Here is a 68,221-nt window from a genome sequence, read left to right on the forward strand (position 1 = left end):
CTTGTATGTTGTAATATATGTGCATGTTGTTGTTTTTCTTGACTTCAAGTCTTTTCGTGTTTTGTTAAATCCTCTCAAAAGCGATCGTCACTATTCCAATCTAATGCTGCACTATATATTAATGTATGTCCTAAAAATTATGTTTGTTAGGCTGTTCATTTTGTAATTAACCACGAAAATTTATTTGTACCAAACTTTAAATAACTGCATACTTTGCAGTTTTTTGTATTAGTAAACAAACCCTTTTTTCTCTCAATCATGGAAGGTGTGGAATGGGATAACAATTTCAGTATAATATTTTCCCGTAGCTTTGTGATATGAAATCAATCAATAAATAAGAAAATAAAAGTTGAATGGCATTTTCAAAGCAAGATAAACGCAAGACTGAGAGGGGACGCTGAATTTCCTCAAAAAAAATAAATTCATCAAATCATGAAAATACCAATCAATAAAGATGGGACGGTTACTTCAAATCTGTTTAAATGGGAATGACATTCCAGTATATTTAACTTATTTAACCTCATGCCAATGCTTCAAAAAGGTGTATAACTGTCTATACACTGCAAAAACTCCGGTGTTGATTTAACACCAGCCCGGAATCTATTATGTCCACACCAGAGAAGTATTGAAACAACACCAGTTTGGAATCAAAGCGATGCTGTTTTAATACTAATTGGTGTTGTATGAACACATATCTGGTGTTAGACCAAAACCAAACTGGTATTGTTTCACACCTCTCTGGTGTGGACATATATAGATTCCAGGCTGGTGTTAAATTAACACCGGAGTTTTTGCAGTGTAAATTTGTTAAGGTATTATGCCACAGTCACATCAACGAAGCCGACTCCAAATCCACCGATGATACCACCATTGGTATTACTGGTATTGGTATTGGTATATGGTACGAAAAACGGGAAAACAAATATTGCAAATCCGGTGAAATGCTATTTGATATACTGTATCGACATAATTATCTTCCGCAAAATAAAGAGATTGAAGATTATAAATTTAGATGATGAAGAAAAGGTAGTTTTGGTTAAATCTGAAAAAAAGTTTTGATTTCCAAGTCGTAGTGAATATCAAAATGTCATTCTCACTTGAGATTATAGACGAAGAGTCTCTTATGCCAAATGATAAACGCTTAATTGAGTAATAGTGATTTTTTATCTCACTGTATATTGTTTTTACACATTGGGAAAGAAAACAAAATCATCCAATCGAACTCAATTTTCATAGCGCCGCAGGCTTGCACATGCGGGCAGTGACATGATAAATACAATTATGAGGTCTATGTAGCAAATATGATAAATGTGATTCTTTCAATTGGGGTTGGATAAATTCCATCCATATCATTGATTCATCCATTAAGCCAATAACTATGAATTATAACGTTTATTAAAATGATTTTTTTCTCCACTATATTTTCTTCGAATAACTCAAGAGGGGTAATACATTTATACGCTAATCATGTTTCTTACCCTATTCTGTATTTTAGGTGGTTAATAATAATTTAGTTGAATATCTTGTCGGAGCAGATAGCCATTGACCTAAACCAAGTACAAGACGTAATAATCATGATTTTATTAACAAACCTCTAGCAGCTAACCATGTGAATTAACAAACGGAGCAAAATGGTATATAACGACTCCATATACTAGCATACAGAAACGTGAAAATGGAGGAAGAATATCAAGTAAATGTAATCCCATGCATTAACGTATCCATAATAACTATGATCAATTTTTTTTTTACTTCACAGCAAATCTTGGAATTTACTCAATATTTGAAATTGAAAGTAATTTCATGATTTCTGCCCCAGTGCACAAAGAGAGATTGATATATCTCTATACTTTCATTAACATAATTAATGTATTTATTATCGTTATTATTATTATCATTATTATTATTATTATCAATATTTATTTATTTAGCCATAAAAAAATATTCAAGAATTGTACAATGTAATTACAAAACTACAATTTGAAATTGGATAATTTGAATATGGATAAAGAAGAAATAATAAAATGGAGAAAATAGTAAGAAAACTGTTTTTCCATGGGCCAGGGCTCGCAAAAGTAAAATTCAGTACTATTGCCCAAAGGCATACAAGCCCTCTTTTTATCAAATTTACATCACTGAAAACACTTCAGTATGTACAGATACTTTCATTATAAAGTGAAAACATATCTAACTTAACAATAAAAAATCATAATTTGATGATGTTTGAAATACTTCTTCCTAATTACAATTAAATGACGTTTGATTTTTTTGCCATCATTAACTATTTATGTTCCATGTTCCCTTCTTTTTCTGAAAGTATTATAGGAGTAATTGTGTAACTCTAAAACTTTTTTAAAATGAAGATACGAATCCTATATGCTGAATTGTTTGTGATCGCATTTAACAAAATGTTAACACTGTATAATAGAAGGAACTTATGAATAATTGGATTATACATCTTGATAAAAATTTGATAGCAATCAATCTCTTCGATTATAGCGTGTATTCCAGTTCATGTTATTTGGATGTTTTCCGTACTAATCTTAAATCTCAGTAATAAAAGTTTTTAATGATTTTTTTAAAAGATATCATCAGATTCTTATTATTATGAAGGTGGAATTCGTGAATTGACGTGAAATGTTTACGTTTGTTGGAATTACAAACATAAGTTTTATAAACTACACAATTAACACATTCTATGGTGCGGAGCTCGTTACATTTTTAACATTTTCAGTTTCATTGTAAGTTGAATTTAACCTTATTTGTGTTTGCGAATTTTTCATTTTAGAAAACTTATAAATCGTAAACAAAATAAAGATATATACGGTACTTAAAAAAATTCAAGTATTTATTATTTGCTACAAATTTTACCAGGTATTAGCTACGCCGAATAAGTAGGCCCTATATAAATAATCATTTATATCATTGAATATCATTATAAATGTATGAAATTAATTTGTATTATAGTTTCTGTTTGAAATAAAATCGAATTCGAAAAAAATGATAGCTAGCTTACTTTGCAGATATAATCTCTTTTCGTCAATTTGATTCAATTGATGTTGAAATACTATCTCAAAATGTACCTTAACAGATTTTTTTTTAGACTTCAACATGTTCAACCCTCTAAATACATTGCATGTTCCCATTTTACCAAATATTGGGTAAACCTTTGTTTTTAGAGTGAATGTTCACTATACCTGCTATGGGTGATATAATTGGACATTGCCACATGCTAGTTATTTGTAGCAGTGCCATGAGTTTATCGGGCCTATATGTAGGACAGATGTCTATTCCTGGCAATGAGAATTAAAAAACTTTGTAGCATTACTGTACCTCATAGACAATTATGGTCACATTCCCACAGCGGAACTTGTTGAAAACTATGAAAACATAAATCATATCAAACATGTCAAATAACAATAGTGATAATGAATCCATTGATTTGATAATTCAAAACTTTTTCTTATATATATTTTTTGTTATGAAAAGAATAAAATGTTCTTTACCTGGTGAAGGCGGCAATTCGACATCATCGAGTGGTGAGTCACTTGTCTGCCCCATGTCATCATCGTCATCATCATCGTCTTCGTCGACGTTGCCCCCGTCTGTGCTTCCTGGAGGGGCATTGCCGAAGATTGGACCTTGAGGGAGATAGTTGTACGGCCCACTGGGCGAGCAGGCCCGGAGACCAAGAATGATGGCGTCTTCTGCTGCTTGTTGTCTCTTTAGGGCCACTTGAGCCGCCATAACACGCTGTCTCTCTGCGATCAAGTTGCATTTGGCACAGCGGCAGTCCCGGAACCGACAGTGTCTCTTGTGCCCTTTGAGCCAGGAGATCATGCCGTGGTTTCGGCATCGGGCGCACTTGGGCTTCCGTGCGCCTTTTTCGGTCAGAGGACCTCGGAGCAGCGACAAGGTTCGGATGTCGATTCGGTCCATGTCCTGGTGATGGTGGTTCATCAGCGATTTCGTGTCTCTGAGCATCGGATGAGGAGGTGGTGGTGGAGGTGGAGGAGGATGAGGAGGAGATCGGAAAAGGTCAAAACGAGCCACGATGAAGTTTTCACGATGTCCTTTACAAGACTATGACTTTCCAAGTTGTAAACACAGAATGTACTTAAGTAATGTCCGATCGAATTACCTCACAATTACCTGTTGCTAACACATCCGCTCCTGATAAGCAAAATTTCTATATATTTTTTTTTCAGAATAAGTACTGAGGTAGTATTTGTTTAATTTGGTGTCGAGTTCATTCTTTCGTCCCTCGGGTTTCGACCATGCACGTGATGAAAAAAAGGTTGAAAAACAAAAAAGTTATTTAGAATAGTGAAACATCTCAGTTTTATGTCAAAATCATTCAGCTTTAAACTACTAGTGATTAAATTCCATTTGTCACTGGCAAACCAAGATGCAGTATATCAGATTTAGCTGAAGAAATCAAGAGAAAATGCCAGCTCGTACGAGTAGAAAGCATCAAAATGTTTGATGGTCTGGTCTGCCGTGGTATATAAAATATCTTCTGAAGAGATGGACAAGCAAGGTCGGTCACACTATCTTTTATTCCTTTTGGTTTGTGCGCGATTCTGGTCTGAGAAACCTCTTCTTTACAATGTAGTCAGCCGAACGTCCAACTTGCTCCAAGAGTTTTACGAAGACGGACAACCGAGAGAGGGGGAAAAAGGTCTCTCCGAGTTGGATTGCTGCGAGCGTTTATCAACCAATTAGTCACTCTATTGATTCACTTGCGAAGAATACGCACGGAGGCTGACTCGAAAAGAACACACACAATCATATACAACAAAAAGAAGAAAAAAAACACCTTCGACGACGACTTACTTTATGAAGGCGTTGATTGGATCCGTCAACTGACCAATCGACGGGCTTGTACCGGAACGAGTGGTTCGCCAGTCGCGATCGCTAGAGGGGGTAAGAGTACCAATGAATAGTGTTCTTTTTACTCCTCTCTTCTCTTTCTCTCTGTTCTTTTTCAAATCTCAACTCGACCCCACCCACTTCCACCCCCCCCCCTCCTTACACATTTCAATGACTACTTAATTTTTCTTACGATTAAATCTATTTTACTACATTCTGATGATAAAATTCGCATAACCATAATTTTAATTCATTGCAATTTTGTTGATTGGTAGCTCAGTGCTCATGAACGGGAGGTTATGAGTTCGAATCTCGGCGCTCGACATTTTAAAAAAAATACAACAACATTATGTCATGGAGTTTCCGCTGAGAGAATAGTTCATAATTATGAGCTGAAATGGCATCACTGGGTTGATAAGAATTATTATATATTTGTTTTTATACAGTATCTAAATTCATTTACGATTGAATTTCTTTATTCCATCCAGGAGCGGAGATACCAAGGGTATAGGATACACCCACCTGCACCCCACTCCATCTTTTTGGGCACCAATCTACGCAATAACATTTTTTCTCACATTCTGCCCACCTCTTTCATCCCATCATTTCATTCGCATTAATTTTGATATCTCTTAATTTAAGTTCTCATATGCATCCTCTTCAAGGATCTCATCTCTCTACCGATATTACCTCTCATTTGTGTTTCTCTTTATGACTCTATTTAGTATCACATATTTCCCAAAATAACTTTTTTATAAACATTTTAATCATTTTAGTAAAGAGACAGATGAATATTCCCCCCTGCTGCCCACATGTCATGTCTGTTCGTCTCCCTCTCTACCCCCCTCTCTCTCTCTCTCTTTCTCTCTTTTCTTTCTCTTTTCCACATCCCATGCACCCTGCCCTCCCTCCTATACTTCCATCTCTGTGGGCTGATGCTCGGTTGGCATATAAAGAGAAAGGGTGGTCTAAGATTTTGGAGGAGGAGGTGATCATGGCCAAGTTTGGATCGGGGATCATTGTACGTAAACAAATGGGCTCAGCCCGGGTATCACATCAACAGCTGGATATATACTCCCCGACCAACATGGTTTCCGGTCCCGGGCAAAGCTAGAATGTCAAGTCCGAATTTTTACAGCTTCCGCGATGCAAAAAATCTCGACACAGAACAGTGAAAGTCTGCCACGAGAAAGTAGAGCGAGTGTAAAGAGAGGTTGTGAGATGCTGAGATGCGCGGGGGGGGGGGGTGACTATCGTTGGCTCCGTTTCCCCAGCTCGCCTCTTTAACGTGTGGATCTGTCAGTGCCCTTGTATGTTTTTGGTGCGGTCGTGTACGGGTGAATTGCGGGGAAAGGTGCGGTATTGTTGGCACACACTACGCTGCAGACAATTTGTCACTTCTAATGGAGGCCCGATGACTGACGCCCGCTGATTGACAAGCAGTTGCCTCAGATCGGCCTGTCATTGGCTGAATGTCGTGACCCCGTGATCGCTACTCGCGTGACGTCACTGAGGCGCCCTTGGCCGGTGATAAAAGAAATCAAGTGGACAATAATGTTGCAGTTCCTACTTTCGCTTTTCTATTTCTCCCGAGGGTTTGGTCATGGCTTTGATGGTTTGGTTTCTTTATAGCTTCATTATGCTTTACGAATACAAGAATTCGGGGTATATTTTCTTATAGAAATTAGGATGATAACATTACTCCCCAATCAGCAAACATTGTCAAATAAAACAAGTATAAAGCAAGTGGTTTTCATGAACAAGATACTTTTTCGCAGTTCCATACAATTTCCCAAAGAACGGAAAATTCTGACCAAGAAATGACCTAAAGTTATAATAATAACTTAAGTATAATGATTGATTGATTGATTGATTTAGTGATTTGATTTCTCATGATAAAAAAACAATACAAAATATATACATTCGAAAAAAAAATAAGATAACTATTTTTGCTAACTTAACATAATTATAACCTGTCATGAAAATAACTTTGGCTTAAGTTTGATATATATATACAAACCTTTCAATGTAGACATTAACCTATTAAAAAGTAAGTACAGTTTAATTTTGTTGTTTAATGCGACTTGCATTCATCTTATTTCGTAAATAATTGTTATGTGCTATATTTTTAAACATAAATTAAACGATGAAAATCATATTAAGAAAATATGATCACCTAAGTTTATAAATACTAACATCTATATACCAACTCGAATGATAAAGAAAAATGACAATTGAAATATTGCATTGGAATAATAACACTCTATTCAACAAGCAATTCGTGATAATAATCGTCTGCATATGTTTGCTCTGGTAAAATTTGTTATGACATGTATTCGTGAGTTTGGCAAACCAGCTATCCATCTATAGCCCACGAGTAGCAGGCCAGACACCCGGGCGCCAGCCCTAGAGTACCTGCAAACAATGCGTATGTATTTCCTCATTGTTCTATTTTAATACAACCTTTCTTGTTTATTTTGTTCGCTAGAAACCGAAGGATACTATCACGGGAAAAAATTGGGGAGAAGAAAATGAAACAACTTATGAGAGGTCCACTGGGTCTTGGCGGGCTTTCGATGCAAACGCGCAGACGATAATAAAATAAGAAAACATTCCGCGGGAATCCTCGTACTTTGCCTAGCAACCGAGCTTTCCAGTTGTTTGAGAATGTTGAAAAGTAGCAATTCATCTCTTTATTTTGTGTGAAGGACTTGAGCTTTCTCATTCTTTCGTCACCAAAGTTCAAAAATTACATAGCAAATGTAAGGCTTCAATCATCGATGTCATGGTTTATTTGAGCTAATAATATATTTTTATCTCGAAAGTCTTTATTGTTGTTGTGCCAATATTGGAGGGCCAATATAAAAGCATATGTTACCAAGGTAACTTAACAGTGAATGAAATGTAATGTATGTTTTAAGAGGATTTTTTTATCATAAAGACGTGTGATTATGAGTTCCTGAAAAAAAACTTTAAAAATCTTTAAAAAGGTTGCCCTCCCGAATACCTGCCTGCATAAAATAGAGAAACAAATTTATAAAGTTATTTTTTTTAAATCGAAAGGGGACTACGCAGAGGAAAAGTGTGTCAAAGAAGTCGCGAGCGAGAAAAAAATAAACCATTTAAAGCTAAAAATCTATTTTCTTAACAGTCTTTAACATAATACTCAGAGAATCATTTCATATTTTAATACTCAGAGAATCATTTCATATTTTAATACTCAGAGAATCATTTCATATTTTACCCTTTTCCCTTTCACCCCCCCCCCCCCTCCTTCGGTCGTGAAACTTTTGGTGATCAAGTGCCCCCACCCGGCACCCCCTCCACTTCTGTATACGCCACTCTCACCGATCACGATTAAAAGTGAATGTAAAGCGAAACGTATACAGTATTTGCATGGTCATGTGCGGACTTTCCGGACCCATCTCATTCACTTCTATCTCTTTCTCTCTCAGTGGTATATCCCGGAAAATTGGCGCCCATATGCATGGCCAGCGATAACCTTATCCCTTTCCAACATTGAAACATGCGGCTTCTGTTGTAATTCATCAGATTAAACATTTTTCTGGTATTTTTATTTGATTTTCTTCTCATCCCCCACCACTGAATCCACCCCCCCCCCTGTGTGTGTGTGGGGGAGCTTGAATGTTTTACTTGTGCCCCTGGTACTTCTTGCCCACTCGAAGCCATTTATATATCACTAAAATGCCCCTCCTTTGTCCTCGCTTTTTCTTCCCATGTATTAATCATCCCCTCCTGTCAATTACCTCGTTCCCCATGCACTGAAAGGGATGGTCCGGGTGGGTGTTTCATAAAGCTGTTCGCAAGTTAAGAGCGACTTTAAGAACGACTGGTGATGCTTTCTTGCGGTAAATGACATACAACCAAAATGTTCATTGGCGATGGTTTACGCGTAAGAAAGGATCACCAGTCGTTCTTAAAGTCGCTCTTAACTTAAGAACAGCTTTATGAAACACCGACCGGGCTGAAAGTAAAAAATTAAAAAAAAATCATCAAAATTGGATAACAAATAATAAATTTATTGAAGTTTAAAGTTAAGCAATATTTTGTGAAAACAGTCATCATGAATATTCATTAGGCATTGTTAGGTGGGCTGATGATGTCACATCCCCACTTGTTCTTTTGTATTTTATTATATGAAATTGGGTTTATTCAATTTCCTCGAAGTACTAGAAAAATTGTATTGACAACTGATATAGTGCATTAGATATTTATTGCTGCAACGTATTTCATTATAAGGAGGCATATTATTCACACATGAATGAAATAATGAAAAAAATATACGATTTATGTAATAACATTAGAAAAGCGGAAATTGGGGATGTGACATCATCAGCCCACCTAATGAATATTCATGACGACTGTTTTCAAAAAATATTGCTAAACTTTAAACTTCAATAACTTTATTATCTGATTTTGATGAAATTTTTGGCATTTTGCTCAGTGAATTCTGCTCTATGAATATAGATATAAATATTTTCAGCCCGGACCATCCCTTTAACTGTATCAAAATGTTCTTCACTTTCCCTCTCCTATTCTTAAAAACTTCTAATATTTTTCTCTCACAATTGGGAACTATAGGTAGCGATACAAAAATAATGTTTCTTCGTCTGCAAACCGGTATGGCTTACCCTAACTACAGTGCGAGTATAAAAAGACAATGGCACATCACAAATTCCCAATCTAAGGAAAAAGTATTCCATGAACACATAACTAGCATATGGCCTGAAAGGGTGGGTACCTTTTCCCAAATAATTTGATAGTATGTTTATGTGGTATATGTGAACGCCTGAATAATCAGGAATATTTTCTTAATAATTATGATGTAAAGTTCCATGTGCAATGTTTGCACTGAAGAAAGGTATGGCTGCAATCAGATGAATGCTATTGCTCAAGCATTTTTGTGCTTAGTGTGCCACTGCATTTTTTTTTTCATTACTTTGTCTTATCCTTATTGTATTCATGTCTAAATTTTGTTATGACACTACTATAAATCTGTCACCTTACAATGTACTTTCATGTCATATTACGATTATGTTTTATGAATTGTAAAATTTATTTTGACTTTACAATAAATGCAGAAACTCCTGCAAAAAAACTCCAAATGCAATGATATCGTAATCAGACCTACATGACTTAGTAAACATATTTGGGAACCATTTTTCAATTAAGTTGAATTGAAAATTGATACTAAAAAAAATTCATTAAACAATTCTAATATTAATGGTTGAAAAGAGGTTTTGCAATGAACTTTAATGTAACCCTAGACGGATTATGACACCATTGACATCTGGATTCATTCATTGGTTTCATGCATTACTTTGGCTCAAATCAATTCAAAATTTACATCACTGCAAAGAATACCATTACCTACTACCATCCAAGCGTGAAGATATACCAGACATATTTGGTATCAAATTATTTGGGAGAAGATTATCTTTCCGGCCATATGTAATGATTATGTGCTCATGTCACATTTTCCTTAAATAGGGGATTGGGAGGTGTCCATTTTTTTATCTCACTCACACGGTATATACAGGAATTTGTCGAATTTCATATCACACCATCGCTCAAATTTTTTAGCAGAACTCTCCTACAAAGTTTGCCCCCCTAAAGTTTGTTTCTCTCCAGAAAAGTAGTAACACGAAACAGTGGCATTGTTTGCCCCGGTGCGTGGCGGCCACTTCACAATCCCTGTCTGTGGGTCGTTACTTTTACTCAAGTGGGTGTATAATAAGGTAATAGAAAATGGTTTTAAAAAAATAAAAGTCTCCATGTTTGTAGGAAGTACAGGTGATTGATTGGTGCGTATCAATAGGCGCCATTTGTATGTTCATGGTCTTTTAGGAAATTAATAGGGTAATACTATCAGTCTTTGTGTTTATTCATGTCATGGAATATGGCGTATGACTACTTTTAAATTCTCGATATAACAAAAAAAATCAATAATCATGTTCATACTTGAATGGAGGAATCGTGTGTAGGAATAGATAGCCAATGGTAGAATACGAGCATCGTGATTGACATAATTAAACAGAACGCTTTTGTATTAGTGGTTTTAATGGGCCTAATCCTTGTTTTTAAATTTTGGAAAATCTATTTTTATATATTTATTTGGTTCATTTGACATATCAGTCCTGCACGTTATTTCAAAATACAAGCAACTTAAAGGCATGGTCACACCGCCCGACATAGGCGGCGGAAGCGGGGGGGGGGGGGTGACGTGTCCCCCCAAAATTATTTTTTTGATAACCTTTTTTTTTTTTGCTTGTCAATTTTCCTGCGTCCCCCCTAAAACCACGTTGACCCCCCCCCCCCTGAAACGTCTGTTGTCCCCCCTAAAATTTAGGTTGATGACCTTTTTTGGGGGGGGGGTTAGCAACTCCTAATTTTTGGGGGGCGCTTGTCCAATTTTTTACCTGTGTCCATCCCAAAATTTCAGGTGGACACCCCCTAATTTTTTGGGCTTCCGCCGCCAATGCCGCCCGAGCGTTGTTGGAGCGGTCGTGGAGCGGAGAGAAAAAATCATCACCGCTCGCTATCGGTCACCATTTTCGATTTCGATTGTCCTTTTTTTTGGGGGGGTTCGATTTTTGTTTTCGATTTTTCCCAAATTTTGTGAGCGAAATTCGACCCATTCTCCCTACCGCCACTCAACCGCTCCAACAACGCTCGGGCGGTGTGACCAGGCCTTTAGGATTTTTTTAATTTGTGTTTCACTTTTATATCATTCGAATGAAGGTTAAATGTGTTTATAAAAACATTGAAAAAATAGGTCCCCTTTCATTCTGTAATTTCGGTGAAAAATCTTAACTTTTTTTAAGTATGAATAAAGCTAATAAAATCGTATACACACACACACACACACACACATATATATATATATATATATATATTGTAAAGAAATGGATGAAGAGAACAATGGTAGACGTAGCTTAAATCAAGGTTCCCCAGAGCTATCTACCCTTTGGAAAAATTGGTTATGCCGAAAAAATGTCTCTGCCGGGAATCGAACCCGGGCCCCCAGCTTCATCCATTTCTTTACAATATTTAAATAAAAGAGTTGCCAAAGCTGTTGTACATGTATAGCTTTACATATTTACATATACATATATATATATATATATATATATAGAGAGAGAGAGAGAGAGAGAGAGAGAGAGAGAGAGAGAGAGAGAGGGGGGGAGAGAGAGGGGGAGGGGCAAAGGGGTAATGCATTGTTATAGTTCCAACAATGTTGAATCATTAATTTTGAACTATATCTTAAGGTCTCTTGCTTCGTTCTCAGGTAAGTTATCACCCAATGCTCTCGCTCCCTCAACATTTCTGGCTTACATAAAACTGCAGACCAACTACACCACTTTATGTGAAAGTAAAAAAGAAATGGAGAACTATATAATAGTGCTTCATCTTTCTCGACGCAAAGCTTTTAATAACATTAATGTTATACTAAGTAAAGATTTTTTTACATTCTGAATATGCATCTTTCTCACTGATAAATTCACAAATTTCAAGAGGTTAGCATGCCTTCTATTTCTAGTGTTCTTAATTGAAGGAGTGAAAATTAGACATAGAACAAATCAAGCAGATCCAATAGAATACGATGACGGATAAATTATCATATTGACATTTGAATGTGAATATGAATACTTTCAAATTCATAAGAAGAAATAGCACATTAGATTGCAAAAGTCATGCTAACGATTTTATATCTTTACAAAGTAATACTTACAGAAAGTTCTGATTTTAGAAGATACCATTACTCAAGAGTGGTTAATTGTCATATAAATATGCCTCTTTGCTATACGAAGTATACATCATAGCACTATATGTGATTATTCAACGAAATCAGTACGCGTACTAACATAACTTTTGATTTACACCCATGGAATCTGACGTCATACGTCTGAAATATTCTAACATCCATATTCCGTTTACACCTAAGTTCATATAAATAGAAAATCGTCATTAAGATACTATTATACTATATTTTCATAAATATGATTCTAATCCGATAAACAAAAGTATATTCAGTTATTTATGTATTTATTAAGTACATGCTATGTACACAAGTTATATCCTTTTTCCAATACCAAGTACAATTGCAATTGATAAAACGACATTTCACATTTAAGCATTCGGCAAGGAAGACATCTTCATCATCGCAAATCTTTTGTCTCGCTAAACTGAAATTGCCTATTTCCCTCATTCTATTGCACTTCGTTACAACTTCTTTACAACTTCTTACGACTTCAAGCTGAGAAAGAACGAGAAAAAGAATACTAGTACTGTAAAATATTAATTTTACCGGTAAAAATTTACACAACCGACTTCCCTTGCTTACACCGCCCTTTTCTCACACAATGTCATATGCATCTATTGAACATTCCACCCGTCAATTATACACACCTTCCTCCCTTTAAAGATATGTTTTAAAGGGCCGCCATCAATTTTGAGCATCACAGAAGCTAGTTATTTTTGTTTACCATGTTTAGTGTCAAGCTCACTAAAAATACAATTAAGGCTTAGTGTTTTTATGCGGTTTATAGGAGATTAAATGGTGGAATCAGAAGTTTCCGATCCTTACCCAACATGCTATGTGAAATACGCCTGACACCGCCAGGAAAAGAAAGTCAGAGATATATATCTTTCTTTTTAAAAGTATTTCAAGTGTCATGTCTTGAAGTAAAATTGTACGCGCCATTTTCAATGGAAATAAATATATTTTATTGTTGATGAGCTATTTACATTATGCAGTATTTACCTCTGCCGGATAAAGTGAAAATAAATTTCCATAAAAATTTGATCAAAATTTTACTGGACCGGGCGAGGGGACATTTTCTTAAACTTTAAAAGCTTTAAAAATAATCCTATCTGCTCTTTAAAAATTTGACTTATTTAATCGTCGTTTGGAAGAATATAAGGAAAATGTAGCATTCTGGACATTATTTGAGAAACTAGAAAAACGGCATATTTTTCCCATTAAACGAAAATTTCATAAAAACACACTGATCGATTTGGCAGTGATTTTTTTACTATATGGATTTCACGAAGTGGTCATAAACAGGTTTATTTGAAAGAATCATAAGTTTGCCAAATCTCACTGAGCTCTTTTCGTCACGAGATGGCACTAGCTCAAAATTTAAAAGAAGTCAGATTACCACACATTGTTCAAAGTCCGGCCACACAACCGCATCTCCTATATATGCACACCAGGAGTATATACTATATAACTTTACTAGATAAAGCATCAAATGCATCATATTCATTTAAAATACATGTACATCTTTGAAAATATATCTTGAATATAATACCATGTTACCTGTACAAGAAAGAGAATCAATTATACATTGACAAGTTTGAACTTACTTATCATCACCGCAATCTACATTCATGATCGTTAACAGTAAATTTGTAAAGAAATAATTTCATCGATTAAAAAACGATAATTGCACAAGCGTTTAGATCTACACAGAATCCGAGTTGCTTCCCCCAATGGTCTAATTAACATAACAATAAATTTACCCTATATGTAAAAAAAAATCAGAGTTGCTTTTCTTTTGTTCTAAGCTCATCATTTAAAATAGCCATTTACCTCCTTGTGCACTCTGCAGCCCGAGTATATTAGTGTTTAATAAGTATTATCATTATTATCAATTCATTTTGAAAAGAATCGTTAGTCTTTCAAATACATCTACATGTTCTCTGTCATTGCCAATAGAAATGTTAATATAGTATCTGAAAAAATATAATTTCATAACTGCAATATAAGTCCACTTCAGTTTATTTCATTTTAAATATATTTCTAAAACAGCTTTACGTTACTCATAGGCCTACATTTTTTTTTTGGGGGGGGGTTAGTAACAACATGATCTGTGTACTTTTGGAATTTATGTTCACTATAATAATTCTAGTCTCGAAGAACTGAAAAAAGTTGAAATTGCGCAGAATACATTCCTGACATGAAAGACAAAGCAGCGAGAAAAGGATACTGCTCATTATGAAAAAGGTCAGGTGCGGATCCAGGATTTTCCCAAGGGGGTGGGGCATGCTTGTACAGAAAAAAATTAACAAGCCCCCCCCCCCCTCAAAAAAGGTCTTCACTTTCTATTAATGGTGATATATGTCAGGAAAAATTTGACAAGCAAAAAAAGTCCTCACTTGCGTGTGCACTACATACATGATAATCCCATGACAAGTATTTTTGTAGCCCTCAAATGGGGGGGGGGGGGGGGGTTGCATGGGCCGGATCTGTCCCAACCTGGATCAGTGGAGCAGAGCTTCCTGAAGTCACACCGATGACCGATCATAGCTATAACGTTGTTTCCTATTACAATTGTATTACATAATCGGTTTGGAGACATTGTCGTTGCTTGACTGTAGAACAATAACAGCTTAACTTGCATGTAGCATTTTAGATGTGCTGTATAATGGTGTTTAAGCGGAAGCATAGGCGGCGGAAGCGGGGCGGGGGACACCCCCCCCCCTAAGAAAAAAAGCTAACTTTTTTTTGCTTGTCAATTTTTTTTGTCCCCCTATAAATTGTGGTTGTTGATAACTTTTTTGCTTGTCGAAAAATTGTGTGGTGGTCCCCCCCCCTAAAAATTGTGGCTTCCGCCGCCAATGAGCGGAAATCATGGAATGATTTCTGTCAAATCAAATCATTTTGCTAGAATTAATCAATGGGCAATTTTATGAAATGATTAATCTCTCTGTACGTTTGACGCCCAATTTTTCTTATAATACTCACTTCATGGTCTACTCTAGCTATGAGAGTTTTATAGCATTACACCTTTTCATAAAGTGGGGACAGATTTGCAATTCTTAATGACATTCTGAAAACTGTTGAAAAGTGATACCAATGTCTAGTTAATAATAAGGATAATCCGCTTTTATATAGCGCTTAATACATCGGAACGACGTGTCTAAGCGCTTTACAGATGTATTATTACCCCGGTCATCGGATTCAATCAGCCATTCCCGCACACAACGTGTCCACATCCTCCACTCCCTGGGGAGTATTCTAGTCAGTCGTTAAGTTAAAAAGGAAAGTTAGAACGTGACAAGGAGGAAACAACCCAGGACTGAATAGGAAAATATCTAAAGTGCATGAATAAAACAAAAATACGATATTTTTAATTATGATTCACTCTTAGTTGTAAATTTCAAGTGGATTGGCTATGGGATCACTTTGAAATGGGATTATCAGCTGATTCCAATCTGATTTTTTTTTTTAGAATATGCGTTTCTCGATCTTATTCAGAATTGGCGCTCGGCTAAAGTCATTCCGAGTATGAAATTCATTTAGAAATATTGTGAACGCATGTAATCAAACAATATTGATTTCAGTTTCAAAAAGTAATTTGTACCAAATATTCATCTGAAAGGTAAGAAATTAACATATTTTGAAAGACCCTCGGGATCGAAATACACTGCACCTTAATTTGGCCCCATGGTAAAATATAAAAAGTTTGGAATTGTGAGATATTATTTTCTCTTTATTATTACTTTTCTATTCATGTTTAATTCATCATTGTTTTGCTTGGAAAATCATTTTACAATTTTGATAGAATTATTATTGGAAAAGAAATAGGGAGCACAAATATAGCAGAGGAGAATTGATCCGTGACAAAGTCCTGCACGCAACCTCCACTCCAGAAGATACATGAACACATTTCCACTTGTCATCTCCCGTGTAGGTAATCCATGAGAGGACGTGGAAAATTCCCAACTGAGTTTCCTATAACCCGGACACGTATTCTGATCAACCTCCTTACCAGAAATTGCAGTGAATACACTCGAGTATCTGTTAAGTCGAGAAAAAATTAAACAGAGAAATATTTGGATTTAATCATAGTTGGACTGCCAAATGTGAACTCTTTTCTCATGGGGGAATTGTGCTTCTCAGCCAATGAAAATCAAGGAAAGTAGTTAGATATGACGTGACATGTCGGTCAAAATATTGATAGAACGCCTCCTTGTGTTCTTAATAGAGTGGAATCAATTTTACAACCTGAAGGCATAACGAATTTCATTGGCCATCCATCTCTTCGCCTTATCTTTTTAGTCATTATTTCCCATCATTAGCAGATTAGCTTGCCCGAATTTTGTGCAGCGCCAATGGCATTGAGGGTTCTGACCCTAATTTAGCTGAACCCCCCCCCCCCCCGAGCAGGCATGATAATGTTGGTTAAAGGGATTGTAATTGCTTTCCAAAGAGTCCAAGATGCAATCATCTTGCAATCTAGACTTATTTTCAATGACTTTCTCAATCACCATTTCGATGTTCTTTTTTCAGTAACAGAAGTCGTCAATCATCCAGGTTAACATGGTTAAATTGACGTTTTATAACCAATCAGAACCCTTTTTACCTTTTAAGCAAGTATGACTACTTCAAAGCAAAGCACTCAAGCAGTGTATCCAAAATATTATGTCCTCTATTTTGAATAATTACAAAGGAGTAACATGATTTCTAAATAGCACTTAATATCATTAACTGAAATGTGTTACTTAAATCAGCTTTAACATGTTTCAGATATCACGACTTGAAAGGACCGGTGAGGGCGGTATAAAAAAAAGGTCACCTTATTAACTACTTTGTCATCTCATTGATATTGATATATTTATTTGTTTGATTGTTTATTTATTGTATACATGCAAAGAATCTTTATTCATATGAATTGTGATTGTAAACGTGTTTATTTGAAAGAGGAAGAGAATAAGATATTATTCAAAACAAAAATTACCTACGTACGGTGATTCTGAATCCATTCGACGACCTGTTGGTGTCCCTTTTCTCTGGCGAGATCCAGAGGGGTATTCCCTTCAGTGTTAACCTCCCTTAGTGTACAGAATTGTGACAGCCTTTCTAAAACCTTGATAAAAATCCAAAGCAATGGGACTTTTACCTACTTATACTGAGACTTTGAATGATAAAACTTGAATTCACTATTTTAAAAAGGCAAATGACAAAACAAAACCATGTAAACGTCACAGCCCCCCCCCCCTTCCTATACTCAATCTCTGAAAGAACTGAACACCATTTTCTCCTCCTTCTCCTCCTCCTTCTCATTCTTCTTCTTCTTCCTCCTCCTCCTCCTCCCCCCCCCCCCTCCTCCTCCTTCTTCTTCCCCTCCTCCTCTTCTTCCTCATCCTCCTCCTTCTTCTACTTCTTCTTCCTTTCCCCTCATCTTTTTCTTTGATGTATATTCTTTGACTTGAATTTGTTCATTTTGATGTTCATTCGCCTTGTCCTTACCTTTATATCTCTGCCTTCACTGGCTGCAAGGTGCGCGGGTGTGTTGCCCCAGTTGTCCCGAGCAATGACGTCGGCTCCGTTCTGCAGGAGGAGATCGAGCACTTCGATTGATCCTTTTTCAGCGACGTCGTGAAGAATTGTCCTTCGGACGTCGGGGTCAGGGATGTTGACATTGGCGCCATGGTTGATGAGTGTACGGGCAGTGCTTTCACACATGGTGTTCATTACCTACGGTGATAATTTGACATTGATTCATTTGATTTTGATTGAATTTTTTTCCACTCTAGTTTTACTGAAAACATTGCATTCTTTTTCTTCTTCTTCTTCTCCTCCTTCTTCTTCTTCGTGTTCTCCTTCTTTCCCTACTTTTTCTTCAATTCCATCAGTACGACCAGCAGAACTAAGTTACATTTTTATTCAAAAGACAGAAAGATTCTCATCAGCTACAAACTACTTAACTGACTAGATCGAAAGTTAACTGGGGCAGTCGGATTCCTTGTACCCACCTGACCCTTTCATATATTAGTTATTTTAACTCTTGTTTTGACAATGAGGCATATTTTACTTGGTTTCATGGGCAGCAGTGGGCGACCACTCTCTATAATACCTCCTATGAATGATAACCAAGACGGCCTGGTAAAAATAAAAAAATAAATAAATAAGGGGAAAAAGAAAGGCGAACAAAATAGAACGAATAGCAGAGAAAGGCAGATTAGGGTTTTGTCCATTTTCTCCATTGTTCCGTGACTCCAAAAATTACTCCATGCCCCCATATTAATCGTCTTGCTCCTCCCTGTCCTCCTTTGAATTTTCTCTGTACACCCAGCTCAAGCGAGATGATGAGAAAAATTACTGGCATAACCAACTCGTCTCCTGGGCCCCGTTGCATAAAACTTTTGCCGGAGATTTTTTGGGCAATACTTACAAAAAAACTCCGGCAAATGGGTGTTTGCCGTAGCTCCTGTACCAACGGCAAATTCCTAAAAAGTCCGGCTAAACTATTTCAAGGCAGCTGCTCAGGGTCTGTCCCAAGTATCATATACAGTAGTCACCTGTCTACGGCTTCAAGAATAATTAGAAGGGTGACATATAAGCCTTGTATCGGCTACGCAATAAGGTAATTACAGAAAATTTCATTTATTTTAGTAACAATATAAAATATCACATAGCCCCATATGATACTTACCTGGATGGCCGTACGGCCATAGTTGTTGACCTCATTGACGGCATCCCTTGGATTTTGAGCTTGAGCAAGTATTTCTTCGATTCTACCATGATTTCCATTTGCTGCAGCCTGTGTCATTTCATTAATCGTTGCCTGATCTAGCACATCGACCGGATCCGGAGCAGCCATTGTCGTGCTCGAAGTCCAAGTCGGAGTCACTCATTCAAATCACGGAGGATTCAAGATAGATGACGTTATGATCCCCGTCTGTACGAATACAAGAAACCAAAACCGTTTTATAATATCGAAGTTACTCATTCATCGGTACATTCGAATTAATCTCCGCCTGACCCATTAGTAATGTTGTCCATGTGCCAGCTAAAAATCATGATGTATATGTCTACTCGTTGACCATGCAAGCAGGCGGAAATAAAAATCTTTTTCAAACAAATCCGGTTCTTAGTTTTGTTCCCAGTTTTGCCATCAATTAATGATACAGTGACCTAGACGTACATGCTAGCTTCATGATGGTCAGAAAAATACTAGTTGAAGCATAAGCGTAACAGGATCCAATTCAGAAGAAACATTGGTCAATCCTGGCAAAACATCGGAAGCGAAACTCCGCTCAGGTAATGTAGGTCTATATTGATGCCTACAATGAATGAGATGACATTGTTATTGTTAAAAGGAACAGATTTCAGGAAAAGGTCACGTCAGTTCCTTTTTCTATCAAACGAATAAAATTGAAACAAAGCATAAAATAATTGTTTATACCTCAATTTATAAGTTGTTTATATTACTACTGTCCTTTCATCCGCCAAAACACATGATTGATTGATTGATTGATTGATTGATTGATTGATTGATTGATTGATTGATTGAATGAATGAATGATTGATTGAATGAATGAATGAATGAATGAATGATTGATTGATTGATTGATTGGCTGATTGGCTGGTTGATCGATCGATTGATTGGTTGATACAAAATTAGTACAAGTGCCTAAAAGAAAACGTTTTATGCACTTTAGATCTCTCAATACGATTCATACAAATAGAGGCTGTCCTGTATGCTATGTTATTTATATCATGGTCATATTATGCAGGTCCTAACTTGCCTCTTCGAAAGTTGATCTTTGGAAATTTTTAAAGATTGGAATTGTATTCAGTATTAATGTATGCTGGTGAGCCAATCATCTAAAATTGGTGCTAATAAAGTCCATGTTCTAACTTGTTTTGGCTTTTTTTCTTATCAAATAGTAGATATTTAAGAGAAACATTTCCCACTATAATAGCGTCGGGTAGTAAACAGTTTTGATCTTTCTTTTTGATAATTTAATTTGAATTATTGACTTCCATTTCTTAGAACACCTTGGTCACATTTGTTCTACGGCGGCCGTACGGCGAGTCGAGAACAGCCGTTTTCACATTTTTTTTTGTCCAACTACATATAGGTGGTTTGAATTACAATTAATAAAACGGCTGTTTTCGACTCACAGTGCGGCAGCCGTAGAGCAAATGTGACCAAGGTATAATTGATAAGGGAAGTTGTTTAAGCGTCCCTGGATCTTCTGGCATTGTGGACTTCGGCATATCAGCCACTTATCGATATCAATTTTATATAATCTCATGTTAGCATGTGCTCTTTATATGGGTTAAATTTTATATATATGATATCCCCCATCATATATTAGAAATACTTTATCAGATATTACATGCACATTGACTTCAATGGAAATTACAGTGCACTCTTTTTTGGGGGGATTTTGTTTTTCATTTTTCTTGGTCATAAAGAAGCTTTTTCACCACTGACCATAAAGTATGATGATGATTTGACGTGTTTTAATAAAAAAATTAACAACAAAATAAAAAACAATGCACATCTTGCTCTTCTTTGTATTTGTAGTGATATAAGTTTTATTATCACCCATATCAGACCCATCGTCTTATATATTTTTACAAAACATGAAAGTTATCATAACTTTCTTTTCTATATAACAAGCAGGCCTTTGTCATGAAAACAAAATGATGTACATGTAGATTCCAGAACTTAGATGATGAGGTTCAATATTGTAAGTTTCAAGTAATAACAAACAATGAATAACACAAGGGACTGATAATTTGTGATGTGTTCAGATTGACGAAGTGCAATTTGACATTATTTTTTTTATTTTGTGACACATTCAGGAATTTGTGAGCTGCCCCGCCATGCCTGATGCTGACGCCACGGACTTCCTACGTGGAATAAGTGACCACTGCACTCCTCCCACGCAGAGTTGCGATGAGTTGCGGATTAGTGCAGGAGTGTTGGCTGTATTCTGAAGTGAGTACATGGACTATCACTATAAGTATATGGCATGAAAAAGTTTTATGCCGAAAAATACTATTTCCGATTTCTGTTCCTTTTCCCATTTATAGAGATATTCTTACAAGTGCTTGTTCATATATAGTATTTCGTTAAATTTGCGCATACATTGAATATTGAATGCGATGCATTTTTTAGTGTTTTTTGGGGGGTTTATTATTCTTATCCTTTTCTCCCTTTAATTTCCTCTTATTTTCTACTTCTTTTTCTCTTTGTTGTTGTTCTTCTTCCCACTCTCCTCCTCCTTTTCATTATTTTCTTTTGTTTCTTCTTCTTCCTCCTCCTCTTCCTCTTCTTCTTCTAATTCGTCTTCTTCTACTATGTACTTCTACTTCTCCTTCTCTTCATTCTGTTTCTTTTTTCTGTAAAATCTATATAAAGTTCATTCAATTGTAATATATCAATTAATAAGAGTAGCAGTAGCTTTAATCATCATTCTTATAGAAGTCCATCTTCCATTTGGGGGAATTTTGGTGTCAGAAAAAAACAATTCTGCAGGGAATCGAATGTGCCCCCCCCCCCTCCGATCAGCTACGGCTATTATATATTCCCATCTATCATATATACAGATCAATTACTTAATTTCAAATAAGAACTATAAGAGCACTTGCACTCACCAAAGTTATCCGATCCGTTTGGATGATTAGTGGTTCTCGTTGTTAATATCCAAGTTAAGTTAATATCAAATCAGTTTAATCGTTCTTGTCTGGCGATCCGGCTTGTTCTACTGGCAATCATGTCTATCCGGTTTGGCTTGTAGATGATGCATGATGAGCGGATCCAACTTTGAAACGGAAGAGAAGTCTTCTCAGAATACCAGATCGTCCAAGTAAAACCTACATTCCTAAAAAAAAGGATTTAAAAAGGAACAACAATGATGTCAAGAATATCACCAAAACAAAAGCGGCTGAAAGGTGAAATCGATTACTAGATGTTGAAAATTTGAATGATATACCATGTTTACTTGCTTGTTTTCTTCTGCATTCATAAATGATACAAGAAACTGCACTCTTAAAACAAATCAGTCAGATTGACTAGCCCAGTAGTCAGCTGGGAGCAACTGATATGGCAATCGCTGATATTCACATTTCTGACATATATTCTAGTCAGAAATAACTCTTTTCTGGTAAAATATGACTAGAAAATAGTAAAATATGACTAGAATAACAGTTGCTCCCAGCTGACCCTATTAACCAGTCATTTTTGACTGATTTGTTTTTAGAGTGTGTAAAAAGTGAAGTAAGTATAATACAAAAGTAATAGTATCCATTAAAGGGATAGTCGGGGCTGAACATGTTTATATCTAAATACATAGAGTAGAATTCACAGAGCAAAGTGCTGAAAATTTCATCCAAATCCGATCACAAATAAGGAAATTATTGAATTTTCAATTTCAGCAATATTTTGGGAAAACCGCTCAAAGGCGTGCTGATGACGTCACAGTCATTCCCACTTCCCATTTTCTTGAGTTATTACATGAAATCAAAATATAGCTTTTTTACACATGGGTGAATGATAAGTCTCACTTTTAATGAAATAAGTTAATGCAATAAATATATAATACACTAATCAGTTGTCAATCCATTTTTTTATTTCTTGTTATAAAAAATGATTAAACCTAATTTCACATAATACAATACAAAAGAACAAGTTCATGGGGATATGAGTCAATAAAACAGGGGGTCGCGGAACAGTCTTCAAAGTGGGGGCTGACCCGGGCTGACCATGCAAAAAAAATCACAATCATATGGTCATTTTTACTTTTTTGTACACGGTTTTTGAAAAAAGTGGGGGGCTGGGTAGGCTTTAGCCCCCAACGCCCCCACCCACTTTTCCCCCACCCCCGCTTCCGCGGCCCCTGTAAAAGATCTTGGAAAATGTCCAGTTTTGCTTGGAATTACTCTTATGTTACATTGTAGCCTGACACTGGCGTACAGATGGTGCACTGTAAAAACTGCGGTGTTAAAACTGACAACAATTGGTGTTCATAGAGGACCACACCTGAGGTGTTAAAATTACACCCTAGTAGTCCAGGATAGAAGAGGCATAACCTTGTTTTTTTATATATACAATATTTTTTTATGGTTTCTTCTCAATTCGAGGGTGCTGATTACGAATCTGAATGATGCCACTCGTGTAACCTTGAGCATTTTCCTCAAATTTGCAAAATCCAACATGGCCGCCAAAATATGCAAATACCCATGAATATCCTAAAATTGTCCACACATTGGCTATGAAATGCATGAAATTGTGTGGCAGGAGCGAAATACTCTCTGAATTGATAATTTTTGACAAAATATTTATTTTCCTGATATTCAAAATGGCCGCCATAGGCCCTTGTATATTCTATTATGTACAATATGAATAGGGAAAACTAGTTTTCACAAATATGAGCACTTAACTGCAAAAAATCGCGATGTATGAATGAAGTAATATATGCAAATCATCATTGCTAACGAGATATATCATTTATTATGTCATATATGGGAACATTTATGTATTTTGATATCTAAAATAGCCGCCACTGGCCCGAACAGTATTGCGTACAATGGCAATGGGGGCCAAAAAATTCACAAGAGTGATCACTAAAATGCATATTATTAAGATTAAACGAATTGAACACTGACTACAAACATAATTGTTAACGAAATATATTATTAATATGCCATGTATGTGATGAAAGTTTCATTTTGATATTCAAAATGGCTGCCAAAGGCCCTAAAAGTATTATGCACAATGAGAGAGAGGAGCAAAGAAATCACAAGAGAGAGCACTATAATGCATATAAATGTGATAAATTAATGGGATACTGTCTAAAAACATATTTTCTAAGGAAATATATCATTCAGGTTTCAAGTTTGTGTTAAATGCTGTATTTTGACTTTCAAAATGGCTGCCATAGACATTAACAGTATTATGTACAACGCAAAGTGGGAAACCAATATTCACAGGATTGAGCACCATAAATACACGTAATAGTGATCTATGAGTAGAATATTGTCTGAAAGCATAATTTCTATTAACTATTCTGCCAGTTAGGCGATAAATACTGTTATTGGAAAGTCAAAATGGCCGCCACAGGCCCTTATGGTATTATGCACAATGTGAATAGGAACAAATTATTTCAACAGAATTTGGCTTTGCTTAGCCAAATGGTGATGTATGAGTGAAATATTGTCTGAAAACATGATTTATAACAAATTTATATCATATCTTGTGTAATTTAGGTGATAAATACTGTATTTCAACATTCAAAATGGCTGCCATATGCCCTTTTCGTGAACATTATTCACTCCACTCAAATTGTATATTATACGATAAGGGCCTGTGGTGGCCATTTTCAATTTTAAAATGCAGCATTTATCACCTTAATTACACAACATTATGATATATCTCGTTAGAAACCATGGTTTCAGACAATGTTTAACCCTTACATCACAATTACATGTATATGCAATATTTAGAGTCAAGTAAAACCAAATTCTCAGGCTGTCAAAATTATATGTCCCATGTTACAATGTACACAAAACTTTAAGGACCTATGGCAGCCATTTTGGATTTCAAAGTACAGCATTTATTACCTCCACGACCAATACGTGATGTATTTAGTTAGAAATCATGTTTACGACAATATTTTTACACGTATATCACAGTTACATGCATTTTATGATTCTCACTCTTGTGAAAATTTGTTTCTCCATTCGCATTGTGCATGAATTTATCAAATAACAAAACAAGCATAACTAAAATAAGGGATAATGATAAAATTGTTGAAGACTCTGAAATTATTGCCAATATTTTTAACAACTATTTTTCCTCTATAGGGGTAAACTTAGCTCATGAAGTCCCTCCTGCGAACAAGCATTTTTCTGATTATCTGGGCATACCTAATACAAATTCTATATTCTTTACACCTGTTGTTGAACAAGAAATTATCGATATTGTGTCTAGTTTGGATAACAAAAAAAGTCCTGGCTATGATGATATCAACAACTTTATTTTGAAGGGTGTAATTTCCTCTATTGTTAATCCTTTGATATATATTTTTAACCTTTCATTGCAAAATGGTCAAGTCCCCGACAACATGAAAATAGGTAAAATAATACCTCTTTTCAAAAAAGATGATAAGCTTAATGTCAATAATTACAGACCTATTTCCTTACTATCCTCCATGTCAAAAATTTTAGAAAAGGTCGTTTACAATAGAACTATTAACTTTTTGAAAACACACAATATTTTCTCCGATTACCAGTTTGGTTTTAGAAAAAAACATAATACTGAACATGCCTTATTAAATTTCATTGACAAAGTGGCACATGCTCTTGACAACTCTTCACACATGGTTGGTATCTTCCTGGACTTCTCCAAGGCCTTCGACACAATCAATCACAATATATTATTACATAAACTCGCTCACCATGGGGTGCGTGGGAAGGCCTTGGAGTGGTTCAGGAGTTACTTATCCAACAGACGTCAGTACGTAACATTAAATGGCTATACATCCAATATGCAAAATATAAATTGCGGAGTCCCACAGGGCAGTCTGTTAGGTCCTTTATTATTTATCATTTATATTAATGATTTTTGTAATTCATCCGATATTCTTTCGTTCATATTTTTTGCCGACGATTCAAATCTTTTTTATTCTCATAAAAATCAAAAAAATTTACTAGATATATTAAATTCTGAGCTAGAAAATGTTACTCAGTGGATAAGAGCTAACAAACTATCCCTTAATCTAAAAAAAACCAAATACATGTTATTTAGTAATACTATAGACACACTGCCGGCAAACATTATGTTTGATGATACCCCTTTAGAAGTTGTTTCGTTCATAAAGTTCTTAGGCATAACTGTCGATAATAAACTTTCGTGGAAATATCACATTGAAAATATTTGCAAAGCGATTTCACGCAACATCGGCATAATAAATAAACTGAAATTTCATTTTCCTCCACAAACCTTATTAATGCTTTATTCTTCTTTAATCTTACCGTATTTGAACTACGGCATTCTTGTTTGGGGCAATACCCACCAAGTTTTATTAAACAAACTTCTTTTATTACAAAAGAAGTCTCTCCGTATAATTAACCATTCTTCATTTCTTTCACATACAGATCCATTGTTTGCCGAAAACAAGCTGCTAAAAATAAATGATCTATATCTGTTTCACTTAGGCCAATTTATGTATAAATATAATAACAATTCACTTCCTCACGTATTTGATTCAATGTTCCCTCAAAATCGTTCAATTCATCATTACCCTACAAGACAGTCTAATGAGTTTCATTTACCTCTTTTAAGAACATTATTAGCTAAAAAAACATTTATATACGATGGCCCGAGATTCTGGAACTCCCTTAGTGAAGATATAATTAGAAGCCCATCCCTTTGTTCTTTTAAAATGAAACTTAAAAATAATTTTCTGAAATCATACAGGTCATCATTTACTTAGTTTTAAATAATTTTATCATTAAATTCACCATTTCATGCCTTCTTAACTTATTTTTTTGGTATAATTATCCGCGCGTTGAAGTCCTGCTGTATTATCTCTGTTATCTTTCTTTATCTCTTTTCATTTTTACTTTCATATCCTTTGTGTGTGCTTCAATAATATTGTTTGATTGTTTCTTGTTCTTTGTTCTGCTGTTCTCTGTTTTGTAAACTTGTCTGTCTTCGTAGGCAATTCTAAAATAATTATTTAGAGGGGTCCACACAATACAAGCACTGCTTTTTAGTGGATCCCTCCATTTTCACAGAATTTTTATTTTAAAATGGTTATGATATTTGCTTATATATATTCTGTTTTGCTTTACTTCGTTTTATAGATAAATATCAAATACTGTACATGCCTGAAATTATTTTATCTGTATAAGTTCATTGTAACTATTTTGATCACATTACTTTGTTCTTCTGTTGAAAATGAAAAATAAATTGAAAAATGATAAATATAGGGCCTATGGCGGCCATTTTGAATATGTTGAATGTCAAAATACAGCATTTATCATTTAAATGGCATATGAACAATGATGTTTTTAGTCAGTATTCCACTCGTTTATCTTAATAATATGCATTTTAGTGCTCACTCTTGTCATTTTTTGGTCCCGGCCATTGCCATTGTACATAATACTCCTCAGTTGGGCCAGTGGCGGCTATTTTAGATATCAAAATAGAGTAATGTCCCCATATGTGACATAAAAAATGATATATCTCGTTATTAATGATGATTTGAATCTATTACTTTGTTCATACACCGCGATTTTGTGCGGTTTAGTGCTATAATTTTTGGGAAAATTAGTTTTCCCTATTTTTATTGTACATATGAGAGTATATGGCCTATGGCGGCCATTTTAAATATCAGGAAAATAAATATTTTGTCAAAAATTATATTTTCAGAGAGTATTTCATTCCTGCCACACGATTTCATGCATTTTATAGCCAATGGGCGGAAAATGTTACGTGCAATTGTGGTGCTCACTCCTGTGAATAATAGTTTTCCACTTTGCATTGTACACAATACTGTTAATGTCTATGGCGGCCTTTTTGAAAGTCAAAATACAGAATTTAACACAAACTTGAAACCTGAATGATATATTTCGTTAATAATTATCTTTTTAGTCAGTATTCCACTCGTTTAATGTTAATAATATGCATTTTAGTGATCACTCTTGTGATTTTTTTGGCCTCCATTGCCTTGTACGCAATTTGGGCCAGTGGCGGCTACTATACATATCAAAATACATGAATGTTCCCATATATGACATAATAAATGATATATCTCGTTAGCAATGATGATTTGCATAAATTACTTCATTCATACATCGCGATTTTTTGCAGTTAAGTGCTCATTTTTGTGAAAACTAGTTTTCCCTATTCATATTGTACATACTAGAGTATACAAGGGCCTATGGCGGCCATTTTGAATATCAGGAAAATAAATATTTTGTCAAATATTATTTTTTCAGGGAGTATTTCACTCCTGGCACACAATTTCATGCATTTCATAGTTAATGTGTGGACAATTTTAGGATTTTCATGGGTAATTTGCATATTTTGGCGGCCATATTGGATTTTGCCAATTTGCCGAAAATGCTCAAGGTTACACGAGTGGCATCATCCAGATTCGTAATCAGCACCCTCGAATTGACAAGAAACCATCAAAAAATATTGTATATATAAAAAAACAAGGTTTGGTCAAGTTTCTATGGGGCCTATCCTGGACTATAGAGATTAAACATAACATCAAATAGTGTAAATGTAACAACAAAAGATGTTGTAATAACACCTATAGGTGTAAAACTAACACCACCTATTTAACACCGGTGTAAAATAACTGGTGTGGTCCTGTATGTACACCGGTTAACACCACAGTTTTTGCTGTGTGAGGTCTTGGAAGCCATTCCTTACCCCCCCAAAAAAAAAAAATAATAATCATAATAATAATAATAAAATGTTCCACGACAAAGAAAAATAGGATAAAATGAGAAAAGGGGAAAGGGTAAAGGGTAAAAAGATATAAATAGTAAAAATCTTTCACAAAAGTAGATTTTTGTATTGAAAAGATCGAAATAATAATTGTGTGCTTGCTCAATCGCAGCTTTTTAGAAACATTGTGCCTGCGTCTTTTCTCTTTGGGCCTACGTTTGACTACTATTATATTAGAGAAACCCTGGAAATGGAAAAGGATAGTTGCAGAATAACATTTTTTTATTTTATTTTAAACTCGTGAAGTTCGTTTTAAAATTGTACAATGAGAGAATGGTTGGAATCGTTTTACTTCAGTATTTAGATTTAGAATTTCAAAAGAAACAATATTATGTACGATTACATTATAAACATATATTTTGCTATATAGTTGGAAAATGTTTAATGAATGACAATACTCCAAATGGGCGTTTTATGCCGATGAAGGACAGAAAATTACGTTAAATGTAAAGGGAAATTAAGATCCCATTTTCCGAACATAAAATTAATGGTGTCAGGATCAGTGTCAAATCCCCTAAGATTCTACAATACAAACGATAAGAATAAATTTCGCCTAATCCTATTTAAAATACATGCAATCTTTGTGAAACCGAGCCTGGCTTATCTCACCTTTCTTGCTTGACCTATTTCCTCTCTTTGGTTCGATGGTTATTTCCTTGATTTTGTTTGTTATCTAGTCTCCAAAACTGTATTTCGGAGTTCTGACTGTTTGGCATGATATAAAGGGGAATACCAAATCAGCGCAAGATGTTGTGAAAGTTCTGGGGGAATTCTATTATGAAAAATGGGAAATCATATTGTGTTTTTACTGTTCAGACATTCTCGGCCTCTTAATCTCTCTCTCTCTCTCTCTCTCAAAAGGGCTTCGCATACAAAACTTTGATTTTCCGAAGTCAATCGTGGCCTGTGTTATGATCTTCCCTAATTCTCATCCTATTGTGTGTACCGCTGTTTCATAGTTAATATTCACCAAGTAATGTTCTCATGAATGTTTATGTATATTTAACGTTATAGGAACCCTTATACGGTATTTTAAGTACTGATGCGGCTAACCGGTTGTAAACGACTAAGAAATAAAGGAGAAAATTAATAAATATGCTAATGAGTGAAAGAAAATAATGGGCATATACGACTAGAAACTATACAGCAGGCATACCATAAAACACTCATTCTCAACACTGATCATTTTTGACAAAATAATTCTCTCCTTTGCAGTGCTCAATACTGTATATTCTATAATTATCTTTTATACTTTTTCCGATCTAATTTGTTGATTAGAAACATAAAACACTTATCCCAAACAAATCTGTGTTTAATTAGTGTGCCCAAACCCCGTGACCTCCGCATTCGAAATTGAAAGCATTTGATTGTGTTTTCGTCAGTCTCGTGTTTACCCGCCTTTTCATTCCATCGAGAATGGAATGTGTATTTCTCTATTGTTTTTACAACTGATTTTGAATCCATGCAATCATACACATAGTTCCTGGAGAAAAAAAGTAAAATGTATAGCACTGCGTATAACTTTATACACATTAAAATCTTGTTACGGTGAACAGAAAAATGACTTGGTCTATAAATCTCAAATTTCAACTCAGTGACATAAATACTCTCTGACAAAGTGAGAGACAAGATGTCACACTTTTACTAGGTTACTGAGAAAAAAAGGCGGAAGTTAGGTGAAAATCAGGGTTCTTTTTTTTTTAACAGTCTCGGTGTATGTAATTAAACATGAACACTGGTATAGAATGCTTTTAACATGCACCATTGCTGTATTTCCCAACCAATCGCTTGGCTGCAGAATTCTACACTGTTAGAAAAAATAAAAGAAGTTCCTGCAGCAGAGTCTCGAGAACACCTGTAATCTTACCGAATTGCGTAATAATCATTCTGTAAATTCATAAAACAAGAATTTTTCTGCAATTTAACAGAACAGGTCTGTTTAAAAAGGGGAAAAGGGTGTTTTATTCAAGGAAATTTGTAAGATTCCATACATCAAATACCAATTTCCTGTAAGATTACGCAATTCGGTAAGATTACAGGTGTTCTTTTATTTTTATTTTTATTTATTCATTTTCCAACACATGGGCTGGATAACCCTCTTCAGCCTAGCGGCTGTTTTTCTGAGGGGTCTCGAGACTCTGCTGCAGGAACTTCTTTTATTTTTTCTAACAGTGTAACTTTATCACTATTCAGCGAAGTTAATAACAATAATAATGGTGGCTACTTGTATAGCGCACAGGTCCACCTTTCGGTGCTCATGGCGCTTCAAGAAAAATAAACACAACACACAACAACAATAGAAAACGAAAAAGAATAGAATTTGAATTCTCCTGAATAAACACACTATCAACAGTAATCTGTAAGTTGAGGATTAAGCACTAGATCTAGAGCTAGATGGTCTCTTTAAGTTACAATTTTTATTGTGTTTAACATTAATCTGTAAGATAAATTACCGGCTATAATTGTGGAAATGCATGATTGGCCACTTATAATCTATTATATAATTTCAATTGTGTTGGACCTAAGAAAAATTCAGTTGCTATGGTGAAACGTCCTATATACGGCTTTGGAATTAAAGATAACATTATTTCATTTGTTTTTTATAACTTCTGCATAATAATCACAATTCCACTTACCTCTGAGCATAAAATTTATTTTGTAGAAAAGCTCGGGAACTATTTTTCAAAATGTTAAAAACTGTTTGTAGTAGATCCAATAATAATGTATACACTATAGTATATTTCCAAAGTTTTCCCGCCAGCACTCACAGTAGAGATAACTTTTGCAGACGTTCATCAACATAGAAATAAGTTTAAATGCCTCAAACACAGTACATCCAGGGTATTATTTAAATGTCCGTCGAACTTCCCCAGTCAGTTGTTTTGATCAAATTTAGGGTGCATGTCGAAACTTGCAGACAATTTTTTTTTCTTGTTTATAGATCTGTGGCATGACGCATATTAATGTGGGCGGACCTATATCATCATATTGCTTAATATGGTTAACATTATAGGTCTATTTAAATGTAATGCAATGCATATATTCTGATTCTAATGCACATTGTTTTAATTAGAAGCAAAGGAATAATTGATCGAGTAGATTATGATTCCTGTAACATCTGCATTAATAATAATGTAAACATTGGCAGCCTAAACAATAGTGGTATGACGTCATATTCTCTTTATTGTGTCGTTGTCTCGACTCGACTCGTCAAGAAATGATCAGCTGGCAAATCGCTCCACGGCGCATGCTCCAATCTATGACATCAACAACAATGGCGGCGAACAGAGATGAGATCCTGGCGAATTTTCAGGTATAAGACTGGTTGAGTTTGTGTCAATTACAGCTTTATTTCATGTTATAACCAGATTTATAGTATCCTGTATTGTTTTTGTAGTGCAAGGATTATACAACTCAAGTATTAGTTATGTTAAAGTGTAGTTTTCGTAAAGTGAAGTTGATCATTCTAGATTTTCTCGTCTCGCTCTGTGCAATGGCAATTGCATAGCGCATGACACAGCATTAGAATCAAAGTCAAACTTCGATGTGCGATGCTCTGCATCTGCAGGCTCAGGAACTCCACCGCGGCCGCGGACTTGCAATGTATTGTAAGTCTGCCTCTTAATGATAATGACATTATTTGGGGCTAACCTCGATTAGCATCTTGCTATTATGTTAGCTCCAATTACCAAATGTTTTGTTTATATGTGATGTGCTATTCCTTGTAATTGTACCTGACAGTAATACATGAATTTGTTAATAAATTCAATTCAAAATATTAATATATTATCAGTTGAAGAAAGTCAATCAGTAAATAATCAGACTTTTCGGTAAGACTTGAGTTCCATATGCACCCCCCAGTAAAATTGAAAATAAAAGCATGGAGAAGGTTCAGAATAATATATCTAGCCCTAATATAGAACATATATGATGGGGGAGTGGAAATGCATACCAAAATAGTCAAACTATTGGCTGATAATCGTTAAAATACCTCTTCCGGTATCAGCGCTTCTCGCTAGCGTAGCGGGAAAGGTCTTGACTGCAGATAAATCGAGGTGAGTTCGAGTCCCAACTAAGGTAAGTAAGCGTAAAAAAAGTGATAGAAAAATCTGAAGTGAATGAACTGGAAGTCTCAACAATCTTTTGTTATTTTTGGTGGGGCTGCATATGGAACTCTTTCCCATTTTTCTTGCAGGCTGAAGTTGGCTTGTGCCACTCCCCCCCCCCCCCCCCCCCACAGTTGCCCAAATCAGCCTGCTTTATTCGGACACTTTTTAGTGTGGCTTCAGCAACCCTAACACAGAGAGGTGACAAATTTCATCTTTCTATGGCCAAAATTAGTATGGTTATACGCCCATGCATGGCATGAGCATGACGAGTTGACCCTCTGACCATTGTTTTTACTTGGCCCACAATCTAGAATTACGACCTTCGCAAACCCTTATTATTGTGTCTTTTGAGATTGCCAAACCAATATTCAATTTTCCCATGCATTTACTCTGGGAAAATTGAATTTCGATTTGGCACAACTTTTTCACTTTCTCACAGATCTAATTAAAAAAAAAAAAAAAAAAACATGCCATCAGAAAGAGTGTCAAATCTTCTATCTGTTATTCTGTGGACAAGTCTTTTTAATCAAGAATAGATTTTTAACAGCTCTCAAAATCTAAAAAAAAAATGATTTGTGTGTGTCCCATACTAACTACACAGCGGCCTATTCCGTGGCAGGAAAATGCTGTAAATCTATCTGATTTCATTCTTCGTGTTTGCAGTCATTAATTGAAATTTTTCTACATTTCTGGTATTCTGAAATTTTATTTTTCTCTTCAAATCCACAAAGGTCAAAGGCATATTTATTTTTTTATTTTTTTTGATAGATCTAAGCAAAATATTTTTTTTCCAGACACCCTTTTAGTATTACAACAAGGCTAAGTGCAGTGATTAGAATGTTATGCATCAGTGGTTGAATAAATGAAAAAATGCATTGTTGATTTATTTTAAGATAATGCCCTAGTTTTTTACTCAACAATTTGAAATGAAATGAAATGAAATTTGTTCCCAGTTACATTGATTTTTTAGAAAGTATTGGAGAGATTGAGTGGTCTAATGTCACATGACATAGCGATATGTGAATTCAAGACCAAGTTCTTCATGAAAAAAGAAATGCTATCCATGATTCAGCCTGTCTCACATGTGCAAGTTGAATATGAATGTTAGATAGGCTCATTAGGCTGGATGCCTTACATGTAGTTCTTAATTTGCCATTTGCTTTTGATATGATCGACTGTTGGCCTATTACAAATATACTAGGTACATGTATTAGACATTACTAAATGTTTGGCCTGCCAAGCATAAGCTACATGCCATTATGCTCCGAGACTTTTATCTGTTTACCTTATTTATGGTCCTTCCTTTACAGGCCTGTACGGGTATCGTGGACTTTATGGAGTGCCTTGCCCACCTGGAACAGAATGACTGGAATCTTACGGGTGCTATCAATTCAGTGTTCAGTGCACAGGGTGACGGTGGCAGCAGTAGCAGTGGTGGAGGTGGCAGCAGAGGCGGCGGGCAGGATGAGAGTGGCGTTCAGGGACGCTCTGCCTTTTCAGAGATCCCCATGGATGCTCAAGAGTAGGTGTTCATACCCTAGCAGAATTTCATGAAACAAATAGTGATTGCTATACTGTGAAAAGCAAGCAAAAACCTTGCACCTGATTGGCTGAGAGAAAGTTACGAATGAAAATTAACTGATATTTTGTTTCATGTAGCACTTCCTTTGTCTCCAAAATCAAATGAAATGAAAAGTTTTTATATACTGTACAAGGTGTTTTGCACATTGACTGCTGAAGTGATGCATTAAAACATTGGTCTGAGTATGTTTTCAAATTAACAAGAAAAGTAATCGTGGTCTGAGGAAAAAATTGTGTGTGGTTACACTGAGCAACAGTGCATTTGATAATGTGAAATTTGTTTCACATGTTTACAGAAATATTAAAATCCATAGTTTCTCTGTGATAATTGGTATCTCTCTTTCATTCCTCACAGGCCCGTGGTTGAAGATATAGACTCCACCATACAGCCCACCTTCTCTGACACCGCTGGTCCCTCCTCCGGTCCCTCCTCATCCCCCTTCATCCCCTCTCCTGTTACTCTTTCCTCCCTCAGAAGACCTCGCTTCATCCAATTTAGCATCAATCACAGGGGAAAGGTCATCACATTATCAGTCACAGATGAACACAAAGTTGGTGAGACTTGTATTATATTGACTGATTGCTGATCTCGTATGGTCTTAATAGAATTATTCTATTATTGTGGAGTGTAAACTTATTTATGCTCCTTGTACATTTATGGACGGAAAAGGTAGTATAGCACACTTCATGTAGGAAAGTACAGAGTATGTTTATCTGAGAAAAAAACGCAATAAAAGAATAGATTGAACTTTGATCTTGTCCATACTTGATTCAATTTAGTTCAATTGAGAAATGGTTAATTAACACATGCGTCCAAGCCAAAGGCTGAATTGAAATGTGTAAAATTCAAAATATACATTGATCACCTATATTGCTGTCTCAAAGCTGAGGACAAGAAGTGAAATAACAAGACATCAAAGTGTATCGTACTATTTGGTGATTGATCATTGAACTTCATTTACATTTTTATCATGTGATTAAACTTTGACCAGTCATACTGAGATATTTGTAGTATGATGAATGTTAGGTATCATTTGTATGATTCAACCCCTTCATATTGTTTTTTCTCCCTAATAGATCATTTAAAAGACCTACTCTCAAAGCAGCTGAATATACCAAAGATCGCCCTCTATCTGTCAGGATGGGATAATAGATCACCTTTACCAAGTGATGAGGTGAGTTGCAAATGTACCAATCAGTGAAAAAGGGCCCCGAGATGATTTTTTTTCCCTGAAACCTATAAAAGTGCCCCTAAAGACCAAGTAAAAGAGGTAGATACATGAAAAGTCTATAGAAATCACTTCCACTTTCTATTATGTAACACACCAGCAATGACAATGATAAGAATTAGACTTACATTTTATTTTTCAAGTCGAGAAAATGACCAGAAATGCATAAATATGTTCAGTATCAGTGATTCAATAACTTTTTTCTTAATGTCTTGGCATCTATACTGGCACAAATTGTTAGTTCAGTTCTATAATTAAGATTCTCGTAATTTTTTTTTGCCTGAGTTTGGCATGTTTTTATTGTGGCCCCGTATATATACATGTTAGTTCATCTAGTGTGACATTAAGTGGTAGTATGATCTTTCAGAGTCAAGAAAGAAGAAAATATTCTTCATTCCTTGATAGTTTCCAACTACACAATACTAATTTCAGGGAAATTTAGGAAATTGATGGCCATTTCATAGATGTACATATATGAAATGTGACATTTCAGCAACTTTTGAGGAAGGTTTTTTTTTTTTAACCCCTGCTGGTTAAACTTACCTGCTCGTTTATTAATAGTGTTTAAAGGTTTTTCAAAATCAACATAAAGACTCGGGCCTACTTTCTATACCTCTTGATTATGATATACCAGATTAAACACATATTAATATAATCTTGAATGTAATTATGAAAATAGAGACATGTCAACATTTCATATACAGTGAAATTGTCTTCTTTTTATTTTTTTTTGTGACAGACAACTCTATCTACTCTCAACCTTCCCGCTGAAGTTAGTCTGACTCTAAGCACTCCGACAGTTGCAGGGGAAGCACTCCAGCCTTGCTCCTCTAATGGAGATGAGTATGTATTATTTTATTGAAGTCATGGATGTTTTGCATGACAAGGATATGTACATGTGGGACTAGGTTGTAGATAATTCAAAGTGCAGGTTTATGTTTTTTGAAGTAGTGTAGGTATTTGGGTTAAGAACATGAATTAGCAGTACTCTTTAGATCACAAAGAGGTTCCAAATTGTTTGGTTAAAAAATTCTTGACTTCACCTCGGGTTGAGCACAGTTGCATCGAGTTATGCTAAATGATTGTGAACTGTATACAGTTCATCATACACATGTAATTCATAGAAAAATTGATGTTTGTGAATGGAGGATTTGATGAAGCATCCTCTACGATAGATCCCTGTCGTACCCGTTAATATGCAACCTTTGAAAGAAATGGTCATGTGACTTGAAGTATAGTCTCAATCCAAAGCTAATATTTTTCTTGCTTCCAGGCTGTCATTTCCAGAGCGACTCATGAGGCATACAGAACTAGTCATTACCGATATGGATGAAAACACAGTATATAATCTAAGATACGAAGGCTGCAAGACTATTCTGGACGTCAAGCAGGGTATATTTGCATTGACTAATATCCAGCCTAGAAGACAAGAATGGATAGGGTGGCCTAATGATATGGACACAGTAAGTATGAAGTATTTGGAAGAGATATCAAAAGCATATGCAGTTGAGGCCAGAAGTTTACGTACACCCGTGGAATTCAGTGAAATTTGTTCGCTTGCCAAACATCGAAAAATTCACTGTATCTTCAGAAATATAAATACTACCATGACGAATTTGATATCAAATAAAAGAGCATATTATGCTCTTTCACATGATTGGAATGCTGTTGAGATTGAAGTATATTTTAGGTGGAATTTCTTTGAAGAAGACGAATAATATTCGTGCCAAATGTATTCTATTGTTCATTATGATTTTAAACATTGTTTCATACAAATATATAAAGGCCAAATCTATGATTTATATTACGTTTTCGATCATGATATGTCACCACTGAACAAAAAGTTTAATCTGAAATGTTTGTTTTCAGAGGTAACTAGCATAAACATGAAATGTTTTTGTCAGGGTTTAATTTTAATATGTCTAAAGTATGAAGATGTTTGTGGAAAAAATGACACCTAAATATTTTTCAGCTCCTGATGACAAAGCAATGTGATGAAGGGGCATGGCATACTCATTTGTTTGATATCAAATTCGTCATGATAGCACAAATATTTTATAAGATACAGTAACTTTTATGATGTTTGGCAAGTTTCAACTTTTCTTTGATTTTCCTGGGTGTATGTAAACTTCTGGCCTCAACTGTAGATGTGTTTCTCTGCCAAAGTGATTGCAAAATTCATTTAACACTACAGATTTCCTATGATCTCACTTGAATTCTACTGATTATTAATCTACATTTCCCTGCACTTGGGAATCATCGTTCGGTTCAACATTTCTCTTATTTTTCTATTCTTACACGTGGTGCATGCCATCTCAAATGTCTAAGGAAAAAGAGGTCGAACCTTTGGGCTCCGCTTATGATAATGATCATCGATGGTGCTTGTATTGTGAAAAACACAAATAATAAGATATTTCTTCTTATTATTTTTACCATATATTATTATTATTATTATTATATTTGATAGAGCAGACTGCAAAGTTTCCTTTTTTTTATTATGCAATATTCAAGTAAATTTATTGTACTTCTATTTCAGCTTACGTTAGCAGCTTCAGGTATTGATTTCCCTCGTCACATCCTATCATTCAAGAGATTACCAGCTGATGAACATCAAAATAATAGGTCTCAGGTAAGCCTCATATACCATCTATAGATTCTATAATGTATTGGTATGCATATAATTTTTTCTGTTTTACACCTAAAAAATATTTCTAATCACAAATCTTGCTGTTTTTATGACATTATATCCTTTTAATGGACTGGATAGAATTCTTTGACTGGCCCGACAGTGTGGAACTTGTGTTTGCATTTAATGGTAAAGACTAAAAAGACATTATAAATCAGTTAATTTAGTCTGAAATTCATATTTTGTTTACATGAATTAAAAGAGAATTGTATCTAATCTAGCACATCTAGTTTCTTTCTCTCTCTCTCTTTCTTATTCCCCTTAGAATATTTATTTCTGTCTTCCAGCTATGTCAATCTGTACTCTCTGTCCATTGCTCTCTCCCCCTCTCCCCCACCATTTCTTTCTCTAATGGGGCGTTGCAAGAAACTTGCGATCAATGTCAAGTATATTTTCGTCCCTGAAATTAAGCATATGCCGTGCAATTTATTACAAATTTTGGGATTGATTGCTAATCTGCTCCATGAAAACAAGGAGTGTAATCTGATTTTTTGTAGTTAAAAGTGATCAATCAATTGTAAAATTGCAACAGATTATTTGCAGTTGATTGCAAATATTTTCTTGCAACACCCCCTATGTCTTGCATTTCCTTCTCCATTTTTCCCATATCTAGATTTTTCACCCTCCCCCTTTAATAATCTACTCTAAAGCCAATGTAAGGAGTGCATTTATTTGTCCCCCCCCACCATTCAGGGTGGAGCCAGCATAGACGCAGGGAACGACAGCAGTGATAGCGACGAGTACGACGATGCCCAGGAGGTGATGGACCTCGATGACCATGCAATGTTTGGTTCAGACAGTTCATCGCACAGAGACGGGCCTCTATGTGAGTAACCCTGTTCAGTTTCACTCACAATGTGCCACCATCTAAGTTGTGCTTTTTGTAATATGTATGCAAGTTGTGCCCTTAATGGCCCAAATCCACAAAGGTGGTTTTGAAAACCCACGGTTGAGTACATGGTTTATGCATTCATTTACCAGGTATATTAAAAAATGTCCAATGCTGATGCCAGCTTTTGTCACAGTGCGGCATATTGATGCCTGTTGCCGTGGATATCCATGCTATTTTATTCACGAGTCCACTGTTTTTTAATTAATGAGTCCACTCTTCAAACAGTGGACTCATGAATAAAATAGCATATCTAACCATGGTAACAGGCGTCAATTTGGCGCACTGAAAAAAGCATATATCAGCATCGGACATTTTTTATGCACATGCTAAATTAAGTGTAATTTATACAGGAAATCTGCATTAACCATGGATTCGACCGTGGGTTTTCAAAACCACCTTTGTGAATTCGGGCCAGTGTGACTTCACTGATATGCATCGATACGAGAAATTGCATGAATAGAAGATGAGTGCAATATTGTGGAATATTTCTGGTATTCCATTAATAATATATATATATATATATATCTATACCCCGAAAAAATTGTGATTGAGAAAATCATATCATTTATCATAATCAGGGAATAGGGGCCTATCTTATAAAATAATTTCAGAGAACTTATAGTAGCTCAGATTCATGGCATCAGTAAGTATCATTGCACTTCACATTAGATTGCTTGTTGCATAAGTTTTCTATTTCACACATTTGCTCATTCATGGAGACGATGCAATATAGCACTATATTGCACACCAAGTTTTGTACATAAGCCTTTGACAAATTCAGTAGATATTGGTGTTTTAGGCAATGTGCTCTCTTACTGCACAGGATAATTATGCAGACCCGCCAAAATACATGGTTTTTAATGCACTACTGAAACTCCCTTATACTGCATGTAGGTAATAATGATATATATTGTTCAGAATTTAGGTAATGATATATATTGTTCAGAATTTATTTTTGAAAAAAATATCTTTCTCTTTCACTTATGCTGAATATAGTACCCGATGACCTGGAGGATGCGACAGAATCGTTAATACATTTTTCACAAGAATTTTCTGGTCGCTATGGCAACACGCATCCAAGTTTCTACATGGGGCCGTTAGAGGATGCAATTAAAGAAGCTTTTAATGTTCCAGCCAAAGATGTGAGTATTCAGCAAATATTCTATTTTCTGCAATTTTACATTTGTTTTGACTTCTCATCATGGCACCATTTCATGAAGCTTGTCAGCACTAACAAAATAGTAATTCTCTGATAATTGCTATAGTAACTGTCAGAAACCAGTGCTTCTCGACCAATCAAAACCCAAGTCCAGACTGAAAGTATATAGTTCTTCATGTATAGAACGTTTGTGTTCATTTCCATTTATTGATATTCCTGACAAAGATTATATGCTATGAAGTGCATATCAATTATAATTATTATTTTCTACTTCTCATTACTCATTGTATGGGGAAAACTGGCTACAATATTAATTGATATCTGTGGATGGTTTCAGAGTTTGATGTGGCCAAATCAAATCATGCTTTATAATTTATTTGATGTTTTGAGAATACCATTCAATGAGATTGGAATTGTACTTGTTGAAAAACCATAGCTTTTTATTGCTTAAACTCACAAAGGTGTTTAAAATATATTCTGAACTTCAATGTGCCCTGTATAAGATATTGTTCATTAAGACAAGAATTTAAAATTAACATAGAATCATGTAGAAACTTTTAATATATCTGTGACTGAAAAGAATCATTGAATATCTCTGCTTAGGACTATTTGATTGCAACACACTTTGAATATCAACTAAAAGTGCTTTTCCAAAGTCGCTTTTTTCACCTTTTGAAGCAATAAATGATGATGCTACTTCTTCACAAAGTAGCACCGATACTGGTAACAAATGGGACCTGAAAGCCATATCATTGTTAATTAATGATATTTTTTTTTGTATCTACAGAGGAAACTATTAGCAGTCTATGTCCACCATGACAAGAGCGTACAAAGCAATGTTTTCTGTAGCCAATTGATGTGTTCTGATAGTATAGCCAACTTTCTCAATCAAAACTTTGTCACATGGGCATGGGACATGACAAGTCCAAAGAATAGAGAAAGGTAAGTAGGATATCATGACCACTTTTAATTTTTAAAGCGAGAGCGAAGTGATGACTACTGTGTGGGGTCCTTCATTGACTGTGAGTGATGAAAAGCTAGTCTTAAAATTATTGTATATCTTTATTTTTTTTAAATATACAGTGGTCAGGGTTCCCACGGTCATGGAAAATCCTGGAAAATCCTTGAAAAATTTGTGGTCCTGGAAAGTCAGGGAAAAGTCAGGGAATTTGGAAAATTTGTGAAAAGTCATGGAAAAGTCATGGAATTGCATTTACCTCATGGCTATGGCAGCTTTCCGTTTTGTCGTGTCTCGCAAAGTTCTCTCATACTTAATTATATCCACTGGTGATATATGATTTTGGTGTCTAAACTATGGTTTCAAGGGTCAAATTATATATAAGGACAAGTTACAATGACACTCATTGGTCTAGTATGTTCAAATTCCAAGATGGCTTCCAAAAATGGAGTTCAAAATGTCTGATGTTAGTTACTTTTTTTTTAATAAAAGGACATAGTTTGTACAATATCTGTCTGGAGAATATGAGTTTGGTGTCTAAACCATGGTTTAAAGGGTCAAGTAATACACTAGGGTTAGTTACAAGACCAGTCAGTTGTCTGTATGTTCAAAAATCCAAGATGACTTAGTGTTGGGGCTAGCAAGTTTGAAATAACATTTAATAAAAGAGTTTTTTGTGAATACATGTATAACACAGCCACAATCCACATTCCTCACTCAAAATACTCATGGCCATGAATAAATTGATTGCTCCTGACATTAAATTGGGACAACCAGACTACAGAAAATTTCATCTTATTTGCAATGATATAAGATGTTAATCAGTCAATGTATTTTTAATATGTCACATTTTGTAACCAGTTTTGCGTTCTTAGTTTTTTTTAGAGAATTTAAATTTCAAGGTTTGTACAATTTTACTCAACATTCATGGCAATTAGTTGACATATCAAGTCACAACTTATCAAGCACTACCAGCATGGCTATCAGAACACAATACATTCAAAAGGTTCTGAATCTCTTAGTTATACAAGATGTTTCAATTGCTATTTTAGTGTCAAGTAATGTGTCCTCTCTGGAAAAATTACTTGAAAATGAAGTTTAATGAAATACCAAAATAGGCATCAAATGTCAAATTTTCAAGATATCCTCATTATTTTTGGAGCATATACAGAAATACACTTGTTAATTTAGCTGGTGTCCTCAAGTTTTATCAGAAATGGCCTCATTTTTTTGTAATGTAGAGTGAAATGCAGCACTATGTTGAGAATTTTAGGATGAGGATGTCTTTGTTAGCCTTTTTTTTCATGTCACCTTATTGTAAAACTCAAATGTCACTCTTTTGTTATAATAATTGGCTCATGTGTGACATATGTAAAGTGTTTCATCTTCATATAATTCAGGGTTCCCCCAGAAATTTGAAAACAGAATTCAATGACTTTTATGTAGAAGTTTTGTAGGAAAGGTGAATTCAGGATCCTAATTTCAATATGCCTGGAAAATTTGACATTTACATCTACATGTATTGTAATTCACTTTTGTGACAAGATCTGCATGCTATGCTCTGAAAATTTAGAAATAGTTCATGGAAATCTGTCAGTTCAAGAAATTACATGAGTTTGTGTTCAAGACAATTTTGAAACTTGATGTTGGTGAAACGAAAATGGTACTGTACCCTGGTCAGAAACAGACCACATACCAATGATAATACATGTAGATGTACCTGTCATGAGTAAGGTAGTGGGTGGAATGGATGGTTGAGAGGGGAGGTTATGGAGGCCATCATAATGTGTCTGATTTTGGAAACGGTGCCAGAAATCAAGTCATGGAAAGCAGCAATTTAGTCATGGAAAAGTCAGGGAAAAGTCATGGAATTCTGTTTTCAAATTTCCGTGGGAACCCTGATGTGGTGCTAAAAAGTTAGTGAACCCCAACAGGAAGTTAACATACTTTTAAAAAAGTGTTCTATATTGTAGATATTTAATTGTGAAATCAGGTGATAAATTATATATTGTAGATATTTAATTGTGAAAATCTAATTCCATAAGAATCGTGAAATCAGGTGATAAAATTATAACATTCAATGAATTTAGTTTCTCTGGGCTTGCCGAACATTGAAATGTTGTTGTCTACATTCAACACTCAGCATGAAAGATTGCCTTTCGTGGTTGGGATCACTAACTTTCTAGCACCACTGTATATTTCTCTATATTTTTTTTTAATAATTGTCAATCAAACTGAGAACAAATCAGTCTAATTGAAAAGGGAAGCTAAAGTGTTTTACTACATGATTGTATTGAGTAGTGAATTGTCATTGAATTGGGCCTAGATTACACGACTACCCTACTCAGAATGATGCATTATGGGTTAGGAACCTGGCCATGTTTGAGTAATAATAATAATTGGCATTTATATAGCGCTTTATCAATCTACGACTGTTCAAAGCGCTTCACAATTATTATTACCCGGTCACTGGATTCATAGCATTCCAAGTAGCCTGTTAGGCGCAAACTTGCTAAACCAACCACAATGACGGTTGTTTCCTACCGGTACCCAATTAGCACCTGGGTGAGAGTGGCAAAGTGTGGATGGACGCCTTGCCAAAGGGCGCTAGGCCATGATGGGAGTGGAACACACGACCCTCTGATTACAAGGCGAGAGTCAGAACCGCTACACCACTTGCGGGTTTATGTTGGCTTTAATCAAAACTTTTTTTCGCTAAGTGTGCTTTAAATTTTTATTAATCAGCTGGTTTCTAAAGATATTTTATTCAGGTAAGAAAAGAAATCCTCTTAAGTACACAAATAATTTCCGATTTGGAATGTTTTAAATTGAATATGATCATACATGTACTTGTGTGTTACTTACATTGCAAAATTAGATATTCAGAGACTAAGGAGGTGGTTTAGACAGCACATGTTTTTGAAATTGAAATGCTTTATTTGTTATCTAATCCTAACTTTTCCCTCATCGACTTTGATGGATTTCTTCTTTTTTCAAAACTTTTCCTTGATTACATTTGATTTTTTTTTCTACAAACAATGGTAATTTTTTGAAAATGTCCTTAACCGTTTCTGTTGGTTCCTATTTTTGAAGTATCACCACATGAAACTTTAAAAAAATGTTTATTCTAGTTTTCCTAATTCATTTAATAATTATCCCATTTTTTTATGACAGGTTATTAACAGTATGCACAAAAATATTTGGTAGTGTTACAGCGTCAACGTTAAAGAATTTACAGCAGGATAAGTTTCCTTTGTTACTATTGGTCATGAGGATACGATCGAATACAGAAGTCTTCTCAGTATTACAAGGTATTGATTGCAAGTCCTTAATACGCCATTTTGATTGGATGTATATTTCAACATGGGTTTCATTTTTGTAGTCACGTTTAATTGCAACTCTTTGTGCTATGTCAGTAAAATCAGGGTCAGAAATAATTATATAATATTGACTGGCCTTGAGGGGAACATCAAATATATTGCCCACGAAATAATCATATTGGCCTGAGTCTTTAGATGAGGGCAATATGGTTCGTTTAAGGGCAATATGTTTGATGTTTCCTTAAAGAAGAGCCAGTCAATATTTCATTATCATCCAAATCAGACATCTATAGCAAAAATCAAGAAAATTGATAAAATTTCTCTCAAGAATATGGTTCTTCTGTGTCATGTTTATACCAGGGGCCAGGCTCTGCACTTTACCATTATGACGTACTTGTAATTGTAAGATCGCGTCTCTAGGGACGCATATTCAGCACCCGAATCCAGTGTTGTCTTTATTCTGACATACGTTGTTGCTGCGTGGATCATTATAAAGCGTATCTTTTTCTATGCATACTCAAATGCCCAGATGTGAAACCAGGGAAAATACAAAGGTATATTTTGCGTCGTCTTTGCATGCAAAGTCAGTATGCGCACAGAGACCGAGCAAAATACAAACAATATACCTATCCCTTCCGGATATTCAGAAAATGTAGGGCAATACAGTTTTGTAAATTACCAGCTCAGATGTCTGATACGGGTGATAATATGCCATATGATACAAGTCTCATACTGTGCTAAAATGTGCTAATTCCACAATCCCTCTAGAACCCCCCCCCCCTCCCCTTCATCCCTTCATGGAATAATGATGATAATATGGAGATGAGGATTATGATGATGATGTTGATGATGATGTTGATGATGATGATGATGATGTTGATGTTGATGATGTTGATGATGAAGATGATGATGATGATGATGATGATGATGATGTTGATGATGATTATGATGATGATGTTGATGATGATGATGTTGTTGATGATGATGATGATGATGTTGATGATGATGTTGATGAAAGAAAGACAATATAAAATCAAATCAAATAGATAAAGATCAAATTGTAGTCTGCAAGCACAGTCTCATATCTGACACTTAAACCAATTACACCATGGGTGATTTCAAGTCCGGTGTTGAAATTTGAAATGCTTCCCCTAGCTCCAAAACGTATTCAAAGTTTGTGAAACTGATTCAGATCACATTATTGACATCTCAACAACTAGTGAGTGACTTTTCGGGACCATCTTCATTTTATTGTCTCGCCCACCAGAGGTGAAGGCGAAAATTAGGAATCCAAATGTCGTCCGTCCATCACAAACTTGTAATGACACCTAACTCCGCAACTGTAAGTCACTTTCCGGCAAACTTGGATGTTAGATTGGCTTGGGGGACATGCATGTTAGGCTGCAGTCGGAGGTCACATGGTAAGGTCAAAGGTCATTTCAGGCCAACATTAAAGTTTACATGCAAGACTCTCTTATGACACCTAACTCTGCAACCGTAAGTCACTTTTCAACCAAACTTGGATGGTCGATGGACTTGGGGGACCTGCATGTTATGCTGCAGTCGGAGGTCACATGGTAAAGTCAAAGGTCATTTTCAAGTCAACATTAGAGTTTACATGCAAGGCTCCTATGACAAGTGTTATTCCAACCCAGTCATTTCACAATGAAGTTGATATAATTCTCTTGCCCGTCCTCGCAAATCAAGATATTTCTGGTTATTTTCACAAGTGGGCGAGACACAAAATTGCTTTTGCCATGTGTTTGGTGTTATAATCGTGTAAAAATTGACCTAACACCAACACCAAAAGGTCAACAATAAACTTAAAATCCCCCATGTCCAGAGTAAAGACTGGACTCAAAACTTTGTATCAAATAAGAGAGGCAGCCACAGTACATAGTGAATAAAGTCTTGGTACTTCAGACTCTGATGTGTGACTGCAGACTAGTATAAGTGCATGTGATTGGCTATAATCTTGAACCCGTCATATAATACCTGCAGGTAACCTATCCCTTGATGAATTAATGACGAGTCTAATACAAGCAGTGGACTTCTTCTCAGAACAGCAACAAGCAGATGTTGTACAAGAGGTATGTCCTTCACGCTCTCCCTCCATCCCTCTTTCTCTCTCGTTCTCTCACTCTCTATAGGCTCTGCAATCCCCCCCCCCCCTCATGGTAGTTCCATGAGTGTAAATGCTTTCAGATCTCATGCATCTCTGGTACCAACTGTATGCAAATTGAACAAAGGTTCATGAGATCATGGTATGTTTTCGAGTTGACTAAAAGTTTATCCCCCCCAAAAAAAAAATGTATTTTGCGCAAGTTTGTGTCTAAAGAATGGAAAATAGTCAATGTCATTAATTGCTACAAACTGCTGATTTGGCATCCTAAATAATTTGAGTTACATTTTCAAATCAAACCCTGGATAATATTCTATAATAAATTTTGTGAGAGTAAAAATAAAATACCTAAGAAATCAAACAATGAATACCAAAAGCATAAATTCATATTACACCAATCGTTCATGTATTAAAATGTTGGAAATACTTTCCACAATTTTTGTCTTGCCTGCATAGCAGAGCGAGACTATACATGTAGGTGCTGCTTTTCCAACAGTGGCGGCATTGTCAACATTGAAATCTTAACCAAGGTTTAACTTAAAAAGTATATGGACCTAGTTCATAAAACTTACACATAAGGATAATAGTGTATCACTGAAGATCCTGCTTGAGATTCAGGTCACATGATTAAGGTCAAAGGTCACTTAGGGTCAACAAACTGGCCATGTTGGGGGTATTTGAGGAATTGTCGTCATAACGTTGAAATTTTATGGATCTAGCTCATGAAACATCGACATAAGGGTAATCAAGTATGAATGATTGTTTTGCACATGTCTTAGGTCACATGTTTATGGTCAATGGACATAATATTTTATTATCACATTAGTGTTTTCTTCTGTGAATAACTATTCATCAGCTGTTTTCAAAGCCAGCACTGCTGCTATATCGTATTGTGTAATGCAGGCGAGACTGCCAGAGGCATTCAACTTGTTTTTGTCTCACCTGCATAGCAGAGTGAGACTATAGGCGCCGCTTTTCCGACGGCGGCGGCATCAACATCAAATCTTAACCTGAGGTTAAGTTTTTGAAATGACATCATAACTTAGAAAGTATATGGACCTAGTTCATGAAACTTGGCCATAAGGTTAATCAAGTATTACTGAACATCCTATTAGAGTTTCATGTCACATGACCAAGGTCAAAGGTCATTTTAATAGGGTCAATGAACTTAGACCATGTTGGAGGAATCAACATCAAAATCTTAACCTGAGGTTAAGTTTTTGAAATGTCATCATAACTTAGAAAATATATGGACCTAGTTCATGAAACTTGGACATAAGGTTAATCAATTATCACTGAACATCCTGCGTGAGTTTTATGTCACATGACCAAGGTCAAAGGTCATTTAGGGTCAATGAACTTTGGCCGAATTGGGGGTATCTGTTGAATTCTCATTATAACTTTGAAAGTTTATGGATCTGATTCATGAAACATGGACATGATAGTAATCACTTATCACTGAACATCCTGCATGAGTTTTATGTCACATGACCAAGGTCAAAGGTCATTTAGGGTCAATGAACTTTGGCCGAATTGGGGGTATCTGTTGAATTACCATCATAACTTTGAAAGTTTATGGATCTGATTCATGAATCTTGGACATAAGAGTAATCAAGTATCACTGAACATCCTGTGCGAGTTCAATTTTTGAAAAATGATCTCAAATCAGGGAAAAATGCCTCAAATCAGGGAAAAATTCAGGGAATTTTGATCAGTCCAAAAGTCTTAGGAAGGATAAGGTTAGCAGCTCTGTGTGCGTCCTATTGTTATGCTTTATTACTCAAAATTGTTAATATAAATGATGTTTTCATTCCTTCTTTAACAATTTCCATGGACACAGGAAGAAAGAAGAGCGTCATTGATGCTGAAGCTAGAGCAAGACCAGGCATACCAAGAATCATTAATAGCAGACAGAGCAAAGGTAATATTATATTATATTGTATCATATTATATTTATATAATATTGACTGGCCTTGAGGGGAACATCAAATATATTGCCAGCAAATGAATCATATTGGCCCGAGTCTTTAGACGAGGGCAATATGGGTCATTTAAGGGCAATATATTTGATGTTCCCCGAAAGAAGAGCCAGTCAATATTTTTATTATCATCCAAATCAGATATCTAGAGCAAAAGTCATGATAATGGGGATATTTCTTTTAAAAATAGAGTTCTATTGTGTCATGTTAATATCGGTCTAGGCTCTGCACTTAACCATTATGACGTACTTGCAAGCGCTCGGATTCAGCGTTGTCTTTATTATGACGTATATTGTTGGTGGGCGGATCCTTATGAAGCGTATCTCTTTATACGCATCCACAAATGCCCGGATGTGAGACCAGGGAAAATACAAAGGTATATTTTGCTTCGTCTCTGCATGCAAAGTAAATACGCGCATTGAGACCGAGGAAAATACAAACAATATACCTACCCTTCCCGATATTCAGAAAATGTAGGGCGATACGGTTTTGTAAGTGACCAGCTCAGATGTCTGATACGGGTGATAATACATTATATTATATTATATTCAGACTGTTACAATATAGACTGGAGATTTTGCCTTTCACTAGGGCAATGTATATGAAAAAAATATTCTTACCTACATTATGTTGTAACTGACTCCAAAGTTAAGTTGAGCGTTGTCTTTAGTCTTTCAATCTTCCGTCTATTCTTCCACAAATTCTTATGCTCCTTCATTTACTCAAATACTGATTGCCGTTTTCAAATCCTTGATCTTCAGCTAGTTTTCCTCTCCAATAGTAGGCTTTCTTTTAATGGTGAATAGAGTCGAGTACATTGTAATTGGCATGAGTTGAGGAAGGGTGTTGATCATGTTTTGAGAACGGTGCCTGGGTTCAAGGTGGCTGGTCAGAGGGGAAGGGGGTGATCAAAGAAGACATGGAAGAAGCAAGTTGTGGAGGAGAGTAGGAGGGTTAGGTTGAGGGAGGGGGATGCACTGAATAGTGTAAAGTTGGATGGATGGGGTTAGGGTGATCTCTGTGTGAGTTGAATCCGACCACCCCCTCTAGTCAGGGACTAAATCGGACTTAAAGCCTGGATGATTGACATCAGTCTTCCACTATCTACCTTCCAATTATTCTTTCACAAAGGCTTTATGCTCCTCCACTCACTACAATACCGATCACTGTTACTGTTAGCAAATTCTTGATCTTCGACAAGATTTTTCCTGTAAAATAGTACAACAGTAGATATGTCTGGTTTGCTTGCTACCGTCGATCTTCAACTAATTCTTTCAGTCTTCTGCTCCTCCATTCACTACAATGCTGATCATGGTTTCCAAATACTTGATTTTCGACTAGTAATTTCCATCCAATAGTATGACGGTAGATTTTTCTGATTTGCTTGCTACCATCGATCTTCAACTAATTCTTTCACTAAGTCTCCTGCTCCTGCATTCACTACAATACCGATCACTGTTAGCAAATCCTTGATCTTCGAAGTTATTGTTGTCCAATAGTACAACAGAAGATGTGTCTGTTCTGGTTTGTACCATCAATCTTCTACTAATTCTTTCACAAATTCTTCTGCTCATGGATGGATCCTTGCTCTTCGGCCAGTTTTTCCTCTCTAACAGCAGGACAGTAGCTTTTAAAGATACATTAATCCCTGTTTGTCTATTTTTTATGATGAACATAAATCATATGCTTAATGGGTTGAGAATGATTTAGCCATGGATTCGTGAAATTAAACCTGTACATGAAAATAATGGAAAGTCATGTGATATTGTAGATACCTATAAAAATATACAGCTCTATATTGAGTAAGGTAGTGTAAAGACATGGACTTATGTTTTCAATTGAAAGAGATGGATATAGCTAGAGTGAAACTTTGTAGATCCGGGATTGAAAGGTAGCATGTTATGATTATACGCTGACCTAGATGGGGAATAATACCATCTGGCATGTCATGAATGTGATCTTTTATTATTATTGTTATCAACTGTGAGACCTGGGAGTGTTTCATAAAGATTGATTCTTACCAAAGCCATTTGAAGTATCAATGTAAACTATTGATGACCACATGCAATACCCCCCTGTTGTCGGTCTTTATAAAAAGCAAGGATATATTCACATAAAACTCAAACTGACATTGATCAGATATAGGATAATTAAGAGGATAAGATCAATCTCAAGTTATTTGACTTTTGTTGCTTTCACATCAAGGTACGGTGGCTGGGTACGGTCGCAACGAACGTACCCAGCCGACGAAATCATGATGTGAAAGCATTTCATCATACTCAGCAACCGGTTGTTTTGGTAAAAAAACAATCGGTTGCTTTGTACATGTATGGTCGGAGAGGTACTTCAGCGACCAATGATGTGACAGCACATCATACTCAGTGACTGATCCAAATGCCCTATTCTTTTTAGTGACATGAATTTGCTTAGCATAAAATATGTGCAGATCAAACTTACAGCGACAGATTGCTCTGGGACTGACCAAAATTTGACGGCGGTATGAAAGCTCCTCCGATCGTACCGTGATGTGAAAGCGGTATTAGATTAAAAATTCATCAACATTCTATGTAAGAAAGGGCCCTGGATATTAATGATCAGGAAGTGAGATGATAAAAGTGAGAGTTCAAGACAACATCCTGTTTCTAACAAAATAAATAAGGAGCTTTGTTTTGCTTTTTATTTGCACGGAGCAAGATAATCATGGTATTTAAAATACAGGGTAGAGATAGAAAGAGAATGAAAAGTGAATAGAGATAGAAAAGGTTATAAAAACTGACAAATCTAGTAGAGTAATAACCATGCTTACAAAGTATACGATACCCAGGAAATACATGTGTGTGTGGGGTCATTGGGAGTTTGAAATGAAGCAGTTACGCCGAAATGTCCCCTAAATGGGAAACCAAGGCAATGCTGAGGTTCTACATGAAAATTTTTTTGTGTATTATGAACATGTGTTGAGCAACGTACAGCTGTCAACAAAATAATCATCTAAAAAAAACTGTGGATGGATCAAATTGCTATGTGAGGGCGATTTCACCTCCAAACCATCTTATGTGGGACCTTCCTGTAGTGTTTTGCCTCTGTTTTCTTGTTCATATATAGTTATGATATTTCATGGATTATGGGACTTTTTTGTAGCAGGTGGAGTGGGGCTTTTGCCCCTCTCTAAATTTTTCACAACCAAGAAAAAATTAGAAAACGAAAGAAGAGTAGAGAGGGAATGGTGAAATATTATATTATTTTCTGAATTTTATGTCAAAATCTATTACAAAATTAGATTTTCGTAATAGAAATGTCTGAATTTTTGCTCGCTCAGTCGCAATTTTTAATAAATTTTGCCCCCTACGCCATATCTTGCCACATCAAAATTTTTGGCTCATTATGCCACTGTCTTGTGGAGTGAAGTAGAGAGAAAAATGGGGGTTAGACATATAAAAAAAAGTAGGTTCAATATTTTATTGAATTGCCCTTATATTTAACCTAGGAACCTGTTTCAACGTCCAATATTGTTTTCTTGGAATTCTGTAAAATTGTCATTCAGTTCATGAAGTGAACTAAAGCAATAATGGAGAAAAAAAATGGGAGTTGGACATACTGAAAAATGTTGAATATTGTATGGAATTACCCATTTGTGATTTCTCCATGCTCAGTACATCTTCAGACAAGACCATCACCTCACTCTGGCATTCGCATGGCAGCCCTTAAAGGAAACTTGATTTGAATAAAAAGAGAAAAATGTAAAATGAAGTTTCATTCCTCCCTAAACAGGTGGAATTCCATTATTTTAACATTTTGTGCTTCAGGCAAGGATGTCCTAATTGTCAAATTCGTAAAAATTGAAATATTGTATGATTCAAACAATAAAAAAAAAAGAAATAGTGAGTGAGTGACATCATCCACTCTCTCATTTGGATGTAACTGGCTCGTTCATATAACTATTTTGTTGAAAATAAGCGAAAGTTTGAAATGTCATAACTTTCTTATTTTACATCCGATTTTGATGAAATTTTCAGCATTGTGCTTGTCTGATTTTTCTCTATTGATTCAAATCAACATTTTTCTGAGGTGGACTTGTCCTTTAATCCACAGATACATGTAGGAAGGTCCCTGTGTTAACTGTTTGAATCTTGCTCACAATTGCTTTGAATTTCTTTTATTTTCAGCAAGAAGAGAAGGAAAGACAAGAAAGAGAAGAAGGAGAGAGGATCATGCGGGAACAACAGGAAGAACAGATGAAGAAGGCAGAGGAAGAGGTAAAACATGAAATCCCTTTTTTTCAAATTTCATTTGGTGTTTTATTTCACGTTATTATGTGCTTATTATTTATTTATGTTATTTATGAGGTTTTTGTTGAAGATAAAGACCAGTTGTGGTAACGATCTCAAAATGATTACAATGAAATTACCACCAAAGTGTTTGTATACATGTATGAATAAAAAATGTATGTATGAATAAAACAATATTGCTGAGAAAAGAGCAAAATAGGCACAGAATTCTATCAAATGTTGGGTATTTTTTGAAGCAATATTAATGCACTGTCCCACATATGCTTTTCTGTGTTAGTGATCATCGAATTAACAATTTTTAGCTAAGATTTCATGATTTTACAACTATAAGTTTACATCAATGTACCAGATCTAGATGTATGGTGATATTTTGACTATTAAAATTGAAGATAAAGACCAGTTGTGGTAACGATCTCAAAATGATTACAATGAAATTACCACCAAAGTGTTTGTATACATGTATGAATAAAAAATGTATGTATGAATAAAACAATATTGCTGAGAGAAGAGCAAAATAGGCACAGAATTCTATCAAATGTTGGGTATTTTTTGAAGCAATATTAATACACTGTCCCACATAGGCTTTTCTGTGTTAGTGATCATCGAATTAACGATTTTTAGCTAAGATTTCATGATTTTACAACTATAAGTTTACATCGATGTACCAGATCTAGATGTATGGTGATATTTTGACTATTAACATTGAAGATAAAGACCAGTTGTGGTAACGATCTCAAAATGATGTACAATGAAATTACCACCAAAGTGTTTGTATACATGTATGAATAAAAAATGTATGTATGAATAAAACAATATTGCTGAGAAAAGAGCAAAATAGGCACAGAATTCTATCAAATGTTGGGTATTTTTTGAAGCAATATTAATACACTGTCCCACATATGCTTTTCTGTGTTAGTGATCATCGAATTATCGATTTTTAGCTAAGATTTCATGATTTTACAGCGATAAGTTTATATCAATGTACCAGATCTAGATGTATGGTGATATTTTGACTATTAACATTGATTTAAAAGACTTATTCATGAAATAATCGTTTGCTGCTACTACTGTCTTTTACCTTTAAAGCAGCAGCAAGCCAATGAGCCTGACAAGGTTTCTATTATGGGTCTTTCAGTCACCGACTTATTGTCCCATTTCTTCTCGTTTCACCACCAGGCAATAAGGTTATCGCTAGAGCAGCAGCTAGCGGACGAGCCCGACGAGGGTTCGGACCTTCCCATCAGCACGCTGAGGATGAGACTTCCGACGGGTGAGACGATGACGAGGAGATTCCTGGCTTCTGAGAGGCTACAGATGGTGCTTGTCTTCCTAGGTTCCAAGGGCTATCACTCGGATACCCACAAGATCCTGACCACCTGGCCAAAAAGAGATGTAAGTACATGTAGTAGACAAGTTTTAAATCCAGGGCCGTTTTATAAAGCTGTTCGTAAGTTACGCATGACTTCACACACGACTGGTGACCCTTTCTTGTGCTATATGATATATCCCTATGTAGCTGACTTATGTATTAGATCATGTTCCAGTTGTTCGTAAAGTTGTGCGTAACCTTACGAACAGCTCTATGAAGCACCACCCTGGTTTGGTCCCTATTGAACGGATTTACCGATGAATCGCGGCAATCGTCTTTACCCCTCCCTCCACAGTGCACGATTCAGTGCATCGTCTATTCTTCCTCCTCCATTTACCTCTTGCATCTTGAATTCCAAAGCCCTATCTATGTATCAGAAATCTATTGATGAAGAATGGTTCCACAAGTGAAAATATATAAGATTAATTGTAATTCTGTTTTTAAGTAATTTTGCCCAGTGTTTGAATTAGGTAAAAGGGCAAATTCTTAAAAGCATCGGCTTCACTTTGATCATAACTCTTATTATACCCCCGCCAAACTTTCAAGGGGTTGTATAGGAATCTCTGTAAGTTCTGGCGGTTGGTCATTCTCAGGAAGTTTGGCACACACTTTGGTCCTGAGGTAAAGATGTGCAAGACATTTTTTTGTGTGTGTCAGAAATCACGTTACCATAGCAAAAACATATGGTGAGAATCTTGCGGTTTGAATTACTTCATCAATTTTCCACCAGTTCTCATGAAATTTGGCTCACTCATTGGTTTCGAGGTAAAGATATGTGAGACACATATTTTGTGTGCGTGTCGGAAATCGAGTTGCCATGGTAACAGCATTATTTGTCAAAAATTTGGTAAAAATCTTGTGGTTCTTATTACTTCATAACTTTTCAACCAATTCTCATTAAATTTGGCTTACACTTTGGTCTTGAATTAAAGATGTGCAGGACTTATTTTCTATTTTTTGAAAATTGTGTTGCTATAGTAAACACCATTTATGTAAAAAAAAAATTAGGCAAAAATTTTGTGGTTTGAGCTATTTGATCTGTTTTTTAATAAATTCTCATGATATTTAGCTCATGCATTGGTCTTGGGGTAAAACTAGGCAAGACATATTCTTTCCATGTTTTGGAAACTATTGCCATGGTAACGATGTATGGCAGGGTATTAATCACCTTCAGTGATAGTTCTGGTTACCATATATTTTTATTCTATTGACTTTGGGTTTTTTGGTATTGGACAAATAAAATGTAATTGAACTTGGAAATAAAATTGAAATGCATCTTAAATCACCTCAACCTTCCTTTCCTTCTCCACTGCAGCTCACAAGCGAAGATGGACATCAAAACCTTCAACAGCTCGGCCTGTGCCCACAGGAGACTTTGTTTGTAGAAGAACGCTAAAGGAAGCTCCTCTCCCACAACGTTATTGTTATTATGTTCTGTGGAAGGGAACTGCTACGGAAATCTTCGCCCCCCTCCATCTCCGGCGAGGACCATCAAAGCAAGGTCAGAGTGCAGTCAATGGAATCAAAGAGGGAGCAGCATCGCACCTTCTGTCTGAGTATATCTCACCTGATCCCGTTATATACTTCCATTTTACGGGAGACCTAAAGCGTGGATGAGTATTTAAAGGATGCAATATTGGTATACTCAATATCAGAAATTTCATAACTGCATGAAATTGTTAGTTTTCTCCATTATTTCATGGGAACACAGCACAGTCTTATTTCAGTTTGCAAAGGCTTTTAGCTTTCAGCAGCAGTTAAAAAAGAAAAACATTGATACCTTTTCAAATTTTGTTTCTGATTTTTGGGTAGCTATCATTTTTTGTTTAATTTACTTGCTCACACTGGTCATTTATTTACATTTTATTGCAATACCTTTTTACTTGATTGAATGTGAAATCTACTTTCATGTTAATTCATGCAAAACTGTTATTTTAAAGAAATTCATTCACATTGGACAAATTTGAATGATTGTTCATTTTGCCAGGCCCTTTGAATTGCTTCCTAAGACTCAACCATTAAAATAAAATCAAAACACCACATATTTTGCTTTGCTTCCGAATTTATCAATTTTTTATTCATTTTTTTTGTCTCTGTGAATAGAAAAAAATCATTCCTTGATTATGAATCGTTACAATTTCTCCACTCACAAAAATAGATATATTTGTTCTAGCTCGAGACTGATTATCCCTTTAAAAAAAATAAGGTGTTTATGTAGTAAAATTGTTAATGAACAATAATATCATCCAAGTGAAGTGTCCAAAAGATATTACGGGGATAAAAATGTCATTCAAGCGAGCACAAAATGACAAAATTTGCTACCCAAAATACCATGAAGAAAGTGACGAATAAATCTCCATCAAACATTTGAAATAAACAAGGTCTTAAAAATGGAGCACCTGTGTACCAGCCTATGAAGCTTGCTGTGCGTAAAGTTTTTAACGCCATCCTAAGTGTCTCTACATTGAATAATATTGCTTGGAAGATGACCCTAACACCTTTTTGAATGCCATGCTTATTTTGCACATATCTCAGCTTTTGCACATTCTCTTCCAGAATCATGTATGTTATTCATATATACAAACACTTCGGTTATTTTTAAATGATTCTGATTTAACTCATTTTGAGATCGTTACCACAACTGGCTTTTATGTTAAAGTCATGCTGTAAGAGAAATAAAGTCTTGCTTGCCTTGGCTGTAAGTAGTATGTGACCACTAAGCAAGATTGGAAGATCATTTCTTGGAAAAATGGCAACGTGATTCTGGACAATATTTCAGAAGCATCTTATTAGTTATTTTCATTGACAAATTTGCTCTCGTCCAATCAGATGCAAGGATTTCAGTAGCTTACAACAGGTGTCAATGGAAATCGCTTGAGAGGATGCCTTAGGAAATTCTACTGTGATGTATTGGTAAAATCTGTAATGATATACAGTGGTGCAAAAAATTTAATGAACCCCACCAGAACATGAACATATTTAAAAGTGATCAAGTTCTGCCAGGTTATAGATATTTAATTGGGAAGTCAGGTGATAAAATATTACATTCAATATAGTTTTGTTTCTATGGGCTCGCCGAACATTGTAGTGTTGTTGTCTCCATTCAACACTCGGCATAAAGGAGTGCAATTTCTGATGGTGTTCACTAACTTTTAAGCACCACTGTAGGTATCAATTAAAGAATCTGTAAGTGAACAGGTCAGTAACATCCTTTGGCAAAGCATTAATTCACACATTGCTACTCTCCACCCAGGTATTGAATGGGTACCCAGTAGGATGCCTTAGTTGTATGTAGTGTGCCTAGCAATTGAGTTTTGGAACTCTTTGGAACTCTTTTTTTTTATATGCTCCCCAGGGTGTGGAGAAAGTACATACATTGTGTGTAGGCAGTCCAGGACCCAATGACTGGGGTAATAATATACCTGTAAGCGCATAGAAGCAACGTAATGTATATAAAAGTCAAATAATACTCTTGTTATTAACAAAGAATAAAAAGATGCATTTATTTATACACCCATCAAGAAATTGTGATGATACAAGTTATATTCAGCAATTGAAAAGTATCCAAACCCCCCAATAGTTAAAACTTATTGTCCTCCACAAATACATGTTTCCAGGCACATGTCATCATTACAAAGGTATGTTTATTTCATTCATATTAGTAGTACTCCAGTAGGATGTACATGTTCATCTTTTTAATTGTCAAGATACTGCCAAAATTCATACACTTGATGCAGGTAGATATGCACAAAACAGTATTGTATACCATCCCTTGGTTGGGATGTTAAATGGAGGCCCCGTGTAGAGGAGAGTCACCACCTTTTTAGGTTGAGAACCCACTGCACTATTCTTATAAGAGTAGGGGAAATCCCATTGCAGTGGTCCACCTGCACTCCCCCAATCAGTTATATCGCGAGGAGAGACCTGCGGGTCATAGTGATTCAGTTCGCTGTTCGCCTTCCAGGCACAGGTGACGCCAAGCAAGTAATAATGATATAACATAGTCTCATGTAAGTTAAAGGGATGCTCTGGGCTGAAAATATTTATATCTAAATAAATAGAGTAAAATTCACAGAGCAAAATGCTGAAAGTTTCATCAAAATTGGATAACAAATAAAAAAGTTCTTGAATTTCAAAGATTTGCATCATTCCGGTGAAACAGTTTCAGGCATGTCTCCATAAATATTCATTAGGTGGGCTGATGATGTCACATCCCCACTTCCCTGTTTCTTATATTACATGAAATCATAATTGTTTCATTTTTTCATAAATGTGTATATGATGTGTCTCCATTATTATGAAATAAGTTGCAGCAAGAAATAACCAATGCACTTAATCAGTTGTCAATCCAATTGTTTTAGTTCTTTGTAGGAAAATTTTGAGTAAACCTAATTTCATATGATAAAATACTAAAGAACAAGTGGAGATATTATATCATCAGCGTACCTAATGAATATCCATGATGACATGAGTAAAAATGTTTCACCGGAATAATGCATATCTTTGAAATTCAATAACTTTATTATTTGTTATCCGATTCTAATCAAATTTTCAGCATTTTTCTTTGTTAATTTTACTCGAATTATTGAGAAATAGATATTTTCAGCCCAGAGCATCTCTTTAAGGTTCATGTTTTTCAACTAATTGGCCCAGGTATTTTAAGCGGTATATGATTATTTTCACTTGGTCTCCAAACCGTTGGCCTACTCCTGAGGCAGTCTATACCCAGTTTGTCTACTATTAATTTGGTCTGGTTGTAGTTTGGTCTACACTACAATTTATCCAATACTCAATCTAACTCTCATTTAATCTAATGTCTCGGGGGCCCGTAACACAAAGCTTTGCAATCATTTTCGATATTCTTCTGACTGATTGCATTGACTACAATGTACAATGAATTGTGAAGATCAAGCGTACAATCAATCGCTAACCTCTGTGTTACATCGGCCCAGATGGTCTAATTACCGCTTCGTCTGCTTATCATTTATTTTATTTGGTCAATTAAGAATGTGGTTCATACACATTTTATGGAATTATAAAGACATAGGGGGTGTTGCAAGAACATATTTGCAATCTAATTGCAAATATTCTGTTGCAATTTTACAACTGATAGATCAATGTTAGCTGTAGCAAATCAGATTAAACTTCTTGTTTCAAGGAGCATGTTAGCAATCCATCACGAATTTGCAATTAACTACAAGACTTATGATTGTTTAAGAAACCAAAATAGACTTGCAATTGATCGCAAGTTTCTTGCAACACCCCATAAGAGGTATTAGACCAAGTGGATATGAAACAAATGTGTATAGCCTAACTGTAATGAGTCAAGATGGTGAATGGGCTGAATGGCAATTAGACCAAATAGATAAACTATAGATAAACATAAACTGGTTGTAGACTAATCAGGATTAGACCGTTTGGGATGAGACCAAATGGAAAGTATACAATGCAGCTTAAGACCAAGTGGTGATGTACCCACAAAGTTCATGATAGATATCATGGAATCCCCCAAGACCATGAGAAGTTGAGACCAAGGTCCCTGTTTCACAAAACTGGTGGCAATACTGTTACAAGCTGAAATAAATCAAGAGTATTGGCTGAGAGAAAAACTGCCATAGAATTGGGGCATGCATTGTTCACAGCAAGATCTGTTGAAAAGTGGTCCTGGCTATAATTCTTAACATCACTCTCTCTTTAGATTTTTTTTTATTCTAAGTTATGATTTTTTCAATCAGGGAATTTCAATGATCCCTCAAGATCAAATGCCCCTACCATATCTCTTAGCATCATATTTTTTTAGGGTCTTGTAACACTAAGTTTTAACCGTTTTTGTTTTCAATCAAAGTTATATGGATGATTCCTCAAGATCTAGGTCCTGTTTTATACCAAATGCACAACTTCAATAACAAACTTACTATCAGCCAACCAGAATCCAGTCCCTTGAATTTCAATAAGAAGTTTTTATTGGTATAACTTTTCTTCTGTGTTTTAATGTATTTGTTTGTTGGTCAGTCACAGGAAATTGCCTAAAACAATAATTAAAAAGAAATTTTAAATCCATAATTCAAATTTTGAACGAATGAAGGTACCTCTAATAAAGTAGGAATGGGTAGAAAATTCTTTTTTTTTACAATGCGCATGCAGATTTTTACATTTTTAATGACAATCTGTTCCTGTGCCACAACACCACCTAAGATTAGCAACATTTCAGCTTTGCTATAATCCCAAGAGGTGCTAACTTCTCCCCAGTTCTACAAAATTTCCAACTCATAAGTAACAAGAGTTAACGCTATGTCATGTGAGAATGTGTCCATTTCTTTTTGTTATATTATTTGCTGTTGATAGTATACCTTTTAAAGACTAATATATTTTTTAGTTATTATGAAATACATTTTTGCTCTCTCCTTTGATACGATGTCATATTTTAATGTATAATAACTTGATACTTTTTAAAATTGTTAGTATTAAAAAGAAAAAAAGTGTCATGTTGTAAGATTCATTTTATTTATATTGTTAGTCTCATGTGCACTCCATGTTGAAATAAATGATAAATTAATAGGTCTATGGTGCCTAAAATATCAATCAGAGTCTGATATGTGTAGATTAACTTTGTTGTCATTTGAGGGAACAATATTGTGTTTTTGATGGTCTATATGGGTCGGCGTGTGTGTGTGTATCTATGTATGTGTTTGCAGCTGAAGATGATTGGTAATAGTGCTCTGCTGTACGAGGATCATGTGTTCAAGCCTTTGTTTGCACTTAATATAAATGCTGTATGCCCTTGAGCAAGATATTTATCTATGTTTCTCTTTGAACAAATGGTGTCTTACATTGAATTTCCTGTGGCAGTGATTTTTATAGTCCATTGATTTCTGTCAACTAACAAATACTTGAAATATATATATATGTATACCTTGTTTCTATTGAAAGCGCTTTACATTGTGATGCTGCATTGAAGATGTCTTGCATGAAAGTAGCTTGAAAAAATGCACTTGGAACGAAATGATATTCTTTGATTGACATCGCACAAGATTGTTAAAAACACATCAGCTAGTGTTATTTTCAATATTAGATATCTTAAATCATATTGATAATGAGAATAATGATAACATTTGTAATGCACCAAATTAATGAGCTATGAAGGAAGAAAGGGGAGGGTGGGGGAGTAATATGAAAGTGAAGTAAAGAAACAAAATTCAAGATGCAGAACAAGGGGAAAAGGTATTAAGAAAAGGAGAAGTAAGATGCTACATGAATTTGACTTGGTTTACATGCTAATGCTATCCCCGAATTAATATACAATTCCAATTGAAAAATCGAACTTTAAAGTAAATATACAAAAAAATGAATTTCCAAAGTGAGTTTCGAGGTATGAGACGATGGGTAAAATCAGATTTTGTTGCCAGTTGCCATGGTTACTGACGCATTTCCTACACCAAGTGCCAAAATTCAGAAGTTGGATATCCCTTCAGAGACACCGAATGAAATTTAGGGGAGCGAAATGGCACAAGATCAATGAGATCTTAAGAGACAATGGGCAATTTTATCAAAACAATTTTACCATAAATGATAGATCACGACACATCCAATGACGTCATCGGTGACGTAGACAGATTGACTCAAATTTCGTGTGATTATATAGTTTGCTGTGGACCGGGGCTGTGGACAGGCCTCTGGTCGCTTGCTGATACTCATTCATGGTTTCTCAGAAATCGGATGAAAATAATCGAGATAGATTGATAGATAGATAGATAGATAGATTGATAGATAGATAGATTGATTGATTGATAGGTAGATAGATATATAGATAGATAGATAGAAAGATGGATAGATAGATAAATAGAAAGATAGATAGATAGATAGATGGATAGATAGATAAATAGAAAGATAGATAGATAGATAGATAGGTAGATAAATGGAGAGAGATAGATTGATAGATAGATAGATCAAACTACGTGAGCGAAAAATCTTCTTTCGGGCCAATATGGAAGTTGGTTGGTGACTTTCAGCTTTGACATTGTGGGGAATGGCGTCACCGAGAGCTGTCAATACAATGTGCCATTGGCGTTACAAAACAGGTGTGTATGTCATTTGTCATTATCCGGCATGACAATAATCAACGGGTCATGTGTTTAAGTATCTTACCATTACAAGGTGAAGTTAGCTAAACCTGCACTTTTACACGTATTTCTCAATAGATACAGATCTTGAATGAGATCGAACACTTAACTTATGATGTAGAGCAACAACCCCCCCCCCCGTGCCAAACTTTTGTTTTTGAATGAATTTCATTGAGAATAGCTTTGTTCAGTACTTAAGATTTAAAGTTTGTATTTCAATGCATGGTTTACCTAGGATCAATGTGATTAAAGGGACCCCTCCTACAAAAAAGAGAAAGATTGAAAAGGAAATTCCCTAAAACCATAGAAATGAATAGGCCTATTGACTCCACGCACATGCGCACAAATAAAACAAATGAATGAATAGAAAGGGAATAGTTTATAAACAAATTTAGGCATATATATATGTGGTATAGGAAAATTTGTAAAGTCATTGGTGGAATATATACCCCCCCCCCTCCGACATCCAGCAACAATATGTGTCCACTATATTCTCGTATCTATACACGAACCCCCCCCCCCCCCTCCACTCAACCGTAAGTAGAATCCACCATGTTCACTGGAAAGATATTTTATTAACTATGAATTACTATTAATAATGATTAGGCCTAGAACTTTAACACTTCTGCCATGTCTAAACTCCTAAACAGTACACTGTAATTGGGTAAAATTTGTTACCACCACGAGGGTAATTATGTGTCCAACCAATTTTTGGGCAGTATTTTACCCAATGCAGGAAGCATATTGTCCAGTAAGGTTAAAAATAAGCAGCAATTACTTTAGAATGGGCAAAATTGTCATCACACTGGATAAATAAAAATGCCCAAAAGAAATGCCCAATGTTGGTTGGACACATTACCCTCATGGAGCACTTTTACCAATATTTCTTAGAGTGTAACCATGGGAGGGGGGGGGGGTTACACGACTTGACTTCATCAAAAGTCTCTTAGCGTAGTATAATGCAACAATCATCCATTTTTATCATTAATTCCTTGAAACAATATCCTATGCATCATTAGTGGTTTTGCTAGACTTTCTCTTCACTGTCTCCCTTGCTTCTCACTTTCTAAAGTAGAGATAAGACATTCGGCTGATGTTTGGCCCTTTTGCCAAATAGAACTGGGTGGTCCTTATACAAATCCTATCCCAACGACAATTTTATCGTTTTATATTGTAATTATTGCTTGATCTTTATCGATGGAAATTGAAATCTAAAAATAAATATATTTCCCATAATCGTTCACATTTTTTTTTAAGTTCATAAGAATGAAATTCATTCTTTGATGGTAATTTCAACGATATGCTACTTATTATTTTTGCATGATGTCCCCCCCCCCCTAATTCTTTCACTATCTAATTCAACCAATATAAAACGGGTTTTCTTTACACAAAGTCAATAAACTAAATTATATATCCATGTATAATACAGTTATTGTTGTTCATATGCATGAATGCGTACAATTTTGCTTCGAACAATATGCAGTTTGGATATTCTTGGTTCAGAAAAGGGTATTAGGTTGTAGCATTAGACTGATTTTGACCATGCAGCAATGGCACAGACATTACATGTAGGTAAACTCGGTTGTTGTTGTTGTTGTTATTGTTGTTGTTTTTCGGGCCTAGTATATGCTTTCTCTAATTTTTCAAGGAAACGATATTTGTTATATGTTCTTCAACAAAGGAATGATTCTAGTATAGGCAAGGATAAACAGCCTTTCAAAAATAAATTAATATATTGCTATGGTAACTAGAAGTTTGTAAACAATTATTGATTGAACGTAAAAACATCGCCACCCTATATTGCTCATTTTTGTTACTCATTTTTATGTCGCCTTGGAAACGTTTCGAAACCACACAAAAGTTTGACAGTGTAAATTTAACCGATTTTAGATAGTTGAAGCGACAAGTGGCTGACTAATAATAAAACCGCATCGGTGATTCCACTTCCCAGTTTAAGTCAATTTGTGTAATTTTGTCAACTTAGAAAAGCTTATCATCACTAAGATATTCACCATTCTATATACCTTTTTGCATATTCTTTTTCGTTTTAAATTCATCTCTTCCCCTGTTTGCTTTCGATTATATTTCTTTTATTTCCGTTCTCTTTGTTCCTTCTTTTTATTCTCCATCGATCTTTTCCCATTTTTCACCCTCATATACTCGTTCTGATATTTATGTATTCTATCATGGACTTTCTTTTAAGTATTTGAATCAAATAATTATGTACTTCCATTTCACTATTTTGTGAATAATCCCTTTGCCATTGTTGCAATAAACGAACAAATAATTTGTCGTTAATAGTTCTTTGTCATGGTCACTTGTCCAATCTATTTGTCGATTAACATTTTTAAAATCACCAAATAATCATGTAATGTTCTTATTGTATCGTTTATTATGGAATCAATTCAATCCGGACTCAGAATTCATCACTTTGTGGTATTATTCTTTCTTTTTCATCCATGTAAATCCAGTCTTCCCCCGTCTTTTCATTAAAAACATTCTTTTCAGTGATAAAATGACTGAGCTCTTCTTCAGCAGGGGCGGTGTCACCTTCTGTGGAAGGGATGGGGGCATGGTCCAGGTGGATTTGCTTGCATTTTAATAATAATAATAATAAAAGATCATTGTCAGTAGTAGTATAGCATTATCATGAAAACCTATGATCTCTTTTCCTCCAGAATTCCTTTTTCTTTCAATTAAAAAGAATACATTTTCCTTTTCTCTTTAATAACTAAAATCATAGAGTGGTCACCCCAATGTAAATACCTATGTGTGTAACAAGCAAGCTTGATCACGTGACACTTGACACCATCATACAGTTATCACGTGAACTGATGACACGGGGTACACGTATTTACCTTTGTTTATTTAACAATAAAACGTCAGGTTCAGAGTCGAGCTATTTATAGATTCAAGTCAAACAATTTTACCAGTCTTTCACGCCTATAAATGGCAAGTTTTAAATTAAATTTTATTCCAGTTTGCTGTCGATAGTTAATTCCCCATATTTCGTCCAAAGTTTTTATTGGGGAAGGCGTGGAGCTTAAGGCATTTAACAATTTTGCTCATGATTGGAGCAGAGATTCGAACCCCGAAACTCTTTATCTTGGGTCACGTAGAGTACGTTCACTCTAATTTACCGATTTAAAATAGACCGTATATAGCTAGGAACCAATCGAATTCTGGATTTAGTTTGAATCTCAAAGTATTAGATACAAATCCCTCAAGTATTTTTTTGTAGATTCAAACTAAATCCAGAATTCGATTGGTCCTATATCTATGGTCTATCTAGATTAATTTTAAATTCCTGCAATTAAGTGTGCATATCACGGAACAATATTAAATATGTTTCTTTCAAGTGGAAGTATAAATTAATGTCTAGGCATATTTTTGCGTTAATGCTGAAGTTGTGTTAATCATACGTGGACATGTCCCCATGCACCCCCTTCACTCATCCTGATTCCCCACCTAAATATACACACCCCACAAACAAAACCCAATTTATACTAAAAATGACGACATTGAGAATAACAAGATTGGTGGTATACCTCGTCATTATTATTCTGCTCAAAAATAAAATAAAAAAACAGTAAATAATACTTATCAACACAATCATATCAAGCTCACGATTTCATCTTATCATGTTTACTAATTGTAGTTTATTAAAGAGTGTTGATCCAATAAAAGGCATTATCCATTATACTGTTTTAGATTGGGAGCATTTTGTCCCCAAAATTTGATAAACAAAAATATAGAAAGCGCGAAAATGCACTGACACGAAAAGGAGAGTTTGCTTCGTGGCAAACAGAAACCTTAACAAAAATATTGCTGACCTTTTTCAGTTGTTTGGCATCTTTGCATTCAACTGTGAGAAAATAAATATAAAGAAGAAGAAAAAAGCCTGCGATTACAATTGTGTTTATATACCCATTCGGATATACTTCTGTGGAACATTATTTTCTCTATATATACTTTATCAGACCCGCGCGAATATTATACGCACCGGGTCATTGAGCTGATCAATTTTTGTGAAAGACAAGCAGGTTCGCATCGTCTTGCGCTCATTCCGCGAAAGAAGTCCGTGAATGGAATTATTACCAGTAACACTGCATTCACATGCAGATACACAATGGTTCGTATAATTCTATTCTTTTACCTTTCCTTTCACTTTCTCCATGATACCGTCTGCTTTTAGCAAAGGAAAGGCCCTTTGAGGTATTGTTGATATTATTTAAGTAAGGTTTGTACGAGTGTATTGCTTTTATTCGAGTTCTTTGGACCGTGTAACCGCGGAGAGGACAATGGAACGAGCACACGAGAGTGCTCGGTTGGGGCGGCTCGGGCGAGGGAAGATTCGACGATCCGCAGGTTGCTTCGCAGCTACTTATATCCATTATTCTATATCTTAAAAAGCATATCTATCAGCTGCTGATTACCGCTTCTCGGTCCCAGTTTGATACCATCCGTAGGTATTCAAGCACCTCATCATCGGCCTCTTGGTTTTAATATCTGGATTATTACTCGTCTGACACTCAACTAACCTTGGATTAATACGGAGAATATATTCTGCAGACGATAACTCCAAGTCAAGTTTGGTCCCCTACTGGGCACCTAATCATTTTGGACGTGCTTTCTCTTCCCCATCTCCAATTAAGTGATACATAATTTGGATAGCTCAATTTTGTTTGTCTTTATCTCTTCAGATTCGTCTTCGATTTAGCAGAGACCAGTCGGGCGACATGTCCAAGGGCAAGGGCTCACCACACGTCGCCCAATGGGACAAGCAAAGTAAGTCAAAATCTACCATCCCTTTAAACTCGACGACCGTACAAAGGTTTATTCATTCGATTAGTATGTTTACGATTGTTTCTGGAAACAAAGTCCGTGATGACTTTTCTTTCAAAAGAGAGATAAACATTGTTTGATGAGTGTAGCCTATTTATTAGGTGCCTTGATAATAAACGCGGTGTGTTTGTGGGTGTGTGGTATCAGTCAGTGTGTCCTGCTTTAGAAATGATTTTAGCCATCACTATATAGTATTTTTGTGTGCCCTTGTGTAATTATGTATATTGTGGAGAATTATTGTTCAACATTGTGGAGAACATTGGTCAGTGACCCATTTTCTATTCAGAATGACCCATCTATTCGTATAATGAACTAGATGCGATGTGATAGTTCAATGCACTTCGAGTTTGCATAATAGAATTGCACGCCAGATGGCAAACATTGCTGTTTAAAAATGAAAT

The 68,221-nt window shown here is 35.5% G+C and overlaps 3 protein-coding genes across 6 annotated transcripts in view; 1 reads left to right on the forward strand and 2 right to left on the reverse strand.

Annotated features, from left to right (window-relative positions):
• LOC121424121 (doublesex and mab-3 related transcription factor 3, truncated-like) overlaps window positions 1–4,757 on the reverse strand; it is a 24,487-nt gene extending 19,730 nt beyond the window's left edge. Inside the window, exon 1 of the mRNA XM_041619720.1 lies at window positions 3,507–4,757. Coding sequence (XP_041475654.1) covers window positions 3,507–3,984 — 478 coding nt within the window. The 5' untranslated portion in view covers window positions 3,985–4,757. The remainder of the gene's footprint in view (window positions 1–3,506) is intronic.
• An 11,086-nt stretch (window positions 4,758–15,843) lies between these two features.
• LOC121423575 (cyclin-dependent kinase 4 inhibitor C-like) lies at window positions 15,844–32,111 on the reverse strand. 4 transcript variants are annotated; one of them, XM_041618936.1, is made up of 6 exons: window positions 31,802–32,110; window positions 22,298–22,524; window positions 19,338–19,583; window positions 18,152–18,379; window positions 17,648–17,768; window positions 15,844–16,699 (listed from the first exon to the last, which is right to left on the reverse strand). In XM_041618936.1, the coding sequence occupies exons 3-6, from the start codon at window positions 19,503–19,505 to the stop codon at window positions 16,578–16,580; spliced, it is 639 nt and encodes a 212-aa protein (XP_041474870.1). In that variant the 5' UTR covers window positions 19,506–19,583; window positions 22,298–22,524; window positions 31,802–32,110; the 3' UTR covers window positions 15,844–16,577. The 4 variants fall into 4 exon arrangements, with proteins under 4 accessions (XP_041474870.1, XP_041474871.1, XP_041474872.1 ...); XM_041618937.1 differs by lacking the exon at window positions 31,802–32,110 and adding an exon at window positions 29,775–29,985; XM_041618939.1 differs by having other exon boundaries at window positions 16,612–16,699; window positions 17,640–17,768; window positions 31,802–32,106.
• A 259-nt stretch (window positions 32,112–32,370) lies between these two features.
• LOC121423574 (FAS-associated factor 1-like) lies at window positions 32,371–57,788 on the forward strand. The gene is made up of 16 exons (XM_041618935.1): window positions 32,371–32,478; window positions 34,585–34,796; window positions 35,211–35,410; window positions 35,933–36,030; window positions 36,824–36,927; window positions 37,358–37,547; window positions 38,621–38,713; window positions 39,464–39,596; window positions 40,659–40,804; window positions 41,609–41,763; window positions 44,954–45,090; window positions 47,101–47,189; window positions 49,062–49,142; window positions 53,364–53,453; window positions 54,663–54,878; window positions 56,171–57,788. The coding sequence occupies exons 1-16, from the start codon at window positions 32,383–32,385 to the stop codon at window positions 56,249–56,251; spliced, it is 2,121 nt and encodes a 706-aa protein (XP_041474869.1). The 5' UTR covers window positions 32,371–32,382; the 3' UTR covers window positions 56,252–57,788.
• Window positions 57,789–68,221: the final 10,433 nt, after the last annotated feature.

The sequence above is a fragment of the Lytechinus variegatus genome, chromosome 11, assembly GCF_018143015.1.
Source record: "Lytechinus variegatus isolate NC3 chromosome 11, Lvar_3.0, whole genome shotgun sequence".
Taxonomy (NCBI): Eukaryota; Metazoa; Echinodermata; class Echinoidea; order Temnopleuroida; family Toxopneustidae; genus Lytechinus; species Lytechinus variegatus.

What these genes read in the sequence shown, in the direction of transcription:
- LOC121423575 (XM_041618938.1), bottom strand. Translation starts at nt 19,505, where the DNA reads ATGGCTGCTCCGGATCCGGTCGATGTGCTAGATCAGGCAACGATTAAT. An exon ending in GTGAAGGCAGAGATATAAAG is followed by an intron (nt 17,769 to 18,151) that starts GTAAGGACAAGG and finishes ATTTTTATCAAG; the next exon opens with GTTTTAGAAAGGCTGTCACA. An exon ending in CGAATGGATTCAGAATCACC is followed by an intron (nt 16,700 to 17,647) that starts GTACGTAGGTAA and finishes TCGACTTAACAG; the next exon opens with ATACTCGAGTGTATTCACTG.
- LOC121423574 (XM_041618935.1), top strand. Translation starts at nt 32,383, where the DNA reads ATGATCAGCTGGCAAATCGCTCCACGGCGCATGCTCCAATCTATGACA. An exon ending in CACAGATGAACACAAAGTTG is followed by an intron (nt 35,411 to 35,932) that starts GTGAGACTTGTA and finishes TCTCCCTAATAG; the next exon opens with ATCATTTAAAAGACCTACTC. An exon ending in TTAATGTTCCAGCCAAAGAT is followed by an intron (nt 40,805 to 41,608) that starts GTGAGTATTCAG and finishes TTGTATCTACAG; the next exon opens with AGGAAACTATTAGCAGTCTA.